Source organism: Oryza sativa, chromosome 9, assembly GCF_034140825.1.
Source record: "Oryza sativa Japonica Group chromosome 9, ASM3414082v1".
Classification (NCBI taxonomy): Eukaryota; Viridiplantae; Streptophyta; class Magnoliopsida; order Poales; family Poaceae; genus Oryza; species Oryza sativa.
In genome coordinates this window covers 11,834,931-11,907,019 of record NC_089043.1, presented here as the reverse complement: position 1 = coordinate 11,907,019, position 72,089 = coordinate 11,834,931, and the positions used below count along the sequence as shown (strand labels likewise).

The 72,089-nt window shown below is 46.2% G+C and overlaps 1 protein-coding gene across 1 annotated transcript; it reads right to left on the bottom strand.

Moving 5' to 3' along the window:
- Nucleotides 1-52,694: 52,694 nt before the first annotated feature.
- LOC107278553 (uncharacterized) lies at nucleotides 52,695-56,831 on the bottom strand. The gene has a single exon (XM_015756013.3). It carries the CDS (start codon nucleotides 55,119-55,121, stop codon nucleotides 53,553-53,555), a length of 1,569 nt encoding a protein of 522 aa, XP_015611499.1. The 5' UTR covers nucleotides 55,122-56,831; the 3' UTR covers nucleotides 52,695-53,552.
- Between the last annotated feature and the right edge of the window lie 15,258 nt (nucleotides 56,832-72,089).

Here is a 72,089-nt window from a genome sequence, read left to right as displayed (position 1 = left end):
GGCTCGTCATCTCGCGGCGCCGCCTCCGTCGTCGGCATTGCAGCGGCGTGGAACACGCCGTCCTCGTCTCCGTGCAGCCGCTGCCGGCTGCCCTCATCGCCTCCTCGCCGGCTCCGGTCGTCGTCGTCGTCGTCCTCTCGTCATTCCCGGTTTCGCTCGTTGTGGCGTTCGTCCCTCCGTCAAGCCGTTCTTGTCCGTCGTCCGCATCCATCAAGTGTGCCGCTGCAGCCCCATCGTCGTCTTCGTCCTCGCCTCCGCGTCGTCAAGCCTCGTGCCAGCCGCGTCTCACCTTCGTCCAAGGATCGCCGCCGAAGTCGTTCCCTCGCCGTCTGTCTCCGCCGCGCCCGTTCGTCGTTGTCGTTCCCACGCCTCGTCGCGTGGTGGTAAGGTCTCCCCTCTTGCTGCCCCGTCCTCGTCCTTTCGTTGTCGCCCGTGCTCGTTGTGCGGTTGTCGACCCCGGTACCCGTGTACCGGTGTCGGTAGTCGTTCGCTTGTGCGTGTGGTGACCGTGTTAGTGTGCCCGCTCGGTAGCCGCGTGGTTTCCACGTGTGCAGCCCGTGTGGTGTCTAGTGGACTCCGTTTGTCGGCCACTCGCCTCGGTTGACACACAGGATCCGCTTCCATCGACCCGTGGACCGTCTCTGTGTACTCGGTCTTCCGCGGTCCTTTTTGTTGACATGTGGGGTCCGCATGTCAACGGCGCAGCCTTCCTGTCTTTTCCAGGCTAGCGCTTACACATGTTTTATAGTTGCAAAGCTTAATTATAATAATCCACAAATCTCCATATGACAGCATTAAACTTCGGATGACCTTGTCTTGGTCATACGAGCTCCGAATCGACCCGTTCAAGTCTCTTAATGTTTGTTATAACCTAAAGAACCCTGTGCTTTCTTTTTATGTATTGTTATTGCTTCTTTATAGGCTTGTAGCTTTGCTTGTGTGCTTCGCGTAGTCTTCGTCGTTCTGGAGGTTCCCGAAGCGTGGTTCGTGGTCGTCGCCGAAGGTTCGGAAGTCCGTTCTCTCTGAGCAAGGCAAGTCACATCATCCTTGAGCATATTGAATCCCAGTTTATAAAATTATTTTGATTTAAATTAATGCATTATCGCTTTATTTAAATTCCTGCGTTATCACTGTTTTATTTAGCCATGTCTATTTACCTTTGTTATGACCTTATTATTATTGCTATTGTTATTATTACCTTGTTCACCCTAGAATAAACAAAACCCCAACTAGTGGACACTCTATTCATGGTTCCACTAGTATGAATTTAGGTAGATGCTTCGCTGTTTAATTAGGCAACATTAGGTGGTTTTATAACTTTAGACTTGGGGAATTCTCATATCACTTGGATACTATGGAATGGTTGCCTTATTGTGGAATTGGACATACCCCTCTCTTCCTCTTTCAAAGCCCCTAAAACCTGTTTTTCGGTGGGGTTTGGGTGCATGCTAGTTGTGGGAAGTAGCACCCCGGCCACTATAAGGATTAAGCTCGGGCCTCTGTTGCAAAGCACTACCGTACTTCCACATGTCTAGTGGGTAAGGCTTAGTTTATGGCTCAGTCTGGTTATAAACAAAAGTACACGGATGGAGATGGACGAAGTCGGGGGTCGATGGACATCTCTAGGGCAAATGAAGGCTACACGAGCTGCGGCCCGGTAGTCGAGATGTCATGGCACAGGGCCGGTGTCCTGCTGCTGGGGGCTCAGTCCTGCCTACCTATCCCAGGGGTTCCGGCCGTAGGTGGGGTTGGGTCGGTACTCTTGTTTATGGCTAGGATGGGTTGGGAACTATGTCACGTCTTCCGTCCGTATACCGTGGTGGTATGTGGCACGTGGTTACACGTGAGGAAGATGTGTCTTGTGGGTAAAGATGTACACCTCTGATCAGAGTATAATCTATTCGAATAGCCGCGCCCTCGGTTATGGGCAAGCCGAGCAATGTACCCAAGTTAGTGTTTTAATTCTTAAAACCTGCTTAACAACTAAAATGTGGAATGGTTGGCCTGGGTTGGCTTGGGACGAGCTAGGACCCAGGGTCGGGTTGCCAGTTCGGTCTGAATCATCGTAGGCCTTGGGTTAAGGCAGGTTCGTGTGGGTTCACGGCCTTGATTAATAATACTGTGTAACTCTAGGATCGTCTTTATAAAATGGCTTTGGGCAACTAAGTGACTTTTAAATGCTGTTTACTGCAAAACTTAACCCCTATATTATTATCCCCTTGTACCCCCTTGCATTAATCATGCATCTGCCGGTGTGGCTTGCTGAGTACTGTGGTCGTACTCATTCTTGCTCAATCTTTCCCCCCTTCAGTAAGAGAAGCTTCGGAGAAGATGTCCTAGGTGGAGTCCTGGCTTATACCCCAGTTGAGCGCCTGTGAAGATGGAGCCGTAGGCCCGCTAGTCCGCTGCTGTTTATTTTTTATTGTCAGGCTTGAAGCGCCTTTGTAATAATGTAAATATTATCGATATAATAAAGATGTGTCTTTTATATCATGTTTGTTTGGTGTACCCCGGCTTTTCCTGGGACGGGGATTAATACACTAGCGTTCGGGAAAAGGCAATTTTCTCGGTCGCGACAAGCTGGTATCAGAGCCATCTCGACTGTAGGATAAGCCAAGTGGATAAAACCTAAGGACATATTTTATAAATAAAACTATTTGCGAAAGTTCCTTTTTTCTCCTTCCCCTAATGCTATTTGCAAAAGGTTTACTCCCTTCTTCCCTCTTCGGATTTCCACTAGTACTAGATGGTTAGTTTTGCGAAGAAGAAGATGTCGCCAATTGTTTGCCGAAGCTCCGGAAGACTGCAGGATCCGCTAGCGAAGTGGAGGAAGCAGTGAAGCCAGCTGTGAAGGAGTGAAGATCTTGGGAACCCGTCGCAGAACCTAAGCCACCCTGTAGGGTAGTGTTGTTAGTCGTGTGTTCCTTGCTTGTGTGTGTAGCGCGTGGTTGGCATCGGTGGGTTGTGATGTAACCATGCTAGGTTGTTTGCTTAATCAACTTGCAGAATAAGTGAAACAAACAACACATCATCAAGAAGAGTAGTTCCTTTAAGGTCCTGTCTCTAGTTCTGGTCTATTCTTTCCTAGCTTGTTTCCTCTCTCACCTCAATCCCTGTAACAGATGTTTAACAGAGAAAAAGGAAAGAATGTCAGCGGGTATGCCCCAAGTAACTCAAGTTTTCAACTCGATCAACCACTGGCCTCAAGAGAGTTAACCAGGGCACACCCTTGGTCCATTCCAAGCATGCTGCTTAGTTCACAGCTACCATTGGTTGGAAGTCAAGACCAAAATCAGTATATGTTTGATCGAGCATTTGCCACCCATGTCAATGAGCTTCCAATGCCAGAAGAGGATGTCCCCTTTTGTCATGATTGTAGAGAACAAGGACACTATGCCCTGAATTGTCCATGGGTATATGCCAAAGAAGCCCCTTCCTTTGGTTTAACAGGGCAGACATCGCTAAACCAGCCTCCTCGCACCAAGTCAAGCTTGCAGCCTATTGTGCAAAGTAGAGAGCCCAATGGAGAGAATCCATTGAATCCCGGGAAATGCTTTCCTCCTAGCCTTTCGTACCACGTGGGGTCACGTACTAAGCAAGCCAAAGGCAAGAAGAGTAAGAATCAGAAGAGAAAAGCGCCGATGCGAACTGAAGGAGAAGTATGTAAGATGGCTATTAGCAGCACCGAATGGCCTCCCGCAGGGATAACTATTCCTAGACGTCAAAGAGGAAATACCTTCCGAGGTGCACGACAGTTGACCCAGCACCTCCTAAGCCATGGCGGCAGAGTATCTGATAGTGAAGGGTCAGATCAAGTCTCCTCGGATTATGAAGATGAGTCTCTCCGACATCTCGGCGAGGAAGAGATGGAATCAAAAGCATGCCCCCGTTGTGGAGAAATTGGACACGTTGCTAGCATGTGTTTCACACTCTGCCCTCATTGTGAGGAAGACCATCCACCAGGTGAATGTCCCACCCGCAAGGTCACATGTTTTCTGTGCGAAGGTACAAACCATGTGCCCAAGGATTGCCAACTCAGTGTGTTGTTGACCAAGACCGCAGAAATCCAACGAACAACCCTACGATTGTCTCGTCAGTTAGTCAGCTCCAACAGCAACATCGACGATATCATCCACAGCACCAATGCTCCTCTTGCTGCACCTGACTCTGCAATAAATCATAGCAATAATACCTTCAGCACCAACCATTCTCTGCACCGACGGCCTCAGCAAAGAATTGTCGTCGATGGAAGAAGTTGTGTCTCTCCCCGACCTACTCCAGGCCGAGCGAAGGGCAATCAACCTCAGGAGGATGATACCAAGCAGAAGACCGTTATTCGCTTCAACCAGCAATCAGAAGGAAGCTTCTCCTGTGAATGATAGCAATATGCAGTCCTATCACATCATCACAGAACCAATCAAGGATGCAGTCACTAGAACAATGCCAGCTATATCTCTCCAGAATCAAAATGAGCAGCCATGTTTGTGGTTTTCAGTTCGCTACTTATCATTGTGTAATCGAAAGTTTGCAGCAATCATGTAATACATAAATATATTCATGTCTATAAACAGTGAGCTTGCTATGCTTATGGATGATTCATGTTGAGGATGCAATGTACCGATGTTAAGCACCTTCCCTTTTTGTTTAAGGCAAGGCCTTGTATTCATGTAATAAGGGAGACATGTGTAATAAAAACAAGTTCTATGAGGATTATTTCGGAAGATGCTGATATGGGATTATGTGTATAATTGTTTACTGTCAAAGGAGACCTAGGGTCTCATTTCAGAGGAACTATGTTCTAACCTCGAGTTAATAACCAACCTGATGATGGAAAAGAAAATCAAGCGATTAACCAAAGAGACATTTGTTTGGACTAAGAGTTTCAGATGTGTCTTTTTTGGATCAAAGGCAACAACCGCTAGTCTAGCTTTTGACGAACCACTTGAAGGTTTCTCTGAAAGGCAGCAGGCTCAAGTACCACATCGTCACCAGAAGCATCCACAACTCTCGGAGTGAAAAGTACTTAGTTGACAAAGGTCGAAAGGTGATCAAGGTCAAAGGTGTAAAGGAATACGTTGAATGCTAACTGAGGACAACATGAAGAGAATAGTGGGAAGTAAACTGAATGTAAAGAAAGTGAATCCGAGTTGCTTGTTCATGGGAGCTATTCCCAGTTATGAACCAAGTGATATGTTCGAAGATAGTTTACAGAGGTCAGATTAAAATCACATGTAACAGCGAAGCTTCAGATTTGGCAGGGTAACGATCAAACCATAACAAGTCCAGCAGTGAAGTCATCTGGAAAGGCGTCAAAGCATGTCAAGTGGGATAAGTTGACTCTGTTGAGAAACATAATTGAAAGGCGAAAATTATCGACCCTCGCATCGAATAACAGAAGTAGCTAGCACCCGGAGACCAGGAAAGCTAATATGAGGCAGTTTGTGGCAACTTAGAAGTAAATGACAAGCATGATATTCTCATGATGACAAGCATGGTATCCTAGTAATGACGAGCTGATCTCGACGCATAACGTGAAATGGGTAACTTCTATGAGGTTGACGCCAAAAATATGAACTATACGAAGTTCTGGAACTGAAGCCCCATCTTCAAGTGCCGCAACCCAGACGAAGTCAGCTAAAGGTTCAACCAGGGACAAGTCAGGTGAAGAGAAGATTCCATCTGCAACAGGAGATCGAGACAAGCAGTACAGAGTGGAGAAGTTTTGCTAGGCAAGTTTGTTATAGAAGACGCGACGGAAGAAGTCAGATAAGAAGAGAAGACCGCCCAACCTATCTTCTTGCTAGCCTCCTCGAATCTCGGGGACGAGATTCTTGTAAGGGGGGTGGATTTGTCACGTCCTGATAAATTCATCCCGAAATAAAAATCATTTTCTAAAAGGAATAATAGAATTAATTAAAATTCGGAAAGAAATCTGCAAACACTAAAATACGCACAAGAAAAATTCGAATGTGGCCCGGAGAATTTTTGTTAAATTCTCCTTGGTCAAAAAGGAGCCCTCAAATTTTACTTGAATTTTCAGAGCACCGGAAATAATTATTAAGCAACAAAAACAATTATCAAAGTTTATTAAAAAGAAAAACCTAAAAAAAAAATCCTCTTCCTCCTTTGGGCCAAGCCCAGCCCAAAGTCTCCCTCTCCTCCCTCTCTTTCTCTCCCTCTCCTTCTCTCCCTCCTCCTCTTGGGCCTCCTCCCCTCCCGGCCCACTCCCTCCTCCCTCTCTCTCCCGGGCTCCCTCGCCCTCCTCTCCTCCTGGGCCGCCTCTCGGCCCAAGCCGTTCCGCCCCCTCCCACCTAGGCCGCCTCCGGGCCCAACCCGAGCGGCGCCCCCCCTGCCTGAGCCAGCCGCGTGGGCACGCGCGCCGCACGCGCGCTGACGCCGCGCGCCCGCGTGGGGCCCACGCGCCAGGCCGGCCGTCATCTTCTTCCTCCTCCCGCTCAGCCTCCTCTCCCTCTCCGGGAAAACCTAGAGCCGTTCCTCCTCCAAATCCGCGCAAATCAAACCATAGATTCCAAAATTAATTGGGGGGTTTTAAATCCCATTGATTCCTCTTCAATTCCCCCCCAATTTCCCCCTTGGATCGTGCCCCCAATCGCCGGGAACGCCCGCGTTTTCTCCGGCCGCTTTCCATGGCCGACGGCCGCCATTCCCGTCGCCGTTCCGCCCTCTCCCGTGCTCGGCTCGCTTCCCTCCGCTATAAAATGCAACCCCCTCGCTCCGTTCTATCGTTTTAGCCCCCTCCCGCGATCTCCCGTGGTCCCTAGCCCTCTCCCCGCCGTCCTCCTCTCTCTCCCGTGCCGCCGGCCGCCTCCAGCCGCCTCTCCCTCCTCACCGGAGCGCCATCCGGTCGCGCCGTCGCCTCCTCCAGCATCGCAGTGGCCTCTCCTTCCCCGGCTTGCCCTCCGTTTCCCGCGGAGACCCCCGGAGCTGCGTTCCCGCCGTCGCCCTTCCCTTTCCTCCGCGCCGGCCGCCTCCAGCCGCCTCTGTCTCCCTGCCTGAGCGCCGGTCGACGTCGCCACCACCTCCCTCGGCTCCGCGACGCCGCTCTCATCCCCGGCATCACCTCCTCCTCGCCCGAATTTCGCCGGAACACCGTCGCCCGCGCCGGCCTCACCTTCCTCCTCGTCGACGTCTCCTCCGGCAACCCCTTTCGCCATGCCCGTGCGTCAGCCGGCGCTGCCGTCCCCTCCCTCGGCACGGTGACGTAGCCCTCCACCTCGTCCACCCCTCGGTTTCGCCCGGAAGCCGCCGCACATCGCCGCGAACCTCTCCATCTGCCTCGCCGGAGTTGTTCGGCCGCCCGTCCCTCCTCACCCGTGCACCGGTCGGCCGCACCTCCACCATCTTCGGCATCGCAGCCGCGACGCCGCCCTCGGCCTCGCCTCCCCTTCGACCGAACCCCGCCGGTGTTCGTCGTCGTCGTCATCGTTCCTCCTCGCCGGCTCGTCATCTCGCGGCGCCGCCTCCGTCGTCGGCATTGCAGCGGCGTGGAACACGCCGTCCTCGTCTCCGTGCAGCCGCTGCCGGCTGCCCTCATCGCCTCCTCGCCGGCTCCGGTCGTCGTCGTCGTCGTCCTCTCGTCGTTCCCGGTTTCGCTCGTTGTGGCGTTCGTCCCTCCGTCAAGCCGTTCTTGTCCGTCGTCCGCGTCCGTCAAGTGTGCCGCTGCAGCCCCATCGTCGTCTTCGTCCTCGCCTCCGCGTCGTCAAGCCTCGTGCCGGCCGCGTCTCACCTTCGTCCGAGGATCGCCGCCGAAGTCGTTCCCTCGCCGTCTGTCTCCGCCGCGCCCGTTCGTCGTTGTCGTTCCCACGCCTCGTCGCGTGGTGGTAAGGTCTCCCCTCTTGCTGCCCCGTCCTCGTCCTTTCGTTGTCGCCCGTGCTCGTTGTGCAGTTGTCGACCCCGGTACCCGTGTACCGGTGTCGGTAGTCGTTCGCTTGTGCGTGTGGTGACCGTGTTAGTGTGCCCGCTCGGTAGCCGCGTGGTTTCCACGTGTGCAGCCCGTGTGGTGTCTAGTGGACTCCGTTTGTCGGCCACTCGCCTCGGTTGACACACGGGATCCGCTTCCATCGACCCGTGGACCGTCTCTGTGTACTCAGTCTACCGCGGTCCTTTTTGTTGACATGTGGGGTCCGCATGTCAACGGCGCAGCCTTCCTGTCTTTTCCAGGCTAGCGCTTACACATGTTTTATAGTTGCAAAGCTTAATTATAATAATCCGCAAATCTCCATATGACAGCATTAAACTTCGGATGACCATGTCTAGGTCATACGAGCTCCGAATCGACTCGTTCAAGTCTCTTAATATTTGTTATAACCTAAAGAACCCTGTGCTTTCTTTTTATGTATTGTTATTGCTTCTTTATAGGCTTGTAGCTTTGCTTGTGTGCTTCGCGTAGTCTTCGTCGTTCTGGAGGTTCCCGAAGCGTGGTTCGTGGTCGTCGCCGAAGGTTCGGAAGTCCGTTCTCTCTGAGCAAGGCAAGTCACATCATCCTTGAGCATATTGAATCCCAGTTTATAAAATTATTTTGATTTAAATTAATGCATTATCGCTTTATTTAAATTCCTGTGTTATCACTGTTTTATTTAGCCATGCCTATTTACCTTTGTTATGACCTTATTATTATTGCTATTGTTATTATTACCTTGTTCACCCTAGAATAAACAAAACCCCAACTAGCGGACACTCTATTCATGGTTCCACTAGTATGAATTTAGGTAGATGCTTCGCTGTTTAATTAGGCAACATTAGGTGGTTTTATAACTTTAGACTTGGGGAATTCTCATATCACTTGGATACTATGGAATGGTTGGCTTATTGTGGAATTGGACATACCCCTCTCTTCCTCTTTCAAAGCCCCTAAAACCTGTTTTTCGGTGGGGTTTGGGTGCATGCTAGTTGTGGGAAGTAGCACCCCGGCCACTATAAGGATTAAGCTCGGGCCTCTGTTGCAAAGCACTACCGTACTTCCACATGTCTAGTGGGTAAGGCTTAGTTTGTGGCTCAGTCTGGTTATAAACAAAAGTACACGGATGGAGATGGACGAAGTCGGGGGTCGATGGACATCTCTAGGGCAAATGAAGGCTACACGAGCTGCGGCCCGGTAGTCGAGATGTCATGGCACAGGGCCGGTGTCCTGCTGCTGGGGGCTCAGTCCTGCCTACCTGTCCCGGGGGTTCCGGCCGTAGGTGGGGTTGGGTCGGTACTCTTGTTTATGGTTAGGATGGGTTGGGAACTATGTCACGTCTTCCGTCCGTATACCATGGTGGTATGTGGCACGTGGTTACACGTGAGGAAGATGTGTCTTGTGGGTAAAGATGTACACCTCTGATCAGAGTAAAATCTATTCGAATAGCCGCGCCCTCGGTTATGGGCAAGCCGAGCAATGTACCCAAGTTAGTGTTTTAATTCTTAAAACCTGCTTAACAACTAAAATGTGGAATGGTTGGCCTGGGTTGGCTTGGGACGAGCTGGGACCCAGGGTCGGGTTGCCAGTTCGGTCTGAATCATCGTAGGCCTTGGGTTAAGGCAGGTTCGTGTGGGTTCACGGCCTTGATTAATAATACTGTGTAACTCCAGGATCGTCTTTATAAAATGGCTTTGGGCAACTAAGTGACTTTTAAATGCTGTTTACTGCAAAACTTAACCCCTATATTATTATCCCCTTGTACCCCCTTGCATTAATCATGCATCTGCCGGTGTGGCTTGCTGAGTACTGTGGTCGTACTCATTCTTGCTCAATCTTTCCCCCCTTCAGTAAGAGAAGCTTCGGAGAAGATTTCCTAGGTGGAGTCCTGGCTTATACCCCAGTTGAGCGCCTGTGAAGATGGAGCCGTAGGCCCGCTAGTCCGCTGCTGTTTATTTTTGATTGTCAGGCTTGAAGCGCCTTTGTAATAATGTAAATATTATCGATATAATAAAGATGTGTCTTTTATATCATGTTTGTTTGGTGTACCCCGGCTTTTCCTGGGACGGGGATTAATACACTAGCGTTGGGGAAAAGGCAATTTTCTCGGTCGCGACAGCCATGTCCGGTCCGGCGTTGCTTTCCTTCCGCCTTGCAACCTTCTCCTTCACGACCTTCTTCGGTGGCATTCGCTTTCAGTGGTTTCGCTCGGAGGTCCCCACGGTCGGCGCCAGCTGTTGTCGAAATGACAACCGCATACGTCGAAAGACGTGGTTACTCAACAGTGGTAGGAAGAAAACAAAGTGTATTAAATTTTGAGTTTCCCTTCTTTCCTTTTTTCCCATTACATGGCCCTAGGGGACTATTTATAGCCCCATTACAGGTTCTTACTTCTAGGGTTTAGGTTATACAGGGGAATTTACATGATTACCCTTATGAAAGGGACATTTACAGGGGTACATGATGATATAGGGGTTCATGGGCCCCTGATGGGCCGTCTGGTGATCGCCGGCCCTATTGCCCCTAGGCTTGATGGGCCGGAAAGGCTTCTTCGGCCCTCGTATGGGCGAACTTGCCAAGGCGAAGTCGTCTTCCTTCGGCAGATAGTCTTTGCCTTGCACCCTTCACCTGAGACTCCTTTGGCCTGGCAAGGCACTCGTACGACTCTTCGCCTCACGCCGTTCTTGCTCCATAGCCTTCGTCATGGGTTTCGGCAGATTTGGTCGAAGGGCCTCATGCCATCCGCCAACATAGATAAAAGCCAAAGAATCTGTGAACAACAACTAGCAGCAGCAACATATTGATTGAGCAACACTAGATTGTTTCCTAGAAGACCATGCAATCAATGATGTACCAAGAAAATGACATGTTCCACTAGTACTTTTCCTATCAATTCCACAACCTGCAAAATCAGCATTTGAATATCCACCTAAGCATATGTCGCGTCCCAAAACGACTCTAAAATACATCCTCAAAATTATGCCTAGAATAATTAAAATCCATGTGAAAGCCTCCAACAATTAAAATGTGCTAAGTTAAAAGTCAAATAAGGCCTAGAGGATTTTTGTATATTTCCTAAAAGCCTAAAATGCGTAAATAAATTTTAGTGGAATTTTCAGAGCACAAATAACAATTAAGAAGAAATAATCAAAGTTAAAATGATTTTATAAAAAGAAAAAGCTAAAAATAATCCCCCTCCTCCCTTTGGGCCAAGTCTGGCCCAAAGACCTCCCTCTCTCTCTCTCGGCCCGCGGCCAAAGTTCTCTCTCCCTCCCTCTCTTTTTCCTTCCCTCTCTCTCTCTGGCCGGCCCGGCCCATCTCCCTCCCCTCTCCCTCCTCTCCCCGCGGCCCACTCGGCCTCTCCCCGTGCGCGCGCCGCTGACGGGCGGGCCCGCCCGCCACCCTCGCTGACGGGTGGGGCCCACCTGTCATCTCTATCCTCCCGCCGCTCCTGCCGCCCAGGCTGCGCCCTAGCGCCGCCGCCGCCGCGAATCCCGCCGCCTCCCGCCGTCCCCGCGCGCAATAGAGTGGGGGGGATTATTCCCCGTGATTCTCTCTCCCTTTCCCCCCAATTTTCCCTCCCTCTCTCCCTCGGATTCGGTTGGAAACCGCTCCCCTAACCTTGCCGGCGCCATTAATGGCGGCCGGGACTCCCGCGCCCATTTCCCCCTCCTCCGGCCGCCCTCTCTCACTCCCAACCCTATATAAACACTCCCCGTGCCTCCCTCCACCGTTTCCGCCGCTCGCCGCCCTCTCTCTCCGCCGGAATCGAGCTCGCGCCGTCGCTCTCTCTCTCCGCCGTCGCCGCCGAGCTCCGGTCCGCCGCCGTCGTCGCCCCGGACCACCTTCCCCCTCGGCGCCGCCTCCTTCGGCTTCGCCGCATCCTCGCCGACCTCGTCCACCTCTCCGTTTCGGTCGCCGACTGCCGGAGCACCGTCGACCCCGTCCACCCGAGCCGCGCCGCCGCCTTCCTCCGCTCCGGTCGCCGTTTCCGTCGTCGCCGTCGACCCGGGGTGAGCCGTGAACCGCCGCTTCATTTCCCCCTTTCCCTCCCCTCTCTCGGCCACCGCTCCGCCGTGCCTATGGCCGCCGCCGGCGACCATAAGGGCGCGGGCGCGCCGCCTCCCGTCGGCTGTGCCGGCGTGGCCGCCTTCGGGCGCGCCCCGCGGCTGCCGTGTGGGGCCCGGCTGTCAGCCGCCCGCGCCCTTAGGTGCGGCTGACACGAGGGACCCACGGCGCCGGCCGGCGTAAGCCGCGTGCTCCCGGTCCACCGTGGATCGAGAGGCTGCCGTGTGGGCCCCACTCCCGTGGACCCGGTCCGCGCGCTCCTCTCTCCCGGCTGACGCAATAAATCCGATTTTAAATTAAAATTTAAATGAAGAAATTCGCAAATATCCATTTAAAGCGCATATAAACCTCAAATGGCCATAACTTGGCCATTTGAACTCGGAATTGGACCGTTCAAGTCTCTAATTTTTCCTTAAGAAGTCAAGAACCCATTTTTGTGCTTTGTTTCTGCTTGTTATATGGAGTTTATTAGAGTAAAAGCCGTTTCTTTTCCGTTGGTCGTGTAGACGCTGCAGCTTCGGAAGATCCGCTCTTCGTGGAAGTTGAAGCCGACGTTTGGGAAAGTGAGCAAGGCAAGTCACATCATCCTTGAGCATATTGAATCCCAGTTTATAAAATTATTTTAATTTAAATTAATGCATTACCGCTTTATTTAAATTCCCGCGTTATCACTGTTTTATTTAGCCATGCCTATTTACCTTTGTTAAGACATTATTATTGCTATTGTTATTATTACCTTGTTCACCCTAGGATAAACAAAACCCCAACTAGTGGGTACTCTATTCATGGTTCCACTAGTATGAATTTAGGTAGATGCTTCGCTGATTAATTAGGCAACATTAGGTGGTTTTATAACTTTAGACTTTGGGAATTCTCATATCACTTGGACACTATGAAATAGTTGGCTTTTGTTGGAATTGGACACACACCTCCCCCTCTATTCAAAACCCCCAAAATGGTTTTAGGCTGGGCTCGAGGTGCGTGGTTAGGTTTGGTTAGTCGTACCTCGGTTACTATAAGGATTAAGCTCGGGCCTCTGTTGCAAAGCACTACTGTACTTCCACATGTCTACTGGGTAAGGCTTAGTTTGTGGCTCAGTCTGGTTATAAACAAAAGTACACGGATGGAGATGGACGAAGTCGGGGGTCGATGGACATCTCTAGGACAAATGAAGGCTACACGAGCTGCGGCCCGGTAGTCGAGATGTCATGGCACAGGGCTGGTGTCCTGCTGCTAGGGGGCTCAATCCTGCCTGCCTGTCCCGGGGGTTCCGGCCGTAGGTGGGGTTGGGTCGGTACTCTTGTTTATGGCTAGGATGGGTTGGGAACTATGTCACGTCTTCCGTCTGTATACCGTGGTGGTATGTGGCACGTGGTTACACGTGAGGAAGATGTGTCTTGTGGGTAAAGATGTACACCTCTGATCAGAGTAAAATCTATTCGAATAGCCGCGCCCTCGGTTATGGGCAAGCCGAGCAATGTACCCAAGTTAGTGTTTTAATTCTTAAAATTTGCTCAACAACTAAAATGTGGAATGGTTGGCCTGGGTTGGCTTGGGACGAGCTGGGACCCAAGGTCGGGTTGCCAGTTCGGTCTGAATCATCGTAGGCCTTGGGTTAAGGCAGGTTCGTGAGGGTTCACGGCCTTGATTAATAACACTGTGTGACTCTAGGATCGTCTTTATAAAATGGCTTGGGGCAACTAAGTGACTTTTAAATGTTGTTTTCTGCAAAACTTAACCCCTATATCATTACCCCTGTACCCCCCTTGCATTAATCGTGCATCCGCCGGTGTGGCTTGCTGAGTACTGTGGTTGTACTCATTCTTGCTCTATCTTTCTCCCCCCTTCAGTAAGAGAAGCTTTAGAGAAGAAGTCTTAGGTGGAGTCTTGGCTTATACCCCAGTTGAGCGCCTGTGAAGATGGAGCCGTAGGCTCGCTAGTCCGCTGCTGTTTATTTTTGATTGTCAGGCTTGAAGCGCCTTTGTAATAATGTAAATATTGTCGATATAATAAAGATGTGTCTTTTATATCATGTTTGTTTGGTGTACCCCGGCTTTTCCTGGGACGGGGATTAATACACTAGCGTTCGGGAAAAGGCAACTTTCTCGGTCGCGACAGCATATCGAAGATGAAGTAGAATACCAAATTCCAAACTCAAGTGTATGATTCAAATACCTCATTATTCATTTGACCGCTTGACGATGTGAAGCACGAGGAGAAGCTTGAAAGCGCGCACTCAAACACACAGCAAATTGTATGTCTGGCCTAGAAGCAGTTAGATACAATAAAGATCCAATCATACTTCTATACTCCTTTTGATCAACAGCTTCACCATCTTCATCAGGATCCAACACAGCTATAGAACCAATTGGTGTTGAAATTGGCTTGCAATTCTCCATCTTGAACCGTCTCAAAAGATCCTTCGTATACTTCGTTTGATGCACAAAAGTACCTTGAGGTGTTTGCTTAATTTGCAATCCCAAAAAGTACGATAACTCACCCATCATGCTCATCTCAAATTCCCTGCGCATAGTCTCAGCAAAATCTACAACCAAGGCGTGAGTCGAACAACCAAAGATGATATCATCCACATAAATCTGAACGAAAAGTTGATTATCACCATGCTTAAGAACAAAAAGCGTTTTGTCAACCTTTCCCATCGTAAAACCTTTCGCAAGCAAAAAGTTCTTAAGCCTATCATACCATGCCCTAGGAGCTTGTTTCAAACCATACAAAGCTTTAGACAATTTAAAAACATGGCTGGGAAAATCAGGATTTTCAAAACCTGGTGGTTGTTTGACATAAACTTCCTCCTATATAAAACCATTTAGAAAAGCACTTTTCACATCCATTTGATACAATTTAAAACCTTTTGAAGCAGCAAAAGCCAACAAAAGTCTAATTAACTCAATTCTAGCAACAGGAGCAAAAGTTTCATCAAAATCCAAACCCTCAATTTGAGTAAAACCTTGAGCAACAAGTCTAGCTTTATTTCTCACAATCAAACCATCCTCATTTTGTTTATTTTTGAAAACCCACTTGGTTCCAATAATATTATGTCCAGAAGGTGGTTCAACTAAAGTCCAAACTTTGTTTCTCTCAAAATTTTCAAGTTCCTCATGCATGGCGTTAATCCACGATTTATCAGTTAATGCATGTGACACATCTTTGGGTTCAAAAGAAGCAACAAATACAGAATTTGCACAAACATCATGAGTCGTTACCTTAGACTTTATAGTCCGCTCACCTATATTACCAATAATTTGTTCCGGCGGATGTCGTCATTGAATGTGCAAAGGAGCAGTGACTTCTGAAGTTGATCCACGTTTTGTATTATTACTGGTCGAAGTAGTAGTTTCCGAAGGACCATCTCGATCAGCATCAACAGTACCGGAACCCTCAGCCGACAACCCTGGCCGGTCTGACCGCACGTCTTGCGCCGGTTTGACCGGAGGTGTGCCGGCGGTCTGACCGGCCTGGCGCCCGGTCTGACCGGCCGAGCCGACCTCATCGTCGTCGTCGTAGTCGCTCTCGTCTTCAAAAATACGGCCATCCTCCCCCTTAACTTGTGACAGTGTACCTGCAATATCGGGTCTAGTACTTGGACTAGCCTCATCAAACGAAACTTCACAAGTCTCAACGATTTTGTTAGTCCCCAAAATAAGTACACGATAGCCACGAGTATGTGCGGGGTAACCAAGAAACAATCCATCGGTAGAGCGTGCCTCAAACTTATCCAAATTTCCAGTTTTCAAGACAAAGCAGTTGCAACCAAAAACACGCAAATGTGAAACTTTGGGTTGATGACCAAATCGAAGTTCATAAGAAGTTTTTCGAAGTTTAGATCGCAAGAAAACTCGATTTGAAATATAACAAGCAGTGTTAATCGTCTCGGCCCAAAATTTTCTAGGAGTTTTATATTCATCCAACATCGTTCTAGCCATCTCAACCAAAACACGTTTTTCTTTTCAACAACAACGTTTCGTTGAGGAACACGAGGAGAAGAAAATTCATGTTCAAGACCTCTTTCGTTGCAAAATTGTTCAAATGAAGCATTTTTAAATTCACCACCATTATCACTTCGAATTCTTTTCAAAGAATCAGGAAATTCAAGATCCAATCGAAGAAACAAACCACGAAAGTGTTGAAAAGCTTCGTCCTTAGTTGCCATAAAGAAAACCCAAGAATATCGAGAAAAATCGTCAACAATATCCAACACATACCACTTTCCTCCAACAGATTGCACTCTAGCTGGACCAACAGTGTCCATATGTAATAGCTGTCCGGTGCAACCGTCATCACAGAAACAATAGGAGCATGTGAAGTAGAAACCATCTTAGCATGACGACATGGCGTACAAACCAAATCAAGATCTTTCTTAAATTTAGACAAACCACGAACAAGATCCAAACCACTTAACCTAGTGAGATGATCAAAACCAAAATGTCCAAGTCTGTGATGCCAAAACATCACATCTTTATCAAACTTAGTAACCAAACATGTTATCACAGGTGAAACAGGATTTTCAAAATCAGCTTTAAACACTCTTCCATAGTGAGAAATATTCAACACAGAATCACCACAAGAATCAAAAACTTTACTTCTAGTTTTCTTAAAGTGAACCTCAAAATTTTCATCAACAATTTGTGAAACTGAAAGCAAATTATACTTTAAGTCCTCAACCAAAGCTACATTCTTCAATTCAAATTGTTCATTTACCTTAACCAAACCTGTAGCGAGAGCGGCACTTGTAGCAGCATCACCAAAGATAATCGATTCAGTCTTGGATGCCTTCTTTAGGGAGGAGAACCAATTTTTATCACCGGTCATGTGCCGCGAACAACCGGAATCCACGATCCACACGTTCTCCTTCCTTGCCACCAAAGCCTACACACAAGCAGAAGTCGAAGCCTCAGTATTGGGTTAGATGATAATTAAAATTTAGGAATCCAGTACTGAGACACACGACCAGAAGATCCAACAGGCATATATCCACGTGCAAAATCAATTTTAGAATTTTCAAAAAAATTCCTCCGAGGCCGGTCTGACCAAGGGTGTGCAGCCGGTCTGACTGGGGGCCAGTCTGACCAAGGCTTCACCACCGGTCTGACCGGTAGTCAGTCTAACCGAGGCTGTTCAGCCGGTCTGACCGCGGGACCCACTGCGGTCTGACCGGTTTCCTCGACGGAAAACCGGATTTTTGCCACTTTGATTTTGCAAAAGCAATTTCTCTCTCCTTTTTCTGTTTATGAGCTAATCTGAAACAAAAACCAACAATATGTCCATCTTTTCCAAAAAAAGAACAATTATATTTTTTACGATGATTAGACACAATGGTAGCACTAGAAGATTTAGCAACACTAGCAACAACAGGAGATTTTGCATGCACAACATTGGATTTTGAAGAAGATGCACTCATAGTAGACATGATACCAGCAGATTTAAACACAATTTTGTTAGCATCAGGTTTAACCAAAATCTCACCACTTCTAGCACCAACACCTAACACAACAGGAGGATGTCTAGAACTATGAGCATAAGGATTAAAACCTAAACCACGGTTATGTGTGCTAACCTTTGATTGATCCAAAATCATGTTGAGGTTCTTTTTACCATCAGAAAATCTTATCAAATAATTTTTCAAATAAGAAACCTCCTTTTCAAAATTAGCACAATTTTCACAATCTACCATAACACCATTGCTTTTACGACATTTAGGGCAAGACAACACTTCATTGTTTTTCACAACATCTTCCATGAACTCAACACGACCAAAAGCATCTTTTAGTTTCATCTTATTCAAATTACATGTTGAGCAATCCAAAACATCATGAGGTTGTTTTAACTTTTTAGCAGAAATCATGTTAAACATCAAACTAGCATGAAAAGCAATTTGATATTTTTGCAACAATTTTTTAGTTAAAAACAACTCATCCAAAGTGCGTGTGTGCAAAGCAAAACTACAAGCAAGAGAAGATCTATTTTTCAAATCATGTGCAGCATTAACATCTCTAATTTTTGAAATCTCATTCATTAAAACCTCACAATTTTCACAATCATCATCATTAGGAATAAGAGATTTTAACCTATCAATTTCAGATTTAAGAGATTCAATGATAAATTCCTGTTTTTTATACATCTTCTCACACTTTTTATTTTTTGCACTCAAAATATTAATAGCTTCCTCAAAAGCACTCACCTCATTATCTTCATACTTTGTGTCAGATTCACCACGCACCATGAAGCAAACATCGGAGACGTTCTTTCCCTTATCATCATGTCCACTTTCACCATCTACATCACTTAGTGGCTCGAAGGCGGCACAAACTTGTTGAAAAGCCTTCCTAAGATTCTCCATCTTCCTCCCTTGGTAAGAACCCTTCGACTTGTTGTTGTTGGGCTTGTTGTTGTTGGTCTTCTCACCATCTTTGTCTTCTCTTTTGGCTCTCCCAAGCTTAGGACAATGCGAACGAAGATGATCAATTGAACCACATTCAAAGCAACGATTTGGACCACCTCTTTTCCTGTTCCTGGCATTATTCATACCTCGAGCAATTCTGTTAGCAACCAAGGCCAAATCCTCCTCCTCGATTTGTTCGAGTTGATCATCGGATGTGGCATTAAAAGCAGCAAGAAAAGACGACTTAGATGAAGAAGCATCAACATCCAAAGAGGAAGAAGAAGAAACCAAAGCACTCGATTTAGAATCAACTTTGCGAGAAAGAACATTCATCTCATGTGTTTTCAATTTAGTATAAAGTGAATCCAAAGTCAAAGTAGACATGTTAACAGACTCCTGAATAGATGTAACTTTCATCTCCCAAATAGACATGTCGAGACCATTCAAAAAGTGACGAGAAATCTCAGATTGTGGATAATTAGCATCGTAAGAAGAATCAACAGATCTAAGATCACTCAAAATTTTATTAAATTGAGAAAGATAGTCATCCAAAGCTTCTCTAGGTTTCATCTCAAATTTAATGTACTCCTTTTTAAAAAGATCTCGACGAAGCTCTTTAATGTTATTTGTTTCTTGATGAAAATTACTCAAAGCAACCCAAATCTCATGAGCAGTTTGAAGATTAGCAACACAATCATAATCCGAACGAGAAATACCACTCAAAAGAATGTTGCGAGCTTTGCAATTTTGTTCAAAAGCAGTTTTTTCAGCAGCAGTATTAATAGCTTCAGGAATCACATAAGCATGAGAAATTTTTCTCCAAATATCATAATCTTAAGCCATAATGTAAGATTGCATCCTACTACACCAATGAGAAAAATCTGTTCCATCGAAAACATGAGGCTTAATTGAAAACCTAGCGGGAGTAGCCATGGCAAAAGCTCTAGATCGATAAAAATCCAAAGAAGAAAACAAGGCTCTGATATCTCTTGTAGGATCGAATCACAAGAACTAAGCCAACCAGAGGGGGGTGAATGGTTGGTATACCCAAAAACCGAAAACTTTTAGCGGAAATAAAAGTTACCCTCTAAATCGACGGAAGTCGGTCTGACCGAGATTGATCTGCCGGTCTGACCGAGTAGATGCTGCCGGTCTGACCGGTGTTGAACCTCCGATCTGACCGCCGAAGTCGCCTGCCGCGCTTGTCGCCGCTGCCGGTCTGACCGCCCCTATGCCGTCGGTCTGACCGCCGCGTGTCGCCGGTCTGACCGCTAGTGCGCCGCCGGTCTGACCACCACTCTTAAAGTGGATGACGACTTTATTACTTCTCTCTATGTTCACAAAGTGCACCAACAACACTCCTTACAAAAATTTCGACAAAACTCGAAACCCTAACTCAAAACTCAATTCAATTGCTCTCTAAAGCGATACCGGGAAGCCTCATGCTTCCCCTCTATTTATACATGAGGTAGGCAGCCTAAAGCCACGAACCAAACTCATACTAGGAGTCCTAAACACCTTAGGAAACCCACTAGTACAAGAACGAAACTTTACATAACCAATCGTACCAAATTTGGACTCCTTCCAAATTCAACTCCGCATCCCATACGCACATAATAACTCCATCGTATGCCATATGGAATCTCCATCAACCATGTGCATCAACTCTAGCCTTAGTATCCCGCATGATCTCTGACCACCACGGACGTCGTCTTATCCCAAGCCGACTCCTGGTCCATCACCGCAAATACTCTCCCGAGACATCGAGTCACCTACACATGGAACAAACAAAGAAATCATATTCCGAGACCAAGCTATCTTCAACTTGACTCATTAGCAGCAAACAATAGTATTACATACGTATAGTATCTATCTAGAAGTCATAATCATGAAATAAACTCGGATATCCAAATAAACAACCCGAAACCGAAACCGACACAGTGTCGGCCGGTCAGACCGTGGGCTGGCCGGTCCGACCGCTCGATCACCGCCGATCTGACCGGCAAATACAGCCCGGTCTGACCGGTCACATAAAATGACAATCCTGCGATTCACCTGTAATTCCAATCATCTCCAAAACCACTTCGTGAATAAATTCCAAATAACAAAACCAATAATCTCCAATGCCCAATTGTTCATCACAGAATAATAATCAAAAGCACCTTTGATTTTACAGACCCTACCTAATTAACATATTAATTGCATGTCACATCTTTCTTGAATCTGGCCCACTCTATATAAGCTTCACTTAATTGATTAATTTCCTTAACCGAATCCATCAAGAATCAAACGGTTGGCGGCTGATAATTTCCATCAACTAACTCCAGGACTCTGAAGCCGATACTAACTCTAGGCCGATGAAGACTTGTGGGTTTATCAAATTTTGACATTAATAGTGGCATATAGTATAAAGTTCTCTAACAGATACACTGGTGGAGAAATCGTTTGTAGTCCCGGTTCGTAACCCCCCTTTAGTCCCGGTTGTCCAACCGGGACTACGAATCCGGGACTAAAGATAGCGATCTTTAGTCCCGGGTGAAATAACCGGGACTAAAGATCGATCTTTAGTCCCGGTTGGTAACACGAACCGGGACTAAAGATCGGTCAGCCACGTGGCCGGCTGATCCATCTTTAGTCCCGGTTGTTGTTACCAACCGGGACTAAAGATCTATGTACCATTTTTTTTTATTTGCATGGCCCTGTTTGCTGCATGGTTGATTTTATATATATATTTATATACATATATATATACATATATATATATATATACATATATATATATATATGCGTATGTATATATGTATAAATACATATATTACACACATATTTATAATTTAAAGCACTTAACATTTTATGTACATATATGTTACCAGAATATATATTAACACTAAAGTAAATGTACGTATATATATAAATATATATATATATATATACATGCATGTATAGTACAATTCATTTGCTCGCTAGCTATAGCTACGACTTCGACGCCTGCGTTACGTCAGAAGAGGAAGGACCGACGTTACGAATTGTCGATCCGTCGTAGTAGAATTCACCATCGGGATTAAGGACTTCTTCATTGATGAACCCCATCAGTTGTTCTTGAACAGCCATGATAAAATCCTTGTGTGGGAGTTTTTCCCTCATGTGAATACGCTATCATTCGAAAAATAATGACATATCAATATATGAAATTAATAAACAACTTAACAAATCGATACGCAATGAAATTTTGAATGGTTTATGTATACGTACATCGAGCTCTCGTGTGGTGTATATTTGGTTTGATAGGCAGTGGGAAAACTCGCATATGTAGTAGCCGCATAAGTTAGTTCCCTTGTCCTGCTTTGCACACTACATGAGAAACGATGAGAGATTTAATATACTCTTTATATTAACTGTAACTAGAGATTCAATTCAATATAATTTTGGATCATGCATGTACTCACTGGAAAATGAAACCTCCGTCCAAGTTTTTATTTCCAAGTCCCGCGGACCAATTGACGGAACCGATCCCAAGCCCTACATGTGCAGTTGCAAGCTATGATTAATTAAATATTACCCGAGATCAACATAATAGCAACAGAGTCCCGCGACTTTGGAATAGATGGCATTATATTACCTGTCTATCAGTTGGAAGACCTTGTCAAAAACCTTCTCCTCTTTATTCATTGAGTCGTATACAGTGACTCTGCATGCGTCCAAGTCGAAAAAGAACAGGACCCAGTAGAATCTGGAATATGCGTGAGATGAGATAAATATTAGAATGTACATGTGATATGTATGGGAATGAAATTTGTTCGAACGACAATAGAAACTCACTCTGTGTTGTACGGCAATAGTATGAACGTCTTGTAATGCTGCTGCGTTAGGAGATGGACGAGATTGTCCTCTGTGTCTTTCTCGTACTTGTCGAGCATTTCGGTGTTGATTTTCCGAGGGTCGATGAACCCAGTATCGTAAACCCTCCGCCGTCGGGCCCTTTGAATCTCCATTCTACAACAATGAAAGGAAATTATTATTGCTTACATATATGCCAGGAGCTAATTATTGAACGAAACAAATCGAACTCAAAGATACTTACAAAATCCATGCGCTCAGAAGAGAGACGTCGAGGGCGTCCCGATGGTACAGATCGAAGACATCCTTGAAATGGATCCATAGAACATCTTCTCCTTGCAAGAAGTCGGGGTTTCTGATCCTCGCGCCGAACATCTCTCTACCATTGGCGCTCATTTCTATGTACCGTTCATAGAATTTGTACATTTGTGTCGGTAGGGACTGCAGCTGCTCAGGGCTGACAAACGGTTTACCGAGTTCAAACTTGTATGCCACTTCCGCCTTCGGGATTGGTGCGCGTCCAACCAACTGAGCCATGGTTAGACCGGTGTCCGAAATGAAATCCGTTATGCCAAAGTCTTCGCCAGTCACCAACGGCTCGACCACTTGGTGTGGTTGTTCTCCAAGCTGAGGAACTGGTTTGGACTTCTTGTAATAGGCTTTCCTAAGTGTTCGGTCATAGTCCGATAGCTTTAAGGCCTCCTTGTTTGCGGTGGACATTCCCTTGAAGAAATTCTTCACGCTCGGGTCAATAGGTATCTTCTTTTCAGGACTCCGAGGCTTGAGTTGCCTCTTCACTTCTCCTGCCACATAAGCGTCAAGCTCCTCTTGACTGCAACCGTACGGCGGCTCCTTGTTTTTGGTGGTGTCAACTTTGGCCTTCTTCGTTGCCCTTGTGCTGGCAGGAGGTGGAGCTTGGCGAGACCTTGTCTTGGGAGGTGCAGGCGGACACGGAGGAGGAGGAGGCGGAGGAGGCGGAGGAGCCGGAGGAGATGGTGCAGGAGGAGACGGCGGAGCCGGAGGAGATGGTGCACGAGACTCCGCTTGTCGCCTAGGGAGGATGATGTACCGCTTGCGCCATAGTATAATGGCGTGGCTTGTGTCTCGTAGATGCGTCTCACCGTCTCCTCCTTGGTAGTCCAACTCGAGGTCCTCGTACACGGCTTCCACCAGCTCAACTTCGACCCTCGAGTATACTGCTGGAATCGGCCTGCAGTGGTAAGTCCCTGAAATGTCCGTTGGGATGGCCATTCCCGACGCCACCTTCACGTGATGAGAGGTTATCTATTAGTAATCAACCTAAGCAGCAACTTGCGGAACGTACGAGTCAAAAATCATATATTACATCGAGCATACCTTGATTGATAAGTTCTTGAAGGGAATATGCAGCTCACATGGTGTCCAATGAGTGATCTCATCAACGGGGCAGGTGGTTTCGTCCTGGGTTTGCATGGCGTCCATGCTATGTGATACTACCTGCCCCGTTGAGGCGCAGCTGCTACGATTGCCTGATGGGCTGACCATTGGAGGAGGTATGTACGGCTGGGGATCGTGTGACCGATCTGCTGCCATGCGTTCATCCACCTTCCGGGCCACCTCCTCTTGCATGCTGAGCTCGTAGCTCGATACCCTGTACTCAAGATCTGCAATCTTCGCCTCGGTATCTCTCTTGCTCCTCATCCGACTCCTATACGTGTGGATGTCCTCCTTGAATCCCATCTTCCAGGGAATCACGCCTTTCCCTCGTGTTCGTCCTGGATGCTCAGGAGTCTGTAGGGCGAGTGATAGCTCGTCCTTCTCTCTGTCGGGTCGGAACGTGTCCTGAGAAGAGGCTTCCACTGCGTCCGTTAGTCGATTCACAGCCTCGCGTATCTGATCGCTGAAGACCAAGGAGCCATCAACTGGGCTGAGCGTTCCACCGTGAGCATAGTACCAGAACTTCGATCGATCAGGCCACTTAGCGGTGGCCGGATCGATACCCCTCTCAAGCAAGCTTGCCTCCATCTCCTCCCACTTCGGCATCGCGACGCTATAGCCGCCTGACCCCAAGTGGTGATGGTACTTCTTCTTGGCGGCATTTTCTTTGTTTCTTTCCATCATCGCCTGCCCTTGTTGACCTGTCTTGTAAGCAACAAACTCGTCCCAGTGATCCCTTAGCTTCGGGAATACGTCGAAGTTCCGTGTCTGCCCCTTCAGGATGTATTTCCGGTACAGATCTCCCTTGCAGGTCTGGAACTGTTCTGCCATTTTCTTAAGAGTCCACTGTTTCACTATGTTCTCTGTACCCGCAGGGAGTGTGAACGTCTCGAGCATTGTGGTCCACAGCATCTCTTTCTCTGATTCCGGGACGAAGCTGTCATCACCCCCGCGTGCCCTTGTTCTGCGCCAGTACACCTTGCTGACAGGCACGTTATCCCTCACAACCCAACCACTGTGGCGTACAAAATTCTTGGCTGCTTGTGCCGGGGCACTAGGTCGGCCGTCTGCGTCCACCTCAGTTATGATGTGCCGACCCTCTATCTTCTTCACGGCACCTCGTTGTCCGCGTGCCCTCTTCTATCCAGCGGAGGGATGACTTCCACTAGCCTCCTCCTCGTTCCCCTCCGCATCCCTCTCCACGTTCCCCTCCTCGTTCCCCTCTGCATCCCTCTCCGCGTTCCCCTCCTCGTTCAAGTACTGATTTGGATCCTCGTTCCCCTCTTCTTCGTTCCAGTACTGGCTGCTTCCCGATGCGATTGTATCGTACAATATCTGTTCCTCATCGCGATCAGCCATCTGTTCATAGAAGAAATATTTGCTAAGCGTAATATTAACACTCTACTAATCATATATGCTAAGTCTAAGTGTCGTGTATTTGTACGGTATATAATCATATATGCTAAGTCTAATTAAGTTTCGAATATTACATCTCTAATAATCTTATATTAAATCTCTAACACTCACATATGCTAAGTCTAATTAAGTTTCGTATATTAAACCTCTAATAATCTTATATTAAATCTCTAACTATCTCTAACACTCAAATATGCTAAGTCTAATAATCTAATAATCTCTAACACTCACATATGCTAACTCTAATAATCTAATAATCTTATATTAGAAATCTAACAATCTTATATTATATCTCTAACAATCACATCTTTACATCACTTGCCTGCGCGAATTCCTTCGAGGGCTAGCTACCACTTCGGTTTGAGGGACGACGACGACGACGTCTTCTCTGCAACATGCAAAAAAATGTATTAGTCTAAATGCAAAGGAACATATAATGTATTTCACGTTTCCAAGTATATATAATCATATATATATATGCTAAGTTCAACAATAGTTTAATTATCTCGTTCGTACACATTTCGCTCGCGTTCGTTCTCACACTTTTAGTTCAAGTGCATTCATGTTCATTAACGTTTCAATCACGTTCGTTTGCGTTTCATTCACGTTCGTTCGCGTTCATTCACTAACACTCACGTTCGTTCACGTTTCAGTCACGTTCGTTCACGTTTCAGTTACGTTCGTTCGCGTTCGTTAAGCGTTCGTTCGCATTCGTTCATGTTCGTTCGCGTTCGTTCGCATTTGGTCACGTTCGTTAAGCGTTCGTTCGCGGCGGTGGGGGCACGGTCCGGCGCCGTGGGCCGGCCCCGCGGCGTGGGGGCGGCGGCTGCGTGGCAGCAGCGGCATCGTCTCGCGGCAGTGGGGGCGCGGTCCGGCGGCGTGGGAGCCTGGCGGCGTGGGGGCGCGGCGGCAGCATGGGGGCCCGGCGGCGTACATCGGCGTCGGCTTCGTCGGCGTTCGTCGGCGAAAGAGAGAGAGGCAGAGAGCTACATCGAGATAGAGAGAGAGAGAGAGGGCGGGGGCTCTCACCCAAGAGACGCGGTGGCGGCGTCTGCGGCGGAGGCGGCGAGGACCGCCAGGCGACGGTGAGAGATGACGGCGGCGTCGGCGCGTGGTTGCCCTAGGCAGTGGCGGCGAAGGAGAAGCCGATGCTCGATCTCGATGGAAAAACGTCTAAGTGTTGGTGGAGAAGACGAGGGCGCACCGGGAATATATATACCCCCGGATCTTTACTCCCGGTTCTTCTCACCAACCGGGAGTAAAGATATTTTCCCGCTATTTCCAAATTCTTTTTTAAACCCGGTTAGGGTTAAGAACCGGGACTAAAGTTAATAGCACTGAATATTGAATTTCGTTGCATATATGTTTCTAAAATAGTAAATAATGCTTTAAAAATTCTAATCAAGATATGTAAATCCCACATGCATGATTTAAAACTTTTAAAAATTATAATAATCATATATAATTAGCATATGCATGATATTAAATTGTTAAAAATTGTAACTAACATATGTAAATCCCACATGCATGATTCAAAACTTTTAAAAATTCTAATAATCGTATATAATTAGTATATGCATGATATTAAATTGTTAAAAATTGTAATTAATCATATATAACTAGCATATTCAATACATCCAAAATAGTTTACAACAATTACGGCAATAGATCGGCGGTGACGGTTGTCCGCACGTACTTTCTCCTCACTATTGTTCCTTCCTTGTGATCGCTACGTAAGTAAGGGGTGTCTTCGTTTGATAGGAGGATGCTAGGGTCAACCGTCACCGTGAAAGGGGGTTGCCCATTGTCACACCCTGAAAATTCAAAATATATAAATTGTTGTTTAAATGGAATTTTTAGAATTTATTTTAAAAGCCTAGAAGAGAAGATCTAACTTTTAATTAATAAATTCCAATATAAAATGGGGCCAGATAAAATTTCATTAAATACTTTGCTTAATTCTATAATTCCTAGATTTTTCTGGGATTTATTTGAGCTAAGGAAGTATTTTTAATAAATGGAATTGCATTTCATGAATAATTTAAATTGAAAAAGGTTTTAAAAAGTCTCTTTTGGCTTTGGGCCGAAAGTCGGCCCAAAACCGCTCTCTCTCTCCTCGGCCCAGTCTGGCCCAGTCCGCCGCCGCGCGCGCGAGCGTCCGCCCGCTGACAGGTGGGGCCCACCTGTCAGGGTCGTCGTCAACCTCCGGCCGCCGCCGCCCGAAACCCTAGTTTCGCGCCGCCGCCGTTCCCTTCCAAATTCGATCGATCCTTTCCGTTTCCGGCCGAATTGATAGAGGGGAAACAATCTCCGGGATCTCCTCTACCTTTTCTCTTTTGGAAACATCGGCTAATTCGTTTTGGAAATCGTTGGAATCGAGTACGAATCGGATTCGTCTCTCCCCTCCGAACCCTAAACCTTCCTTCTCGTCGCCAGCCGCCATGGGCCTTCGCCATCGCCTCCGAGCCCCTTTAAAAGGTTCCCCGGTGTCTCCTCTACCCGTCGCCACCTTCGCCTTCGCCTCTCGTCGCCGGAAGAGCTCTAGCGTCGTGCAACCTAGCGCCGCCGTCGTAGCCGTCGCTCCAGCCGTGCGCCGCCGCCGTCTCGGTCGTCGTCATCGCTCGGGAAGGCCACCGTCGTGATCGCCAAGTCGCCGCCGTTCTCGTCCGCTCCTTCGCCGCCGCCGAAGACCGCCGGAGCACCGTCGCCGCCGTCGACCCGAAGTTTGCCGCCGCTTCCTCCTCGTTGCCGTCGCCGTCCGTTGATCTTCCGCCGCTCTTTTGGTCACCGGTGAGTTCGCCGCGTCGCGCTCTACCCGTTGGTGCCTTCCGTTCGCGCCGCCGTGCCGTCGTTCGCCGGCGAGCGTGCAAACCCGAGCCGCCGAGCCGCCGCCGCCAGTGGTGACGTCATCGCCGACGTCATCGGGGCCGTTCGCTGTGAGCCGGTCGTGGACCGTTCGATCTCGGCCGTCCGTTTTGGATCAAGTCGATCTCGGCCGTCCGTTCGCGTGAGCCGTCGCCCGTGCGCCCGGTCCACCAAAACCCTAGCCCGCTGACGCAATAATCCTCCTTTTCCTTTTCAAAAATAATTCATTATTGCGTCATAATTCAATTAAAATCAATTTAAGTGTTTTAATCCGATTTAATCTTTAAATGAATATTTGCGAATTTCTTTATTTAAATTTTAATTTAAAATGGATTTATTGCGTCAGCCGAGGGGAGGGGCGCGCGGACTGGTTCCACGGGGGTGGGGCCCACGCGGCAGCCCCACGGCCCACGGTGGACCGGGCGCACCCGGGCTCGCACCGGCCGGCGCCGTGGGTCCCACGCGTCAGCCGCACCTAAGGGCGCGGGCGGCTGACAGCCGGGCCCCACACGGCAGCCGCGGGGCGCGCCCAAAGGCGGCCACGCCGGCACAGCCGACGGGAGGCGGCGCGCCCGCGCCCCTATGGTCGCCGGCGGCGGCCATAGGCACGGCGGAGCGGCGGCCGAGAGAGGGGAGGGAAGGGGGAAACGAATCGGCGGTCCACGGCTCACCCCGGGTCGACGGCGACGACGGGAACGGCGACCGGAGCGGAGGAAGGCGGCGGCGCGGCTCGGGTGGACGGGATCGACGGTGCTCCGGCGGTCGGCGAGCAAAACGGAGGGGTGGACGAGGTCGCCGGGGATGCGGTGAAGCCGAAGGTGGCGACGCCGAGGCGGGAGGTGGTCCGGGGCGACAACGGCGGCGGACCGGAGCTCGGCGGTGACGGCGGAGAGAGAGAGCGACGGCGCGAGCTCGATTCCGACGGGGAGAGAGGGCGGCGAGTGGCGGAAACGGTGGAGGGAGGCACAGGGAGGGTTTATATAGGGTTAAGAGAGGGAGGGGGTGGCCGGCGAATTCCAGGTCACGGCGTCGGTTGTCTGCATAACTCTTCTGCCGAGACTGGGCCACCTTTAGATTATCCCGAATGGTTCTGACTTTAGCTTCAGCTTCTCTCAGGATATCAGTCCCGAACACTTGGCTTTCCTCAACTTGGTCCCACAATAGCGGTGTCCGGCATTTGCGTCCATACAACGCTTCATAGGGTGCCATTTGTATGCTGGCTTGATAGCCGTTATTGTAGGAGAACTCGGCATAGGGGAGACTCTTATCCCAGGTCTTCCCGAAATCTAGGACACATGCGTGAAGCATATCTTCTAGGATCTGATTTAGACGCTCGGTCTGTCCATCTGTCTGCGGGTGATACGCGGTGCTGAAATTTAATCGGGTACCCAGCTCTTCTTGGAGCTTCTTTCAAAAGTGAGAGGTGAATTGGCTTCCCCTATCAGATACGATTTTCTTGGGAACGCCATGGAGACTCACGATCCTAGCGAAGTAGAGCTCGGCTAGTTTGTTCCCTCCATAGGTGGTCTTCACAGGAATAAATCGAGCTACCTTGGTTAATCGATCCACAACTACCCATATAGAATCATATCCACCTTGGGATTTTGGAAGTCCGGTGATAAAATCCATCCCAATTTCATCCCATTTCCATTCCGGTACTTGGAGAGGTTGGAGAAGTCCGGCCGGTCGTTGGTGCTCTGCCTTGACACGCTGGCACACATCACAAAGGGCCACGAACTCTGCAATTTCCCGCTTCATACTAACCCACCAGTATTTCTCCTTCAAGTCTAAGTACATCTTCGTACTGCCAGGGTGGATGGAATAAGGACTTTCGTGAGCTTCCTGAAGTATCAGCTGTTTAAGTTCTCTGTTATCTGGAACGCATACCCGATTTCCGTTCCATAGGGTTCCGTGTTCATCCTCTGTGAAACCAGCGGCTTTACCCTGTTTCATATTCTTGAGGAGTCCATGCATGTCCGGGTCGTTCTTCTGAGCCTCACGGATTTGATCGAGCAAGGTGGGCTTGGCTTCCAACGCAGCCAAGAATCCACGACCCACTATGCTTAGATTCAGGGCTTCCATCTGTTGGTTAAGTTTGGGTGGAAAGCCACGGACGTTAAGAGTGTTGCAATGGCTCTTTCGACTTAGAGCGTCGGCGACCACGTTGGCCTTACCAGGATGATAGTGAATTCCCACATCATAATCCTTGATGAGTTCTAACCATCTCCTCTGCCGAAGATTCAGATCCGACTGGGTGAAGATGTATTTCAAACTCTTATGATCAGTATATATTTCACAGCGATTCACAATGAGATAGTGTCGCCAGATTTTTAGAGCATGAACCACCGCGGCTAACTCCAAATCATGGGTAGGGTAGTTGCCTTCATGAGGCCGTAGCTGGCGTGAGGCATAGGCCACCACATGACCGTCCTGCATGAGCACGCACCCCAATCCTTGGCGCGAAGCGTCACAATACACCATGAAGTCCTTGCGAGTATCCGGCAAGATTAACACTGGCGAGGAAACCAGCTTTTCTTTGAGAGTTTGGAACGCCTTCTCGCATTGCGGGCACCACACAAATTTCTCTTCTTTCTTCAACAACTGTGTCATGGGTCGAGCGATTTTGGAGAAGTTCTCGATGAACCTCCGGTAGTATCCTGCCAAACCTAAGAAACTGTGAATTTGAGTGACTGTCTTGGGTTGCTTCCAATCAGTGACGGCGGTGACTGTTTCGGGGTCCACAGCAACTCCTTTAGCAGATATCACGTGCCCTAAGAATTTGACTTCGGACAACCAGAACTCACACTTGCTAAGTTTGGCATACAATTGATGTTCCCGCAACTTTCCCAACACCAGACGGAGATGGTGCTGATGGTCTTCCTCTGATTGTGAGTATACCAGAATGTCATCAATGAAAACCACAACAAACTTATCCAAGTATTCCATGTACACTTTGTTCATTAAGTTCATGAAGAAGGCAGGAGCATTGGTTAAACCGAATGACATCACCGTGAATTCATACAGTCCGTATCGCGTGGTGAATGCGGTCTTCGGAATATCTTCTTCACGGATGCGCAACTGGTGATATCCGGAACGAAGATCAATCTTGGAGAATACCGTGGCACCTTTAAGCTGATCAAACAGATCATCGATCCGAGGAAGAGGGTACTTGTTTTTGATGGTGACTTCATTGAGAGCTCTGTAGTCAACGCACATCCTCTTCGTCTTGTCTTTCTTCTCCACAAAAATCACAGGAGCACCCCAGGGGGAAGTACTCGGACGTATATACCCCTTTTCTTTCAACTCTTCCAACTGTTTCTTAACTTTGGCTAGTTCATTTGCTGCCATACGGTAGGGTCGCTTGTACAGAGGAGTGGTTCCTGGAGCAAGATCTATCCGGAACTCAATCTCTCGCTTGGGTGGCATACCGGGTAGTTCTTCCGGAAACACGTCTCCGAATTCTCTGACGATGGGGATTTCTGACAGTCCTATCTGATGAAGTTCTGAGCTACTGACAGAGGTTGGGGGTGCAAAGAAAACAACCGGTTGTTCCGGCCCTCGGTACAGAGTGACAGTGCGTCTCACGCAATCCACTACTCCTTGGAATTGAGCCAACCAATTCATCCCAAGGATCACATCCAAGTTCTTGGTGTCTAGAAGAATCAGATCCGAGGGAAAAAGGAATCCCCTGAATTTCTATAGGGACGGCAGGACTATAATACTTTGCTGTCATAACCCCTCCAGGGGTGGTGATGAGGAGAGGGTTCCTAAGCCTTTCTACCCCCAACTGATTTCTCCCCACGAATGGCACAGATATAAACGAGTGGGAAGCTCCAGAGTCGAACAAAATGGTAGCAGGGATGGAATGAATGAGGAACGTACCAACGATGACGTCTGGAGTTGTCAGCACGTCCTCGGCCGTCACGTCGTTCACCCGACCCCGAATGACATCCTTACCACTGTTGCTGGAGCGGGGAGGCGCTTGGCCTTGCTGGCGCCGCGGTTTTGGGCATTTGTCCGCAAAGTGCCCCAGCTCGAAGCAGTTGAAGCACAGACGCTGCGGACCTTGAACGTCCTTGCGGCCTTGACCAGACTGCGCGGCTGGCGTAGGAGGACGGGGCGCACGGGTCCCTTGCTGGCTCTGCTGTTGCTGCGGCTGTGGGACGCGCACCACGAATTGAGGTCAGGGCGCGGAGCGTGGTTGCTGCTGCTGTTGTTGCTGCTGCAAGGAGGATCCCCCTGAATAGGGATTGGTGTAGCGGATCCTTTGGTTAGCTCCCTGTTGATTGCGGAAATTCGCCAAGCGGCGCTTGTGCGACTCCAGTTCCTTGTGCTTGGCTTCCAAGCGGATGCTCTTGTCCACCAGACGTTGGAAATCCGGATAGTCACCGGAGACTAGACGGACGGACAGCTCAGGATCCATTCCTGCCAAGAACTTCTCCTGCTTTTCCTCATCTTCCCGTACATCCTCCGGGGCGTACCGGGCCAGGTTGTTGAACTCATGCAAATACTCCATCACGGAGCGGTTCCCTTGCTTCAACTCTCGGAATTCCCTTTTCTCAAGGGCCATGACTCCGGCGGGCACATGGGTCCTTCGGAAAGCGGCGGTGAAGCGGGCCCAAGTAATAGGCTGCCCCTCTGGCTGCGTAGCCTGGAAATGGTCCCACCATAGAGATGCGGGCCCCTGCAGTTGGTGGGCGGCGAAGACGACTTTCTCCTCATCGCTGCACTGCACGGTGTCTAGCTTTTTCCCCACAGCATGCAACCAATCCAACGCATCCACGGGGTTGTTGGAGCTAGAGAAGGTAGGTGGACGGATGCGGAGGAACTCGGCGAGTTTAGAGTGTTGTGGGGGTGGTGGTGGAGCATTCTGTTGTGGCGGATTTTGGATGTGGTGGAGGAAAGCAGCCATCATGTTGGCCTGCTGGGCAAGGATTTGGGTGAGAATGGCGTTGGTGTCTGGTGGTGGTGGTGGAGGCGGAGGAGGAGGTGGAGGTGGGCTGCCATGGTTGTTGTGGTTGCTGCCCTCTGGTTGGTTGCCATCACCGATATTAGCACTTCTCCTGGTCGTCACCATCTGAAAACCCCACACAGAACCAGCAAACAGAGAGAGCTGACTATTAAAACTAACCACCCACGACTACCATAATTCTTGAATTTATTACTGCTATTAAATTGGTTCATTAAAGTTTAAGTTGCTTAAGCAAATAAAATAAAGACAGGCTCCGACACAGTTATACCACACACCGGCATAACCATGCCCCACACGACTCCAACAAGAAGACAAACGAGAAAGAACACACGCGCAAGCCTACTAACTGCTCGTCTACCGCTGCGACGGGCCAGGACGGAAGGTGAGCAACAGCGCATCCTCCGTGCTACCAACGCCGGAGGCTTCCCCCTCCTGAGGAACCACGGGCGCGGGCTTGGCACGAGGGGTCTCAACGAAGCAAGTACACGCCAGGGACTGACGAACAAGCTCGGGCCTGGAGGTGCTCTTGCGGGCGGTGATCTTCTGGCTGCGGCAGACGCGGCGGCGCTTGGGGCGACAGACCTCTCCCTAGGCGATCTTGAGCTGATGCAGTTGCGCCTCCACTGCGTCTAGGTCCTTTTTCAGCTGCAGATTCTCTTGACGCAGCTCCAGGATCTTCATGTTGTTCTCGACCATCCCACGGCGCACCATCTGATGGAAGTCGATACGAGCCGCGTCGTATGGCTCCACCATGCGCGCCAGGTGCATGATGGTAGCGTCATCCTCCGAGCTAGCATCCCGGAAGGTGGCGTAGTCGCGGGCTCCTCCGCGACGAGGGTGGTAGCGGTAGGGCGAGTGCTGCAACTCGTCCGGGTAACGCTGGTGAAGAGTGCCGATAGCGAGGAGAGCGGCGTTCTGGCAAGCGGCGGAAAAAGAATCTCCACCCGCGGTGACTGCCAACGAAGTCCTCTCGGGTGAGCCGGTGAGGATCACTGCAGTAACCTCCCAAGCAGCGTGGGGCTCTGCATCGTCACCCTCCTGCTCTGGGAGCGGCCTGCCCTGGTAGTCCACTCCATGCGGATACCCCAGGACAACGCACATGCCCCGCAGCTCCAAGACGAAACCAGTCAGGTCCAGACCACGACGGCTGATGCTGCCGGCCATCTACAAACAAAAACAAAAAGAGAAGCAACATTTAAATCTGGACCACGACGGCTGATGCTGCCGGCCATCTACAAACAAAAACAAAAAGAGAAGCAACATTTAAAAGTCAGATTTTGGCGATAAATGAAGCAGCAGGACAGAGAGAGACTAGAGGATTTTCACAAATAAGAAAGGATTTTTATTTTTGAAAATATTGCTAAGGCTTGGGATCTAAGGCTCGTACTAGGGTCAAGGGGGCTCTGATACCAACTTGTCACGACCGGAATTAACCCAACGGGCGTTCCTTACGTGCGTGTGTTATTCCTTGTCCCAGGAGGCAAGGTACACCAAGAGTTGATACATTTCAGAGTTTATCAAGCGGAAGCGTAAATAGATAATTTATTACATGGGCAGCGAAGGCCCAGCACACACAAAGACAAACGAGAAACAGCGGAAGACTAGGGCGACGACCACAGGCGCTTGACGGCAGGCACGAGCTAGACACCAAAGCCTTCATCTTCCAGAGACTCCTCTTCTGGGTTTGGGAAGAATTGAGCAAGACTGAGTACAACCACCGTACTCAACAAGACACACCCACAAGTGCATAATAAATGCAAGGGAGTACAAGGGAGTTGTAATATAAAGGGTTAGGGTTGCAGTAAACAGCATTTAAAGATACTTAGTTGCTCAAAGCTATTTTGTAAACACGATTCTAGAACTATACAATATTATTTATCAAGGCCGTGAACCCACACGAACCTGCCTTAACCCAAGGCCTACGATGATTCAGACCGAACCGGCAACCCGACCCTGGGTCCCAGCTCGTCCCAAGCCAACCCGGGCCAACCATTCCACATTTTAGTTGTTAAGCAGGTTTTAAGAATTAAAACACTAACTTGCGTACATTGCTCGGCTTGCCCATAACCGAGGGCGCGGCTATTCGAATAGATTATACTCTGATCAGAGGTGTACATCTTTACCCACAAGACACATCTTCCTCATGTGCAACCACGTGCCACATACCACCACGGTATACAGACGGAAGACGTGACATAGTTTCCAACCCATCCTAGCCATAGACAAGAGTACCGACCCAATCCCACCTACGGCCGGAACCCCCGGGACAGGTAGGCAGGACTGAGCCCCTAGCAGCAGGACACCGGCCCTGTGCCATGACATCTCGACTACCGCGCCGCAGCTCGTGTAGCCTTCATTTGCCCTGGAGATGTCCATCGACACCCGACTTCGTCCATCTCCATCCGTGTACTTTTGTTTATAACCAGACTGAGCCACAAACTAAGCCTTACCCACTAGACATGTGGAAGTACGGTAGTGCTTTGCAACAGAGGCCCGAAGACCGGTCCTTATATGGCCGAGGTGCTACTATCAAAACCATGCACCCCGAGCCCAGCCTAAAACCATTTTGGGGATTTTGAATAGAGGGGGCAGTGTGAATCCAATTCCACAATACTCCAACAATTCCAAAGTGTCCAGGTGATATGAATATCCCAAAGTCTAGAGTTGTAAAACCGCCTAATGTTACCTAATTAAATAGCGAAGAATCTACCTAAAATCATACTAGTGGTACCATGAGTAGAGTGTCCACTAGTTGGGGTTTTGTTTATTCTAGGGTGAACAAGGAAATAATAACAATAACAATAATAAGGTCATAACAAAGGTAAATAGGCATGGCTAGATAAAACAGTGATAACGCGGGAATTTAAATAAAGCGATAATGCAATAATTTAAAGCAACATAATTTTATAAACTGGGATTCAATATGTTCAAAGATGATGTGACTTGCCTTGCTCGCTTTCCCAAACGCCGGCTTCAACCTCCACGAAGAGCGGATCTTCCGAAGCTGCAGCGTCTACACGACCAACAGAAAAGAAAAGGCTTTTACTCTAATAAACTCCATATAACAAGCAGAACAAAGCATAAAAATGGGTTCTTGACTTCTTAAGGAAAAATTAGAGACTTGAACGGTCCAATTCCGAGTTCAAATGGCCAAGTTATGGCCATTTGAAGGTTATATGCTCTTTAAATGAATATTTGCGAATTTCTTCATTTAAATTTTAATTTAAAATGGATTTATTGCGTCAGCCGAGGGGAGGGGCGCGCGGACCGGGTCCACGGGGGTGGGGCCCACGTGGCAGCCCCACGGCCCACGGTGGACCGGGCGCACCCGGGCTCGCACCGGCCGGCGCCGTGGGTCCCACGCGTCAGCCGCACCTAAGGGCGCGGGCGGCTGACAGCCGGGCCCCACACGGCAGCCGCGGGGCGCGCCCGAAGGCGGCCACGCCGGCACAGCCGACGGGAGGCGGCGCGCCCGCGCCCCTATGGTCGCCGGCGGCGGCCATAGGCACGGCGGAGCGGCGGCCGAGAGAGGGGAGGGAAGGGGGAAACGAATCGGCGGTCCACGGCTCACCCCGGTTCGACGGCGACGACGGGAACGGCGACCGGAGCGGAGGAAGGCGGCGGCGCGGCTCGGGTGGACGAGGTCGCCGGGGATGCGGTGAAGCCGAAGGTGGCGACGCCGAGGCGGGAGGTGGTCCGGGGCGACGACGGCGGCGGACCGGAGCTCGGCGGTGACGGCGGAGAGAGAGAGCGACGGCGCGAGCTCGATTCCGACGGGGAGAGAGGGCGGCGAGTGGCGGAAACGGTGGAGGGAGGCACGGGGAGGGTTTATATAGGGTTAAGAAAGGGAGGGGGTGGCCGGAGGAGGGGGAAATGGGCGCGGGAGATCCGGCCGCCATTGATGGCGCCGGCGAGGTTAGGGGAGAGGTTTCCAAACGAATCCGAGGGAGAGAGGGAGGGAAAAATGGGGGGAAAGATGGAGGGAATCACGGGGAATATTTCCCCCCACTTTATTGCGCGCGTGGACGGCGGGAGGCGGCGGGATTTGCGGCGGCGGCGGCGCTAGGGCACGGGCGAGGCGGCGGGAGCGGCGGGAGGAAGGGGATGACGGGTGGGCCCCACCCGTCAGCGAGGGTGGCGGGCGGGCCCGCCCGTCAGCGGCGCGCGCTGGGGAGGCCGGATGGGCCGTGGGGGAGAGGAGAGAGAGGGAGAGAGATGGGCCGAGCCGGCCCAAGAGGGGGAGGGGGGAAAAGGACTTTTTAGGGTTTTTCTTTTTATAAAATCATTTTAACTTTGTTTATTTCTTCTTAATTATTATTTGTGCTCTGAAAATTCCACTAAAATTTATTTACGCATTTTAGGCTTTTAGGAAATATACAAAAATCCTCCAAGCCTTATTTGACTTTTAACTTTGCACATTTTAATTGTTGGAGGCTTTCACATGGATTTTAATTATTCTAGGCATAATTTTGAGGATGTATTTTAGAGTCATTTTGGGACGCGACACGTGGCATATAACACTATTTAATGACATCTAATAATCTAAGCGCCTCTCTTAATTACATTACTAAATACTACTCCAGAGTGCTGCAGCTGACATAGAGCAATCATGGAAATGATTATTAAACCCACACCATTGCATATCTCTGGTAAGCTAGCTACATAATAATATCGAGACAAGTACAAGCTAAAGTCTGCACTCGAATAATTATATAAATGAAGTAAGGGACCGAAACTATATAAATAAGAATATTTAATTAATGTGTAAAGTCTTACAAAAGATGGAAAATCTACTAGCCATACCCGAAATCTCCTAGAGACTTGAAGAACTGAAGAAACTATTCTACTCCTCCACTAGTGCTAGAACAACGTAAATAAACTAGAGAGCTCTTGGAATGATCCTTCTTGGTGTACTTTGGAATGGAGGGAGTGAAGTCCTTAAATATGCTGCCAAAGACGGTTATGGCAGCTGAAAATGTCAGAAATGCCCCGCAACTGTCATTGGGGAATGATCAGGAGTGTCCATGTGGAAGGCCAGGATGAGAGGCCGCAGTCAGGGTTCGGCGGAACCTGGGCTGGCCACTGCCCTCTAGCCTGCTGCTTCCTCCTGGGCCTCCTCTGATGACTCCTTAGCACAGTGATATAGTTGTTGGGCCCTTTTGCAGATGTTTAATATAGTTTATAGGCCCATCCAGCCACAAGTCTGCCACTTGACGGACGCCGATTGATTGTTCGGTTATTTTCCATCTATTCTCCTCCATTTATGTGAAGATCTATGTATTCAAAATTCCTAGTACAAGTGGAGATAGATTATTTCTAATAAAATGTGCATTGCAAGTATCTCCTTTATTCTGGATAAATTGACGGTCGAAATTGGTCTATAACATCTGTCAACACCTATACATGCCCCTTATGGTCTATTTATAGGCTCAGGACTGGATCACGTAACCTTAGGATTTCTATGCTCAAGGGAATTTACATGACTACCCATGTGATAGGGACATATACATGGGTAAGGAATAAGTTCACCGAAGGTCCCTCAACATAACAGTGAAATTTTTTAAGGTCCCTTAACCCCAAAACCAGAAATGGATGCACCTAAACTCACACAAACCGTGCATAAAAGGTCCGAAGGTAGTATATATGGGTGGTTTCGCTGACGTGGCATCCTAGTCAGCAAAAAAAATTAAAAAATTTACATGGGCCCACATGTCAGCTGCACATATTTTTTCTTCTCTTTTCTTCTCCTCTCTTCTCTTTTCTCTCTTCTCTTCTTCAGGGCAATGGCGGGTGGAGAGACGATGGGCATGCGCAGATGCAGGCGGTGGGCGAGCGCTGTGGCGGAGCATGGCGACAGAGCAGCGAAGCGGTGGCAGGCTGCGGCGGAGTAGACGGCGGGCGAGCGCCGCGGCAGAACGCAGCGGCAGAGCAGCGAAGCGGCGCCGGGCTGCGGGCAGAGCCGACAGCGGGCGAGGCGGTGGAGGAGGCGGCGCTGGGCAGGGGTGCCTGGGGTGGCAGAGTCGAGGGCGGAGTCGTCAGAGTCGATGTGGGAGAAGAGGGCGTGGGAGATGGCGATGTCCGATGTGGACGTGGAAGAGGAGGGAGAGCGGGAGGACGAAGGCGGCGGCAATGCGGGCGAAGAGCGGCAAGTGGGCGCACATGATGGACGCTGCATCCCGGTAGATCCCCACCACGCCCAGGAACTAGAGCACTGTCACACCCTGAAAATTCAAAATATATAAATTGTTGTTTAAATGGAATTTTTAGAATTTATTTTAAAAGCCTAGAAGGGAAGATCTAATTTTTAATTAATAAATTCCAATATAAAATGGGGCCAGACAAAATTTCATTAAATACTTTGCTTAATTCTATAATTCCTAGATTTTTCTGGGATTTATTTGAGCTAAGGAAGTATTTTAAATAAATGGAATTGCATTTCATGAATAATTTAAATTGAAAAAGGTTTTAAAAAGTCTCTTTTGGTTTTGGGCCGAAAGTCGGCCCAAAACCGCTCTCTCTCTCCTCGGCCCAGTCCGGCCCAGTCCGCCGCCGCGCGTGCGCGCGTCCGCCCGCTGACAGGTGGGGCCCACCTGTCAGGGTCGTCGTCAACCTCCGGCCGCCGCCGCTCGAAACCCTAGTTTCGCGCCGCCGCCGTTCCCTTCCAAATTCGATCGATCCTTTCCGTTTCCGGCCGAATTGATAGAGGGGAAACAATCTCCGGGATCTCCTCTACCTTTTCTCTTTTGGAAACATCGGCTAATTCGTTTTGGAAATCGTTGGAATCGAGTTCGAATCGGATTCGTCTCTCTCCTCCGAACCCTAAACCTTCCTTCTCGTCGCCAGCCGCCGTGGGCCTTCGCCGTCGCCTCCGAGCCCCTTTAAAAGGTTCCCCGGTGTCTCCTCTACCCGTCGCCACCTTCGCCTTCGCCTCTCGTCGCCGGAAGAGCTCTAGCGCCGTGCAACCTAGCGCCGCCGTCGTAGCCGTCGCTCCAGCCGTGCGCCGCCGCCGTCTCGGTCGTCGTCATCGCTCGGGAAGGCCACCGTCGTGATCGCCAAGTCGCCGCCGTTCTCGTCCGCTCCTTCGCCGCCGTCGACCCGAAGTTTGCCGCCGCTTCTTCCTCGTCGCCGTCGCCGTCCGTTGATCTTCCGCCGCTCTTTTGGTCACCGGTGAGTTCGCCGCGTCGCGCTCTACCCGTTGGTGCCTTCCGTTCGCGCCGCCGTGCCGTCGTTCACCGGCGAGCGTGCAAGCCCGAGCCGCCGAGCCGCCACCGCCGGTGGTGACGTCATCGCCGACGTCATCGGGGCTGTTCGCTGTGAGCCGGTCGTGGACCGTTCGATCTCGGCCGTCCGTTTTGGATCAAGTCGATCTCGGCCGTCCGTTCGCGTGAGCCGTCGCCCGTGCGCCCGGTCCACCGAAACCCTAGCCCGCTGACACAATAATCCTCCTTTTCCTTTTCAAAAATAATTCATTATTGCGTCATAATTCAATTAAAATCAATTTAAGTGTTTTAATCCGATTTAATCTTCAAAAATTCATAACTAATTCATCTTAGCTCCGATTTAGTTGGTTCAAGTCTCTAATTTTTTCTAAAATTGAGATCTACATGTTAAAAATATCCACATGTACTGTTCAAGCTTGTTTATGTGCTGTTTTGGTGATTTTCCTTCTTTTTGTTTAGATTCCGTCGTTTCCGGACAGTCCGTTTTCGCAGGAGAAGAGTTTGAAGAGTTCCAAGGCCAGCAAGGCAAGTCACACAGATCCCAAACAACCCTTTGAGCATGTTGATCCTATTTAAAGCTATTGTTTCTATTCAAATATTGCATTTATTTTCGAATGTCATTGGGTGGAATTAACCTATTGTTTGTTATAGCCCTTTTGTTCTTGATTACCTTATTCCTTGATACCTTGGGTTATTGTAACTTGACTAGTTGAGCTCTACATGTTGGTTCAACTAGATGTATTAGATATAATTGCTTAGCCCTGCTTAGAAACATTAGCACACTATTGGGATAACTTATGAATCACTATAATTTAATGATGGCTTAATGATAGTTCACGATGGTCAATCGTGATTTGTTAATTAATTATTTGTCAACTAAAACCTGATAATGGTGGGTTGTGAGCACATGGTTTTGATGGTCGTGCTCATGACAATTAAGGACCGGTTCACGAGTTTCGGTTGTGAAACATTAACCGTGCCAACCACAAGCCAGCGTGGGCAACGGCTTTATCTTTTGTATAGCATGGTTCATTGCGGGGCACCAGACTGAGAAGTGGCGGAGATAAGCCCACGGGGGTCGCTGGGGAGTCCATGCCTTGATTTTAAGGGGGTGATTATGATCCAGGAAGGTGCGCTGCAGTGGATTGTGTTATGCAAGGGGTATTGTCACAACTCCTTTCCGAGGTACCGTGGTGGTATTGAGGCACGTGGTGACATGATGTGGGGTTGTGTCTTGTGGGTACAGTGGTACACCTCTGATCAGAGTAAAACTATTCGAATAGCCATGCCCGCGGTTATGGGCGGGTCTAACAATGTCTTTCGTGATTAGTCTCACCCTTCTCATCATAATAAAAGGTGCTTTAATTGGTAATAATTTGATTAGCTCCTAGTTTGGAATGGTATATTCCTGGTTTGGAGATAGAACTATGCAGCCGGGATGGTTGTTCAGAATGGTTGGGCCTATACAACAGGGTATGTTGTATAGCGTTGGATTAATATTGTTTAATTACTTAACTGTTTTATTAAATTCTCAAATGTTTGCTAAATGCTGCTTTTGCAAATGAAACCCTACTTTCATTTGTCTTTAGATGCCGCGCTTCAAGCCTGAGTACTTGTTTGGTGTTGAGGGATTTGTCCAAGAGTTGCGTACAATGTCCTTTGTCATTGGATTTGGGACTGCCCCTTTTTATGCCCAGATTTCTCATGATCGTCATGAAGAGAAGTGCCGAGTCAAAGTCACCTTGAACAGTAATAGTGAAGATATCCCCTCAGTGATGTTCGAAGCTGGAGGAAGAAACTACATCCATGCATGTCAGGAGGTGGCAAGGATCGCCATAGGAGAGCTCCGCGATCGCTATAGTGATCAGTTGGCCGACACGGAGTATCGCTATCATCCTCGTCAACCCCAGGGAAGTGACCGTGGCAGCTACCTTGAGACTGAAGGAATTGAGAATGATGCTACCACAAGGCATTTGGTTGAGATGCTGTGGGCTATGGATGAAACCCGTGCGGAGACTGTGTTAGCGGCTCAAGATCGTGAAGACCGGAATCGTGGTAAGATTTACAAGCTAGAAGACAAGGTGGATCGTTTGGAGAAGGAGCTAGCTACGTTGAAGGGAGAAGCACCGCCGCAGAAGGCCAGGATTCGTCTCACCGCAAGGAAGAGAGCTCTATTTGTCCCTTGCTATCAATTGGCGCCAAAGGTTCGTGTGGTGGAGAAAGAAGTTGCCCCAACCCTAGCAGATCCTTCGGTCATCATCATAAGTGACGATGAAAAAGAAGAATCCAAGCGCAACCATTCCAAGATTGAGTGGGTAGCAACTCAAGATGATGAAGACGAGCCGAACGAGCCTTCAATTGACCTCCGATGCTCGGAAGAACTAGAGTGCCATGTCTAACCGTTGTCTTAGATCGTTGTGTTAGTTTGCTTGTTTTAAGTTTGCTTGTGGGTGTCTCGCATGTGATTTACATCAGTGGTGGGATGTAAGTGCATGTGTTTGTTTGTTTTTGAGTGTTAGGAAGTTGGTGAGTTTGGTGGTGTGAGAGTCTTCAGTTTGTAATAATGAAACTCAGTTAAGATCAATAAAAGTTAAAGTAATTCCCTGTCCAAAGTAGTTTCCCCCGGTTTCTCTTCTTGTGCCCTGTCTATGCCAGATGGTGAACACTCGCAGCAACGGGAATGGCCCCAGTTACAATAACAATGGAGAGAATCCCACTCTTGCTCAAGTTCTTGCTCAACAGACTCAGCTTATGAACATGATGATGTAACAACTTCAGAACCAGCAAAACCAAGGAAATAACCATGCACCTCCCCAAAACAAGTTAGCAGAATTTCTTCGTGTGAGGCCGCCTATTTTCTCTAGTACCACTAATCCTGTTGAAGCTGGTGATTGGCTGCATACCATAGAGAAGAAGTTGGATTTGCTTCAGTGCACTGATCAGGAGAAGGTCTCATTTGCATCACACCAGTTACATGGCCCTGCCTCTGAATGGTGGGATCACTTCCGCCTGAATAGGACTACTGCTGAACCTATCACTTGGCTTGAATTCACCGCTGCTTTCCGGAAGACGCATATACCAACGGGAGTGGTGTCTCTCAAGAAGAAGGAGTTCAGGTCGCTCACCCAGGGATCTCGCTCTGTTACGGAGTATTTGCACGAGTTCAATCGTTTGGCTCGTTATGCTCCGGAAGATGTGCGCAATGATGAAGAGCGTCAGGAGAAGTTCTTGGAAGGACTTAATGATGAGCTTTCTTACCCACTCATGACTGGAGATTATCATGATTTCCAGAAGTTAGTGGATAAGGCTATTCGTCAGGAAGACAAGTACAATCGCATGGAGCAGAAGAAACGCCGGATTGCTCAATTCAAGACACAACAGGGGAATAATTAGAAGCCGCGTCTTACTTTAGGACCCCAGTCCATGCCACAGGGAGGTTCTTCGTCTGTTGTTCGTCCGCAGCGTCAGTTCTTCAACAACAATACTGGCAACAACATTCGTAATCAAGCTCCACGTCCTGTTGCAGCTCCAACACAGCAACAACCTGCCAAGAGGGAGCAAGGCAGCAAGCCCGTGGTGTGTTTCAACTGTGGAGACCCAGGACATTATGCTGACAAGTGCCCGAGGCCTCGACGTGTGAAGGTTGTCCCTACCCAGAGCAACTCTACCGTACCAGCATCAAAGGCTCGTGTCAATCATGTCGCTGCTGCAGAAGCTCAAGATGCTCCAGATGTGATTTCTGGCCAATCTTATCCTGCTAGAATCCAAAGACCTTGATGTCATCCTAGGGATGGACTGGTTAGCCAGACATAAAGGTGTGATAGACTGTGCTAACAGAAAAGTAACTCTCACCAGCAATGATGGTCGAGTTGTGACTGTTCATGCATTGTCTTCTGAGTCTTTAAGGTCAAGACTGAACCAAATAACTTTGGAAGAGATTCCTATAGTCCGGGAGTATCCCGATATGTTCCCCGATGATTTACCTGGTATGCCGCCTAAAAGGGATATAGAGTTCAGAATAGATTTGGTACCAGGAACAACTCCGATCCATAAGAGACCTTATAGAATGGCAGCCAATGAGTTGGCAGAAGTCAAGAGGCAAGTAGATGATTTGCTTCAGAAAGGATACATCAGACCAAGTTCATCTCCATGGGGAGCTCCGGTTATTTTTGTGGAAAAGAAAGACTATACCCAGAGGATGTGTGTGGACTATCGTGCCCTAAATGATGTGACTATCAAGAATAAGTATCCGCTACCCAGAATTGATGATTTGTTTGATCAGCTTAAAGGTGCCACCGTTTTCTCCAAGATAGATCTTCGATCAGGATATCACCAGTTGAGAATCAAAGAGGAAGATATACCTAAGACAGCTTTTACCACTAGGTATGGGTTGTTCGAATGTACTGTTATGTCTTTTGGACTTACCAATGCCCCTGCTTTCTTCATGAACTTGATGAATAAAGTGTTTATGGAATACCTAGACAAGTTCGTGGTGGTCTTTATTGATAACATTCTTATCTACTCCCGAACCAGAGAAGAGCATGAAGAACATCTTTGCCTTGCACTAGAGAAGCTACGAGAACATCAACTGTATGCTAAGTTTAGCAAGTATGAATTTTGGTTGTCTGAAGTGAAGTTCCTTGGTCACGTCATCTCAGCCGGAGGAGTTGCCGTTGATCCTAGTAATGTGGAATCCGTAACCAACTGGAAACAACCAAAGACAGTTTCAGAGATTCGCAGTTTCTTAGGCCTCGCAGGATATTACCGGAGGTTTATAGAGAATTTTTCCAAGATTGCTAAGCCCATGACACGACTGCTTCAGAAAGATGTGAAGTACAAGTGGCCGGAAGAATGTGAGCAGAGTTTTCAAGAGTTGAAGAATCGCTTGATATCAGCTCCTATTTTGATTTTACCTGATCCAAAGAAGGGTTTCCAAGTGTATTGCGATGCATCCAAACTTGGGTTAGGTTGTGTTCTGATGCAAGATGGGAAGGTGGTTGCCTATGCATCTCGTCAGTTACGTCCGCATGAGAAGAACTACCCTACTCATGATCTTGAATTAGCTGCAGTAGTTCATGCGTTGAAAATTTGGCGTCATTATCTTTTCGGTACTCGTACAGAGGTGTATACCGATCACAAGAGTTTAAAGTATATCTTTACTCAGCCGGATCTGAACATGAGACAAAGGAGATGGTTGGAATTAATTAAGGATTATGACATGGGAATTCATTATCACCCAGGAAAGGGTAATGTTGTAGCAGACGCTCTTAGCAGGAAAGGCTATTGCAATGCTACGAAAGGACGACAATTGCCTTTGGAGTTATGCAAGGAATTTGAAAGATTAAATTTGGGAATTGTCAGTAGAGGTTTCGTTGCAGCCTTAGAAGCGAAGCCCACTCTAATTGATCAAGTTAGAGAAGCCCAAATTAATGATCCTGATATTCAAGAAATCAAGAAGAATATGAGAAGAGGAAAAGCTATCAGTTTCTTGGAAGATGAGCAAGGAACTGTATGGTTGGGTGAGAGAATCTGCGTCCCCGACAACAAAGATTTAAAAGATGCAATTCTGAAAGAAGCTCATGATACTTTATACTCCATTCACCCTGGTAGTACCAAAATGTACCAGGATCTCAAGGAAAGATTTTGGTGGGCAAGTATGAAGCGTGAAATCGCAGAATACGTAGCAGTATGTGATGTTTGTCAGCGAGTCAAGGCAGAACATCAGAAACCTGCCGGTTTGCTGCAGCCTTTGAAGATTCCTGAATGGAAGTGGGAAGAAATCGGTATGGATTTTATCACTGGTTTACCCAGAACGTCATCAGGCCATGACTCTATTTGGGTAATAGTCGACAGACTTACCAAAGTGGCACATTTCATTCCGGTAAAGACAACTTATTCCGGAAGTCGCTTAGCGGAATTGTATATGGCAAGGATTGTGTGTTTGCATGGCGTCCCTAAGAAAATAGTGTCTGATCGAGGCAGTCAATTTACTTCAAATTTTTGGAAGAAGCTTCAGGAAGAGATGGGTTCTAAGCTGAACTTTAGTACTGCTTATCATCCGCAGACAGACGGACAAACCGAAAGGGTGAATCAAATTTTGGAAGACATGTTGAGAGCTTGTGCTTTAGACTTCGGTGGAAGTTGGGATAAGAATCTACCTTATGCAGAATTTTCGTACAATAACAATTATCAAGCTAGTCTTCAGATGGCTCCTTACGAAGCACTGTATGGTCGGAAGTGTCGCACTCTGCTTTTGTGGGATCAAACGGGAGATCGTCAGGTTTTCGGGACGGATATCCTAAGGGAATCAGAAGAAAAGGTAAAGGTCATTCAAGAAAGATTGCGAGTGGCTCAGTCTCGTCATAAGAGTTATGCCGACAATCGCCGCAGAGATCTAAGTTTTGAAGAAGGAGATTATGTGTATCTTCGTGTCACGCCTCTTCGAGGAGTTCATCGTTTCCACACCAAAGGAAAATTGGCACCGCGTTTTGTGGGACCTTATAAGATTGTCAGTAGAAGAGGAGAGGTTGCTTATCAGTTGGAGTTACCTCAATCTTTGGCAGGAGTCCATAATGTGTTCCATGTGTCGCAACTGAAAAAGTGTTTAAGGGTACCTACCGAAGAAGCTAATCTTGAACAGATAGAAGTCCAAGAGGATCTGACCTATGTTGAGAAACCAATCCGTATCTTGGAAATAGATGAGAGAAGAACCAGAAATCGAGTTATCCGCTTTTGCAAAGTCCAATGGAGTAATCACTCGGAAGAAGAATCAACTTGGGAACGAGAAGATGAATTGAAGTCAGCTCATCCGTATCTGTTCGCCAGTTCTTCCGAATCTCGAGGACGAGATTCTGTTTAAGGGGGGTAGGTTTGTCACACCCTGAAAATTCAAAATATATAAATTGTTGTTTAAATGGAATTTTTAGAATTTATTTTAAATGCCTAGAAGGGAAGATCTAATTTTTAATTAATAAATTCCAATATAAAATGGGGCCAGATAAAATTTCATTAAATACTTTGCTTAATTCTATAATTCCTAGATTTTTCTGGGATTTATTTGAGCTAAGGAAGTATTTTTAATAAATGGAATTGCATTTCATGAATAATTTAAATTGAAAAAGGTTTTAAAAAGTCTCTTTTGGCTTTGGGCCGAAAGTTGGCCCAAAACCGCTCTCTCTCTCCTCGGCCCAGTCCGGCCCAGTCCGCCGCCGCGCGCGCGCGCGTCCGCCCGCTGACAGGTGGGGCCCACCTGTCAGGGTCGTCGTCAACCTCCGGCCGCCGCCGCTCGAAACCCTAGTTTCGCGCCGCCGCCGTTCCCTTCCAAGTTCGATCGATCCTTTCCGTTTTCGGCCGAATTGATAGAGGGGAAACAATCTCCGGGATCTCCTCTACCTTTTCTCTTTTGGAAACATCGGCTAATTCGTTTTGGAAATCGTTGGAATCGAGTTCGAATCGGATTCGTCTCTCTCCTCCGAACCCTAAACCTTCCTTCTCGTCGCCAGCCGCCGTGGGCCTTCGCCGTCGACTCCGAGCCCCTTTAAAAGGTTCCCCGGTGTCTCCTCTACCCGTCGCCACCTTCGCCTTCGCCTCTCGTCGCCGGAAGAGCTCTAGCGCCGTGCAACCTAGCGCCGCCGTCGTAGCCGTCGCTCCAGCCGTGCACCGCCGCCGTCTCGGTCGTCGTCATCGCTCGGGAAGGCTACCGTCGTGATCGCCAAGTCGCCGCCGTTCTCGTCCGCTCCTTCGCCGCCGCCGAAGACCGCCGGAGCACCGTCGCCGCCGTCGACCCGAAGTTTGCCACCGCTTCCTCCTTGTCGCCGTCGCCGTCCGTTGATCTTCCGCCGCTCTTTTGGTCACCGGTGAGTTCGCCGCGTCGCGCTCTACCCGTTGGTGCCTTCCGTTCGCGCCGCCGTGCCGTCGTTCGCCGGCGAGCATGCAAGCCCGAGCCGCCGAGCCGCCGCCGCCGGTGGTGACGTCATCGCCGACGTCATCAGGGCCGGTCGTGGACCGTTCGATCTCGGCCGTCCGTTTTGGATCAAGTCGATCTCGGCCGTCCGTTCGCGTGAGCCGTCGCCCGTGCGCCCGGTCCACCGAAACCCTAGCCCGCTGACGCAATAATCTTCCTTTTCCTTTTCAAAAATAATTCATTATTGCGTCATAATTCAATTAAAATCAATTTAAGTGTTTTAATCCGATTTAATCTTCAAAAATTCATAACTAATTCATCTTAGCTCCGATTTAGTTGGTTCAAGTCTCTAATTTTTTCTAAAATTGAGATCTACATGTTAAAAATATCCACATGTACTGTTCAAGCTTATTTATGTGCTGTTTTGGTGATTTTGCTTCTTTATGTTTACATTCTGTCGTTTCCGGAGAGTCCGTTTTCGCCGGAGAAGAGTTTGAAGAGTTCCAAAGGCCAGCAAGGCAAGTCACACAGATCCTAAACAACCCTTTGAGCATGTTGATCCTATTTAAATCTATTGTTTCTATTCAAATATTGCATTTATTTTCGAATGTCATTGGGTGGAATTAACCTATTGTTTGTTATAGCCCTTTTATTCTTGATTACCTTATTCCTTGATACCTTGGGTTATTATAACTTGACTAGTTGAGCTCTACATGTTGGTTCAACTAGATGTATTAGATATAATTGCTTAGCCCTGCTTAGAAACATTAGTACACTATTGGGATAACTTATGAATCACTATAATTTAATGATGGCTTAATGATAGTTCACGATGGTCAATCGTGATTTGTTAATTAATTATTTTCCAACTAAAACCTGATAATGGTGGGTTGTGAGCACATGGTTTTGATGGTCGTGCTCATGACAATTAAGGACCGGTTCACGAGTTTCGGTTGTGAAACATTAACCGTGCCAACCACAAGCCAGCGTGGGCAACGGCTTTATCTTTTGTATAGCATGGTTCATTGCGGGGCACCAGACTGAGAAGTGGCGGAGATAAGCCCACGGGGGTCGCTGGGGAGTCCATGCCTTGTTTTTAAGGGGGTGATTATGATCCAGGAAGGTGCGCTGCAGTGGATTGTGTTATGCAAGGGGTATAGTCACAACTCCTTTCCGAGGTACCGTGGTGGTATTGAGGCACGTGGTGACATGATGTGGGGTTGTGTCTTGTGGGTACAGTGGTACACCTCTGATCAGAGTAAAACTATTCGAATAGCCGTGCCCGCGGTTATGGGCGGGTCTAACAATGTTTTTTGTGATTAGTCTCACCCTTCTCATCATAATAAAAGGTGCTTTAATTGGTAATAATTTGATTAGCTCCTGGTTTGGAATGGTATATTCCTGGTTTGGAGATAGAACTGTGCAGCCGGGATGGTTGTTCAGAATGGTTGGGCCTATACAACAGGGTATGTTGTATAGCGTTGGATTAATATTATTTAATTACTTAACTGTTTTATTAAATTCTCAAATATTTGCTAAATGCTGCTTTTGCAAATGAAACCCTACTATGCCATCCTTTGTTATCCTGTGCACTTGCATATTTGCTGCGTGGCTTGCTGAGTATGTCATATACTCACCTTGCAATCATTCATCAGAGGAGAGTTCTACAGTGAAGCTGATGGTGTGGAGGATTAGGTGTAGCCTTGGTCAAGCTGCCTGTGGAGTGGAGCCGTCTGCGCCGTTTATCTTATTTTCCGCTGCGTAGATCTTTATTGATTGAGAGGAACTATCTACCTCTGTAATGACATTTTATACGCTTATTAATTAGAGTAATAATTGTTCTCTATTATCAATTTGTTATTTTGTGCCTCGGCTGATTCCTGGACGAGGGTTCACACACATGTAAGCGTTTGGAATTTTGGATAGAAATTCCGGGCGTGACAAGCACCACCGGCTCGCACTCCATTGGATTCTTCGATTGAGGATTGGATTTGATTTGGATTCCTCGTCCGCTACGCTGTCTGTAGCTTATTAATTTGGTAGGTAGCTAACGAAACGAGATGAGATGAGCTTGACATCGGATTCGGGATTGGGGAATTTTGGAGTAGTCGTATGTAAGCAATTGGTTGGGGATGCGAGGTCTCGAACACGACGGCGTCGGTCGAGTGCGTGGTCTGCCTCAGCGCCGTCGACGAGGGGGACATGTGGCTCTTGTCCCACGCCTCGTGCCAGGTCTGCCACGGGAAGGCCGCGCGCATATCGGTGACGCGCGACGTAGTTGTGCCAGCCTCCTCGCCGCCGTCCGCTCCGCCTGTAGCCCGACGCCGCTTCGCTGCTCTGCCGCCATGCTCCGCCGCGGCGCTCGCCCGCCGTCGGCTCCGCCCGCAGCCCGCCACCGCTTCGTTGCTCTGTCGCCACGCTCCGCCGCGGCGCTCGCCCGCCGCCGGCATCCGCGCGTGCCCATCGTCTCTCCTCCTGCCGCTGGCCTGAAGAAGAGAAGAGAGAAGAGAGAAAAGAGAAGAAAAAAATGTGCAGCTGACATGTGGGCCCATGTAATTTTTTAAATGTTTTGCTGACTAGGATGCCATGTCAGCGAAACCACTCATATATACTGCCTTGGGACCTTTTATGCACGGTTTGTGTGTGTTTAGGGGTATACATTTCTGGTTTTGGGGTTAAAGGATCTTAAAAAATCTCGCTGTTAAGTTGAGGGACCTTCGGTGAACTTATTCCCATGGGGAATTACAGGCAATTAGGCCACTCATTCTTGGGCCGCCTAATGGGCTTCACCGAAGGGTCTGTCCACCCTGGGTGCCAATTAGTTCACATATTTCGCGAAGATCCCTTGCTTCACCCTTGATCTTGCGCTTCGCCTTCGGCTTCGCACTTCGCCCTTGGCTTCGCTCGGGATATTGACGATGTGTTTCAGCGGGCTCAGTCAAAGGCCCTCGTGTCATTCCTCTAACAATTTATGTTGTATAAAAGAGTAAAATAAATGTGAACTATAACTAACCTACTAACAAGGAGTAAATATATTGCTTCTGAATTTTGAATCATGACAAGCATATATGAAAACAAATGCATATATCAAAGCATTTAGCAGGCGCACACAACATCATCAAACAACATCAATTAGCAGCTAGGAACATCATTTAGTAGCAGCTAGCAGCAGCACCAAGCTTCAGTATTAGGGAATCTAAATACATGTGAATCCTTATTCTGTCAAAGTGGTTCTCCAAAGAAAAATTCGACTCCAATGGTGCTGACATTGTGAAAGATTCAAAAGGAGAGGTCATCTGCTCAAACCAAGATTCCAAATGCATCACATTTCAACCGATCGAGGCCTATGTGGGATAGAGAAGACAACTGGGGGCTCATCCGGGACGGTTGTGGGAACGGCGCTGCATCCAATGATCAAGTGGCCACCATGTTCATGCCACATGGGGACCATTAGGAAAAGAAAACATGGCATTCATATATATCAATGACAATGATCTGCTTTGCAGTGTCATGCCTAAAAAGTGTGCATTCAAAATTTCCAATAGGGAACAATTTCTGCTTTTGAGACTGGTACAGATTTATTCCCACCCTTTTGATATTTAAAATTTGTTGTCAGTTTTCGTATGTCGAATGTGAGTACTCCAGTAGAGAGTGCATTGCACATTCGTACTCGACTGTCAGGGCATGCACAGTCGACATACCAACCCACCAGAACGATTGGAACGGAGAAATTTAGTACACATGCAATTAGACCATAGGACCCTTTGTCATTATTATAAACATTCAAAAAATGTTTTCAAGTAGTGCTGACACTGGTGCGCGAATATAAATTTTGACCAGATCACGCTGTCCATTATATAATAAAATATGAGCTTATTTCCCAGTGCACTGGGAAGGTGTAATAGCCTCGGAACTGGGCATTTTAATCATATCAAAGAAGAATTATTTATAAGCCCACATGTTAGAAAAACTAACTGCCTTAGTTGTGTTATTAGTAACTTTGTACAGGCATACAGTATGGCACATTTCATTAGGCGAAAATCTGTCAGGGCATTCTAAATACTCAATTTATTTGTCGTTCGAGCAAATACACACTAAATTACTAGGTATATGGCTAATTACATCGCTATATCCTCATTAATTTACATCCTAGCTAGAAGCTGATGTAATATCTCAATACGGATTATAAAAATGAAGTTATTACGTAGTAGCAAAATGAATTTGATGCTATATGTAATTATAAAGCTAATTACATATATAGTACCTTTATTTTTTCCGTAGGACCTTTGAGCAACTATAACAGCTAGCTAAAACTCGACAAGTATGTGAAAGAGAGAGACAAAATAAAAAAAGAGTAAATTTCACTTTGGTCTAGTTCTTTTGATCCAAGTTTCACAAAGAATCAGGGCTAACACAAAGTTTTCACTTAACACCATATGTTTTTACATTTGATTGCACTTTGGAAGCAATTTGAACTGGCCCATCTACACAAGCAGGCAGAACTGCAGCTGCTAGCCATCTTCTTGCCTTTGTTCTGCGCTGTCGTCGCCTCGGCCAAAGCCAAGCCACAGCCATCGCCAAGGCTATGGTACCACAACCCAGCCACCACATCACGTCCTTGTTGGAACAATGACCTAGCTACCACCATCAACATCTCTTTGTCTGGATCCAATGTCTCCACGTCCGCGACCCATTCAAGCCCGTCGCCGATCTCTTTGTTCTGTGACCGGTGACCTCAACAATCTCCAAGCACATTCTTGTCGTTCGAGATCATTGCTTCTCCCACTTGCCGCACCTTCTCGGCTGCTCTTCTCCCCGCATATGCTCAGCTGTTATGCACGTGCAGAGCTCACCCACATCCTTGTTGCTTGGCGGTGGCCAGATCAGCATTGCCGGTGCCGAAGAAGAGAGGGTGTTGCCTGCTAACGTGGATGGGCCACAGCCAACATCCTATCCCAAATCACCAACCCCTAGTCCAAAGTGCAACCTAGTGCAAAATTATATGGTGTTAAGTGAAAACCTAATGTTAGGCCTGGTCTATTGTGAAACTCTGGTAAAAAGAACTGGTCCAAAGCGAAATTCTCATAAAAAAAAACCTGGTCTTCACATGCTCCAAGAAAATTGTATTACATATATAGATGAGCAAAATAGAGAGGTAATTAACCTTATAAATAAACTATTGTACATCTTATATTAGGTCAAACATAAGCTTATAGCTAATAGTTGGTTCTAGTATTAAAACTTATGCTATTTATTTAAGCAATGTTGATGTTAAAAGTTTTTTGGAAAAAAATGGTACTACTTTTGATGACATGACACAAACAAGCTGGCCTGTGTAAGCTACAACGAACGCGACATGCCCGGCACACGGATCTAAATAAAATGGAATTGGCGCCTTATTACAATTTACAGAACCCGGATAAAAATTAAGTACTCCCAATGTTAACTACTCTTAATGGAGTGAAAGGAGAGAAAAATAAACCTAACAAAAGGCGGGTAGTTCGATATTTAAGGTTTGCCAGCTCCACATGTAGATGTTATGGTCGGCGCTTGAAGGACTTGACTGCATAGATTGCCTGTATAAGTTCACAGACAAATCCAACCATGGCAGCCACCAGCACCGTCAGCACGAACGGATTGCTCAAGTAGCGGTGGTAGAGCTGCGCTATCCACCTAATCACGCGGGTCTTGTACATACGTTCGAGGCCCTTCCTCGTGTCGAGCAGGTAGTTGTGGCTGCGCTCGTCGGCCGGGTTGATGGTGATGCCGACGCAGAGCTCGCCGAGCATCCTGGCGACGTCGCCGTCGCTGGCCAGGAGGCTCACGATGATCCCCTTCTTGGCGAGGAGCGCGACGTCGCTCGCCGTGCCGGCTAGCTGCGACAGGAAGTAGCAGTAGGCCGTGACCTGGCTCCCCAGGCTCGGGTTGTGCTGCTCCAGCATCATCAGGTTCCGGAGGACCGTGGACGTGTTCATGTCCACCATGAGCGGCGGGATGCTCAGCCGCAGCGTCAGCGGATGGAACTTCACGTCCAGAACGGAGCGGGCGCCGCCGCCGTCGACGAACCAGCGCCACGCGCCGCTGCTGGCGCCGTGGCGGAGGTGGCGTTTCATGAAGATCACGCCGGTGGCATGGTAGAACGTCGCTGCGCGCCACCGGTACAAGGTGGGGGCGGCTGCCGTAGCTGATCTCCGGCCGGTGTCGACGACGTCGACCGGCAGCCGAACAGCATCGCCGGTAGGAATAGGATCGTCCTGTGGGACGAAGTGCTTGTGCAGCATGTGATGCAGGTGCCAGATCTCGCGGGGCACTTGGTTCCTAATGGAGTATCCGAAATGTTTGAGAAGTGCCTGGACTTGGACGGCCAACGTCTCATCGAGCTCCCTCGCCATCACCCCCGGCGTGGTTCTACATTCACGGAGCACCCCGTAGATGGCGCGGAGGACACAGAAGGGTATCTGGTTATCCAGGCGGTAGAACACGTCGCGCACCAATTCCATGTTCTGCATCGCGCTTCCAGTACCATGTTGCTGCTGCTGGCTCGTCCCCGCACCGTTGGCCCTGACGGGTAAGAGGTCATGGAGCACGAACTTGCCAAGGATGTAGCATCCGTCGAGGAGCAGCATCTGCACGAAACCCGCAGTACGTCTCATGGCATCGCAAGGCACCTGCTCCATGTAATAATGCTCCTTCGCAACGCTTTCGAGGGCAGTGACCGCATCCACTAATCTCCTCAGCACGGCAGCCTTGTGCTGCTCGTCCACCAGGATCAGAATGCCGTAGAGCATCACCTTCTTCTCCTGCTCCATCAGGTGGTAGAAGGGATTGTGGTGGTTGGGGCCGATGCACACCGCAGCCGGCCTCTGCGGAGGGCATAATAACGGAATCTTACACTCGGGTCGGTTGCTCCCTGTCCTGCTTCTCTCCCAGCAGGCCGTCAAGTTGGTGAGCAGAGTTTCAATGCAAATTTCTGCTTGGCCTTCTGCTGAATAATGTTTACAGTCAGTGTTGCAAGCATTCAAAAAACTAAGGGATATCTGCCGTACTAGCAGACTTAGGTTTGCATGATGACGATGTAGCATAGCTAAAAAAAAAACACTGTTCATACGCGGCAGGAAGAAATTAATTAGAGAGTAATTAAATTGTGTCGCCGGTATACAAACTTATGAAGTGACTGTATTTTAGTACATAAACTTTTAAATTGCTTATTATGATGTGCAAACTTGTCTAGTATGTAGTGCGAAATAGTTCAAATCGATATATTTGTGACTAATCATGTTGAGTTAGTCTGATATATAATTTCGTGCACAAACGATCAAGGGCATGACAAATGTCGTGTTTGTAAATGGGTAACAATTATTTCTTCTATTATTTTGTATATATTCACCTTTAATATGTATAATTAACATGACTTTTATATATTTGATTGAACATATGTGTATTTAGGTAACCTCATCTTGACATGAAAGCCTATATAACAATCCTAATCAGTATTCAACTTAGTGAAATTAGTTATGATGTATTATTTTGGGTTTGGATTGTACACACTAGACAGGTTTATGCATCAAAATAAGTGATTTACTTGTTTACGTACTAAATCGCACCCACCTCGCAAGTTCATATGCCAGCGGTGTAATTATTGAATTAATTAAAAGACCACAAAGCAAGCTGAGGAAATAAAAGTACAGATATATTGTTCACACTAAATTCAGCATCGCCAAACAATATAACAAAATTGTCACTTGCAAATTGCAATCTACTGCAAATCTGTGACAGCTATATTAGGTTGTTCTTTCTATACGACTGAGGGGGGCCTTGATACATATTTAAATGTATATAACTATATAATTAAACACGTTAATACTGTTTTTAATTGAACAACTATAACTTGACATTATCCGAAAAAATGTACTCCATCCGTCCCAAAATATAACAAATTGTACACTTTACAATTTATCTTAAAACGAAACAATTTTTCCATCAGCATTCTCTTCCTAACTAATCACACCTTCCAACATTCAATATCCCTACCTATCTCCAGGTTTCAACAAATGTCAACCTTCCTCTATTAAATATTCCTACTTTCTTAATAACTGTATCTAACTTTAAAAATTCTTATATTCTGGGATTGAGATAGTAGATTTCACGTTCACTATTTGGTTCATATTGGATCATCAAGTGCAATATGGAAACAATTAAAAAAATCGCCTGATTGATTACTAGAAATTAATTGTCTTTTAGCGTTTATGAATGATAATTGTAGCCCATATCATATTAACAGAATGGTTTTCCTACCGTACCGAGTAAGAAACAAGTCTATCCTATATATATCCTAATCCGTTGGCTTAGTCTGATTTTTTAACTTTTAGCTTTACCCTGAATCAAATTTTAAAATTTAAAGTAAGTAATTAATGGCTCAGAAATGTTGCATGGACATAATAAAACTTTAAGCATTATGAAGAATAGAAGGAAGAAAGACCCATGAAATACAGAAAAAAAATAGAGGACATTTGAGAATAGATTACAACAGTGCTCTTCTAAATTGAAATTATATGCGTCTTGTAGCATGCTATATATTGGCTATATATTGGACGGCCGGAGCGTAGATCTAGGTTTTGGGGCCGGATACGTCAGAGTTTCAGGCGACTGATAATTTATACAGAACACAACAGAATCATGTTTATGTTCAAAACTATTCTGAAACTGTTGCACAGTAAAATCAATATGACCCCAGTGACCATTAATTAATTACATAGATACAAATGCACTGAAGAAACAAGCCGTAATAACTATTCTGAAACTGTTACAGTAAAATTAAATTAATTAATATATGCTTCCCAGTCGACATTTCTCTTAGCAAATTACGTTTTCCGGATCCCAGTGACCATTAATTACATAGATATATATGCACTGCAGAAACAAGCCGTAAATGTGACGGACGTATACATAGATTACATCGTACGTACGTGCTTAATTACTTACCTGCAAGCTCCATATCGGTTGTCTCCTGGTGGCTATCCATAAGCTCGTTTCTCTGTATGCTATGCGTGTCTAGCTTGCTTCTGTCTTGCTCGGTAGAATTCTGCACCACTCACACACACACACATATATATATATATATATATATATATATATATATATATATATATATATATATATATATAGTCTAAGTGACAGCCACCACGATTCAAAAATATCACATCACATGCGAATATGCGATATATCGAGCACGCTACATATATACAATGTAAAGTGTAATCGAAACCAGTGAAAGTGAAGTAATTAAAGTTCGTGCAGCAACCACGCAATAAAGGTGTCCAAGGCACGTACTGGCCGGCCGTATTGGGGATTTTCTTGACCTGCAGGCGGGCCCAATCAAGGCAGTCGTTGGATGGGGTAAGTAGTCGGTTACAGTTTAGAACTTGGAGTTGTAATAGGTATTAGGACTAGAGTATGAGTCGGACTCTATCCCAGGATCGTCTCTCATAAATAGAGGGGCGTGCCTATTGTAACTGCATGGCGACTTAGCATAGCGAGAGGGAGCGGCTGCCAGCGGCGACCGGCCGTGAGTTGTTGTAACTCTGATACGCTGTATATGCCGGACCGGGGAGGAGCGCCCGTAATCAGTGCCCCAGAGATGTAGGCTACGGCTGAACTCCATTACCAAATATCGTGTCTCGGTGTAGTCATCGTTTTGGATCTCCTATGGTGTTTTCTTCCGCGTTTAGCTACCGATGTCGATTTCGGGGCTGGTTTTATAACAAGTGGTATCAGAGCCTGCGGGAGGTCCATGGTAGAGGCGCGATGGAGGTGCCCCACACTGCGTAGCTTGCTTGTAATGTCCAGGAAGGGGCATTGGCGCAAGGTGGAGCACGGCGGCGATCAACGAAGTCTTGATCGGTGGATCGAACACTTCTGGAGGCGACCGGAACCGTTGATGGCCGCTTTCAATAGGGAGATGACCAGACGTGGTGCTCGGGTTGATGGCCGCGGAAGCGATTGGCGAATCAATCGGTGGATCGGACACTTCAGGCGGGTGGCTCGAACTTTCCAGTGAGCTACTCTCGACAGGGAGACGTGCGGCCGCATGCTCGGGTTGATTGAAGCTAGAGGCGATCAGCGTTCTCGATCGGTGGATTCGAATACTCTGGGCGGGGTGGTCTGGGCCTTTCGATGAGCTGCGTTCGACAGGGAGATGGCTAGACGTAGCGCTCGGGTCGTTCGATGGCTGGAATACGGCATACGACTTGTCGGCTTCGACTCGTGACTTGATTGATGGTGTTCAATCGGAAGTAGGAGCGGGTGGTTTCTACGTGCTGTTTTTTGATGTGCTGACGATGTGGTGCGTGATGGATTGCTATTGTGGCGGCGCACATACGATAAGCGGCGGAATCAGGAAGACGGGCAGCCAATACAGACCGTCATTGCTCTATTTAATCGTGTTAGCACAGCAATATGCATTGGATGCAACTGACCGGCGGTGTTCATCGCCGGCGAGGTTCAGCGGGATGCCGGGAGGCTGCGCTAGAGGTCGTACGGGTGCGTGAAGGCTGAGGAGGTCACGGGAGGTGGCGATGTGCATGTGTTGGTGTCAAAGTCGTTACCATGTAACGTGACCAAAGCCCAGCTAGTAGGGAGGTTCGGTTTTTTTACCGAGATTGCGCAGGTCTTGATCTGGGTGTGTCATGGATGGAGTCGGCCTAGGACTCGTCTCTGTTTTGGCACAGAAGAGCAGATCGAGGGGAAACCATGTCGGGCACGGAACGGGAATCGGAGGAGGACAACGATTCGTTCTGCAATCGGACTCTATTTTTCCCAAAATAAAAGCAGCAGAGGACCACGGGATTGCATCACAAAGCAATCGGAACAAATCACCTAGCAGAGGGCGAGATTCGTACCCAATTTTCGCAGAGGTGGAGGTGCTTTGGGCAGCGAGGTCCCAGGTGCGGCAGGAGGCCCATTACAAGGTTTTCGGGCTAATGCCACAAAATTTTGGGCAACGACGTGATTTTCGTTGCAATACATAGGGGTTATTGCTACCGAAGTCTAATTTAGTTGCGATGGGGGGGCATATTACCACTAATTATGTAGTGTTGCGATTCTAATTTTTTTGTTGCAATAACTAGGAAGTATCGCAACGAATAAATCTGCGTTGTAATTAGGGTGATGATATTGCCACGCTTTATGTTATTGTTGCAATAGTTATCCATGTCGCAACGAATTTAGAGCGTTGTTATAAGGTTCATGTATATAGCAACGCAAAACTACTTTGTTGCAAATGAGTCTATAGGTATTGCAACGCAAACCTAAATTGTTGCGAATTAGTCTATAGGTATTGCAATGCAAACATGAATCGTTGCAATCATTCTTTGATATTGCAACAAACACCGAAAATCGTTGCAACTAACAAGGTTCTCTCGCAACAATATTTCGTCATTGCTATAGTTTAACGAATCGTTGCAATAGGTGAGATTGGTGGTGCCACTTGCAGATTGTTCATGGGCCCTTGTATTGTTAAACTTTAAGTTGTCTTGCATCATTATTGTGGCCCGGGCCAGGGGTCATGAATTACGTAATTAAGTCGGCCGGCCAACTAGCTGGGCTGAATCGTTGAAAAAAACAGGTATGATTAACCCTACCCTTAGCAATCGATAGATAGATAACCCTGATCAGACTAGCTAGCGCCGGTGACCCTAGTATATCTTGCACAATCGCCGGCGACACCGAAGCACTCGACGCTGGCGAGACCACACCCTGTCCCTGTCTCCCAACTCGATATCTCGACGCCGTCCGAATCGATCAATATATTTATATATATTCAGGTACCTCTTCGATCACGAGTGCAATGAAAACTGTTGATTCTTTTTTTCTATATATCTATGTAATTAAAATTTGGTTTATTTCATTGCATACTATCCCTTAGGCAAATTTGGTAACGGATTTTCTCACTTGGAATATGGCATGTGATGATGATCATAGTTGGATGCTATTGTCTCAGTCAGATGATGCGTGGCAAGTTGGATTCGAGAAATTCATTGAACATACATTTGAAGGTACCTATCCAGGAGAGACTGCGGCCTGTCCATGTACTAGGTGTTGTTGCATGGCGTACGGAACGAAAATTGAGGTTCAACAACACTTGCTTGGTAGAGGGTTTGATAAGGATTTCATAAAACAGAAACGTTCTGTTAGTAAACCTATGGTTGTGGATGATCGGGAGATTAGTGAAGCCGAAGTTGATGATGTCGGCTCTGTCGATAATTTGCTTTCTTCGCTAATTAGTGGTGCTATACACGGGGATATCAGAGATAATAATATTAAGGTGCCAAATGAGTCAGCAATTTTTTCAGTTTATGGAAGAAGCTCGGAAAGAATTATACCCAGGGTGCAAGGAGGCTACAAAGGTATCTTTCATTGTTAGGCTATTTCAGATTAAGTGCATGTACGGTATCAGCAACAATGCCATGGAGCAAATACTTCACTTATTCTGTCTTTTGCTCCATGAGGGATATTGTGTCCCAAATACTTTGGATAAAGTTCGTAAGGTAGTCCGAGATCTTGGGTTGGACTACCAAAAGATTCATGCTTGTGTCAATGATTGTGTGTTATTTCGTGGAGAGTATGATAAGATGAACACATGTCCAACATGTGGGGAGAGTAGGTGGAAAAATATAGATTCTGGAGAACTCGGGGAAGGAAGTGGTATTGGAGGAGCAAAGAAAAAGGTCCTTCGTCCTCGTAAAATACTTCGGTATTTTCCACTTATTCCTCGACTTCAGAGATTATATATGAATGAGACCACATCGACATATATGCGTTGGCACAAGGAAGAATTGGTTGATGATGGGAAAGTGCGGCACCCAGCAAACTCATTAGCATGGAAGCACGTAAATGAAAAGTTCAGGGATCGGTTTGCATCTGATCCACGCAATGTTAGGCTTGGACTTGCATCAGACGGATTCAATCCATTTGGGATGTTGAATGTGACTTACACTACATGGCCGGTGATCCTAATTCCTTATAATCTGCCTCCTTGGTTGTGCTTGAAACAATCTTATTGGATGATATCGATTCTGATACCTGGGCCTAGATCTCCAGGGATGAACATTGACGTATATTTGCAGCCGCTGATCGATGAGCTTAAACAGCTATGCACTGAAGGAGTTGAAACATGGGATGCCAAGGTGAAAAAGAATTTTACGCTACGTGCAATTCTGCTCTGGACAATAAATAATTTTCCTGCGTATGCCATGTTATCAGGTTGGAGCACAAAAGGCAAGTTTGTGTGTCCTTATTGTCACAAGGATACTGAATACTTGTGGTTAAAATACGGCAAGAAGCACTGCTATATGGGCCATCGCCGCTTTTTGGCTTCAAACCACAGGTGGCGAAAGAACAAGGTTAGCTTCAATAACAAGGGTGAATTGAAAATACTAGATGGCACAACTGGAGGAAGAAGAGTATTTTTTTTATCTTCCTTAGTGGGAATCATTGCTTATACGCCACAATCTAGATGTGATGCATATTAAGAAGAACATATGTGAGAGCTTGCTAGGTACTTTGCTTGATGTAACAGGTAAATCTAAGGACAGTGAGAAGGCTCGACTTGATTTGCAAGAATTGGGTATTAGGAAGGATCAACATCTATTGGTCCATAAAGGAAAATACACTTTGCCAGTAGCCTTGTACACGTTAAGTCCAAGTCAGACGGAAATTCTGTGTAGATTTCTACAACATGTCAAGATGCCAGATGGTTATGCCTCAAATATCAGGAGATGTGTTGATGAAAATGGTTGGAAGGTTAGTAGACTTAAAAGCCATGACTACCATGTTTTATTACAAAAACTTTTACCGTTGGTGGTACGCCATATTTTGCCTGAAGATGTTGTGATCCCATTGATCGAGCTCAGCAGGTTTTTTAATGAAGTATGTTCAAAGGAGCTTGAGGTGACTGAAATTGAAAAACTATGCAATTCAATTGGAGAGACCCTTTGTCGGCTTGAGATGATATTCCCTCCATCATTTTTTGATATTATGATGCACTTACCAGTTCATATTGCTTCGGAGGCTAGAATTGGAGGCCCTATTTGTTATAGATAGATGTATCCTGTTGAGAGGTACCTACGTACCCTTAAAGGCTATGTGAGGAACAAAGCGTGCCCAGAAGGATCAATAGCAGAGGGATATATATCGGAGGAGTGCCTTACTTTCTGTGCTCGGTTCTTTGAAGATGTTAGTACAAAGGTGAATAGGCCAGAACGTCAAGAAAATAGCCAAGTCAGTGCACCACCTGCTGGTCTAAGTATTTTTGGGAGCATGCTGTACAGTAAGAACAAATTTCATATCGAGACTGCATCTTATTCAGACTTGCATAGAATGAGGCACTACATAATATCCAACTGTGATGAGGCCATGCCATGGGTAAAGTAAGATATATTTATGCCTGTTATGAATGCAGAGTGACAAAATAACTCATCATTCTGCTAATCTTTTCATTTTTATTGCAGTGAGCATATAGAGGAATTGAAAAAAACCAACAGGGGAAATGTTGATAAAAGGCACAAGGAACAATTTGTATCATGGTTTGAGCGTAAAGTGAGTGTTTTTTTTGTATCAATTTCATCAAACTAATTGAAAATGTGACTGATCATACGTTCGAAGTTTTTCTGAGTGCAGATGAACATTCTTCATGCAGATGGAAAAATAGATCAAGATATATATTGTCTATCTCGTGGTCCAGATCATCGAGTTCGTGTAGCTAACAGGTGCTCCATCAATGGATTTCTGTTCCGCACAACCAATGTGGAGAAAAACCTAACCACACAAAACAGTGGTGTTGTTGTTCAGGGCGAAGGCATGGACTGGTATGGAGTGATTAAAAAGATCATCACCCTCAATTTTCCCAATGACAAAGAAGTCTTGTTGTTTGAGTGCGACTGGTTTGATGTTCCGGGAGCAACCACGAACTAATCCAGAGGGTACAATAAAGATCAATATGGAATTATTGATATTGACACCACTCGATTTCGCTTTAAAGACGAGCCTTATATACTGGCGTCACAAGCTTAGCAGGTGTGTTATGTGAAATGCACAAAGAAAAATAATTGAAGCTGTGTTCTCAGAATGAAACCTCGGAACCTATTTGCCATGCCTGAAGGGGAAGACGGTGATAATAATGTTGACCATGCTGATGTTGACTCACTTGTCGTAGGAGTGGATCAGATGAATGTACAATACCGACCTGACGATTTCACAAACTGGAGAAGATCTGACATTAAAGGCATTAGTGGTGATGCTACTGTAATTGAGGAGGCGCGTGCTGCATCCATGCCTGAACCTGATGACGATGACATACCTGACGAAGAAGACGAATCCGATGACACCTACATTGCTGATGGAGTTGTTGCTCCAGTCGAATCCCATGGAGGAGACGACGACGATGATTTTTTTGTGTAATGTTGGGTTGGATTCTTGCATTGCAGGATATAATAAAAATAATTCAATGGATATATGTTTTAATTACAACATTTACATTTCGAAATCTAACTATAGCACTGTTCCAGCAAATTTTTTTTAATAAAATGTTTGTGAGCATTGATCAATTCATAAAACTTAACTCGTCTGCAACGATCATCAACTGCAATCATCCAAACAAAGCCCCAGTCAACATTTATCATCATCATGCAAGAACAATCAGTTGTGCTAAATGATCAGCAACAATGCAACATCACTCGTAACTTCAATTCATCACAATACTAGACAATACATCCATTAGCAGACAAAAAATATATACCACAAAAGGAAATGTTTAACACTAAGTGCATTCAGTTCATACCAGACAAGACATCCATTAGCAGACAAGAAATACATACCACAAAAGGAAATGTTTAACACCAGGCATTTAGTTCATAAAGATTATCCAAATGTCAACAAATTACATCCAAAGATATAATTACATCAAACTTTAATTCTTCATACTAAGTAATATAACGAAGCAGTCCCCAAAGTCACTTCTTGAATTCCTACTTCGTCTTCCGCTTGAGAGCAACCCCAAGCTCCTTGACGTTAACACGCAGCTGACATTTGATAAAAAGGGGATCAATTATCATTTGGAATTCATGGAATATATATATAATACCTAAGAGAATGATCATCACCTCCTTGTAAGATAGAACCTCCCCCTCGAGATCCTTGTCGTCGTCGTCAGTCTTCCAAACATATTTTCATATGTGGATATATGAACTCATAAAGGTATTCATTATCCTTCATTTAACAGCAAAGCAGGGTCTCAATAAAAAAGATATAAATGCATCCCATAACACATCCTATCTTACAATAAAGTTATCCCCCACTAACTCCTTAAGCTTAACATGCAAAGATGCCACATCATCATCCACTAACAATCATCACATTTAAACATCATGCAAACATGCTATATCTTTATAGTTTTTATAATTTAAGAGCTTTTCAAATACAAACATGTTAAATTATCATCCAACATAATTCACATAATGTTTCAATGTATATCTTTATTATGTTTTATGATACCCTATATACTTATATAGTTCATCCTCACTTAGTTAGTGCTTAAATGATTAATCTATGGTCCAAATTATCTTTCTCCTTTTTTCCTCTAATTAAATTGTATCACATCAATTGTTTTTAGGCTTTAGATGATTAATCTACAATCCAAACTATCTCCCTACTTTTCTTCTTCCATAAAGTCATACCACCTTACTTTTTACATTTGAATCACCATTCTACAATTTAAGTTTAAATTATCATAAATCACATTAATTTACTTAATCTGATGTTATCTAGCTATCTTACACGCTATTTTTTTTATCATACTAAATTCCCGCAGCAATGCGCGGGGTTTCACCTAGTTAAATTCATAACAATTAACTTGTATGCATTGATCATCAATCATCCATGAAAATAAACTTTTCAACACTGATCATGGATATTCACTCATCCATGAAATAGAATGTACTTGTGCAGATTGATGAGCGACATCACACATTGAAACAATAATTACTTGTTGACATACTCTAAACCATAATAAGAAATAGATGACTGAACATTATCTAGGGCGATGAGTGCTTGATATGACTAACCTTGTTGATGCGGGCCACATCTGCAATGTCGTCCTTGTCGTCGTCATCGACATCGACATCGGCCGGCGTCACCTTCGCCTTGGTGGATGACGACCCAGGCGTGGACGAGATGCGGCGAGTGAAACCCAGTGGTGGTGAGTTGGGCGAATACCAGCGTGTGGACGCCGACCCCGGCGTGGTCGAGGGGAAGCGAGGTATGGTTGCCGCCATCGTCGCCCTGGTCGACGGGCGGCGGGTGGACGCGGTCGCCGACCCCTTGGTGTTCAAGGGGAAGCGAGGAAGGGTCGACCCCTTTGGGAACCGGTCTCACTTACCTATGGGGCCACCGAGGTGTGGGACCTACTGCTCCTAATATCTTTAGGTTTCTTTCCTACTTACAGTTGATTTCTTGAATATATTCTTATGTTGTATTTTGAGTCATACCATAAACATTTAATTCCTTTTTTGAGTCCCAATCAGGTGGTTCTTTTTTTGGTTCTCTTAAATTCGGTGAACTTAATTCTTATTAATAGGACATATGGTAAATGCGTGTCTCACTTTAGGCGGGCAGCAAGTTTACAAGTTACACTGAATTTCTGCAATTTTACAATCCCACATAATATAATTACAAATTTTCAATCAATGAATTTGCATGTTACAATGTATTTCATTGCCAGTTCAATTACACCAAAATCTCTCAAAACTTACCCCAATATGAACATATCAGTAGTGTAACCCCTCCTGGTAAGTTCATATTATCCACAACGCTAATAAAAATGAAATCAACCATGAATATGCATTTCTGATCAACATCACACATGAAATAACCCACACTTAAGGACCATAAATATATTTGGTTGCATCAAATTAGCATAATATAAATGCAGTACTGAACATATAGTTTCGATAATAGGCCTTATAGCACCAATTGCATAGTGCTGAATAGTACTAAGCATTAAGTTTGTATCGAAAATAAACTTTAAAGCCCTATAGAGAGTCAGGGCAAAAAGGGCTACGTAGAGCCTGAATACTTCAGAGGATATATCTATTCATCATCAGAATCTAAGACTATTACCTTGCTGACATCCTCAGGAAGCACATCACTTACATCGACATCCACATTTTGGATATCTTCAGCAGAGTTTGGGGAAGCAGGCTGAATGGAATTCTTCATATCATCAGAATGGGCAGTGAGAGGCTCAGGTTGAACTCCAGACCTCTTCTTGGGTGATTCTTGGTTCAAGTCAGACTTCTCTCCCTGGGCAGAGGAGCTTGGGAACATTCTCAAGTTACCACTGCCATGAAGAAGTTTGGCCCTGGGCCTTTTGACCACCTCTGTCTGCTTAGCATCAACCCGTCGACACTTTGCAGGCCTTACAAAAACCACCTGATCTTTACTTGAATCAAAAGCCAAATGCCACACTTCTAGGTATCTGTACAGGTAGACAAGGCTTGAAACCAAGCCACCAGTGATGTTCTATAGGTTGTTTTAGCAGTGGTGGATTACAGCTTATGATGAGAGGCAAGAATACATTTTCAGACATAAATATGCACACTTCTGATGGAAGACACTTGAAAGGGAAGCAAGGCACTGGGGTCTAGTAAGTGATTATCTGCAGATTATTTTGGACCAACTGAATTTCAGGACCCATGTAGTTCACTGAAGCTGTGTCCTACATAGAGAAATCACCAATAGTTGCAGAGTCATGTTGCATCTCTTCATGAACATCTGCTTGCTGATGATGCTGGATTGGTTCAATCTGAACTTCCAAAGCATTGTTCTCATCCTGCTGTAGTTCAATCTGGACTTGTAGAGCATTGTTTTGAATCTGAATTTGTTCAATCTGCATTTGCAGATCTTGAGTCTCCTACCACGTAGGTGGCAAGTTTTCATCCATAGGGAACACATCAGTAAATTCCCCATTCAAAACAAAGGTCTGCAGAGTCCAAGATTCCCCATAACCCCCCTTGTTAGCTGGGTTTTCCATTACAATTTTCCTTGGGATAGCACTAGGATCAGAGTACAAGCACCTAGCTAGAACCCTTCCCAGGACCCGATCACGATGATCCCAGCAAACAAGTTTGCCAAAAGTGTTTACTACCCTTTCAATGTCGGATTCATTTCTAAAATCAAGGGGGATACCAAGAATCATGATCCAACCATCCCTACTGAATGGACAGTTACGCCTATTATCCAGATTATCAGGACACACAAACCGAGCATTAAAATCACCATTGTTCAAGACCATGGGGTCTCCAGCAAGCAAAGCATCTGTACGCACTTCTGAAGTAAGGTGGACTAGGCAGAGCGCAAGAGGGAACCTGATAGTTCTTACCACTTGAAAGTGGTACTGATGATTGATGATGTGAACAACCTGATGGATTAGGTCCTGGATGCTCTCTTCTGGAGGCTGTGGTTCCACCAGCACCGCCACGAAATCTTCGTGACGCTTCGTGGGATGGTTTTGAATAGTAACATCCGCTCTTGAGGCACGGGACAAATGTTCCTCAATCTGTAGGCCAGGTGGGAGAAAGTATTGTGGGTAGTGAAGTTCCTCAGGAAGGTCCACCATGATCAATTCGCCAGCAATGGAGGTGTCTAGGGTTGTGGTTGGTGAGGATGAAGGGCTGGAGGAAGAAGATGGAGTAGTTCTGGCGTTGAGGGCTATGAGGGCATGAGCTTCGCTGAGAGAGAAGGAAACATAAATCGGAGATTAGGAAGGAGTAGATTTGGCCACCCAGCGCCTCTTCGCCTGGCGGTTTGAACAGTGCTGGGCCGAACGTGTCAACCTTAGTACTACATATTTTCTTCTATCAGAATATATTTTTCCTTGCAATTTCCATTCCTTCCATCATGTTCCTTTTAATTAAGTTTATATATGGAATATGTGTAACACCCCAGGTAACCACGTACCTAGAGTGCCACACAAAAAAACACTCAAACCACTAAATTCCAGAATTATTAGAAATTTCGGCAGAGTCTCCCATGTAAATACGGACATCCACGACAGGCAATTATAAGTTAAACTAATAAAAATATCATTCCCACAATACGATCTATCCTTATAATCCATGGGGAAGAAACTATTAGAAATCTAAAAGATTATTACAAGACCAAACCAGAATATAATTTAAGTGTCATTATGGACCTAAGAAATATAGTTTGATAGTGTGCAAGTAATGTGTATATAAGGGTACTACTTCCCGCCCGTGCATGTCGGTCTCAATACGTACCTAAAACCAAATAAAACACAAGAGTGAGTATAAAAATACTCAGCAAGTACAATATGGAACTAGAAAACACATATACACAACATTGGCAATAAAGCATGAACAGAAGGCATTCTTTCTTTGATCGGAAACATATTTTCAAACACCAAGTCAAAGAAGATAGTACTTCCCATCCCGGGCAGGCATGAATTGAAATAGTAGTTTCCATCCCGCACAATAGTGAATACATCCTACCATTTGCCGGCAAAACCGAGTAAGCGTGATCAGCGCTTACCCACAGGAACTTGAATAAAGAACCAAATTGCACTCCCATGACTACGCATGGTACTTGAATAATTGAAACCAGTATCAAAGAACCAAATTGAAACACATCCATCATGGCAAGCAGGGAACTTGAATTATTTAAGCAGAACCAGAATCTAGAATATTAAAACAAGAATAACATCGTACACATAAAATCAACTTGAAATCTAAATGGCGTGAACAATAATATGAACATAAGCAGTTACTTATCACGTTGAAATATATCAGAAATAAATAGATAGAGTAAACAATCCATGAATCACACAATTAATTCGTCATGCACTTGCCTCCAATAAAGGGTTGGTATCATGCACGATTTGAAGGACCACCACCTAATCACAAACAAAACCTCAGCAAACACATTCAAACATGCATATAAAACATTGAAAAAGGTGAACCTACTGCCCCATCCCATCACAACGCAATAACAAGGAACGCCGCTTGGACTATAAACAAGACTGCTGCTTCAAACCTTTATATCTTGAAATATGAAAAGGCTATGACCGCAAATAAATACATTTTGGAAATCTACGGAACAATTTCTACAACTCTTATGTGGAAATCATATTTTTATTCTACCATTTAAATGGTCTAATTTGCGCTTGAAAGCAGGCTTCAGAATCTGTCTGGAATTTCAAACTGTCCACACTAAAACAACAATAACTAGAGTTCTACTCGCCCAATCAGGGTGTACTTTACTAATATGGAAATCTAAGAAAAACCTCTACAACTTTGCCTATAGGCGGCCTGGCTGATTCCACTGTTTAACCCGTCCAAAAACAGTTCAATCTACTACTATCCAGATTATGACATAAAAACAACAGTTATACTCAAAAATTCATATCGCCTAAACCACTTGAGATAAATTAATTCGCTTTGGTCAGAAGATAGATACAAATATTATCTACAACTTCTTAGTCATACACTTTCGTAGAAAATATCATTTAGACCTCCGAATCTTCGAAAAACTGAAACACTGTAAATCTAACAACGTGCAGAACAGCCAATTCGAACCACAACAAACAAAAGTCCATCTCTAACCTTCATTATCCACGAATTAAACCACTAAAGCCATGCTAGAACACCTGATACAACAAGGGGATAAGCCTCACCTAGGGTTTCTTTAGAGAACTCGTGAGGAGACAATAGGGGAGACTCTGATCTAACCCCTCCTTTTACTCCCCTCCTCCTCCTTGTTCCGTTTTTTTACTTCGCTTCTTGATCAAAGCTATGAAGGTGGAGATCTAGGGAGAGCAATTTGCTATAGAGGGGAGAGATGCGAACACAAGAGAAGGGGAGGAAGGAGGCGTCGGCCAGGGAGAGGGGTGGCAGCACCATAAGGGGAGGTGGGATTTGGTTCCCCTCTCTCTAGGTTTTAAGGGAGAACTAATGGGCTGGGTTTATGGGCCTTCTCATGTTGGCCCACTTCAAAAGGTATTTTCTTTTATTTATTTCTGTTAACATCTTTATTTTAAACAAGTCAACCCAAACTAAGAAACCTAAGTATCTTTTAATATATGGGGTATTACATTTTGAGTGTTTTTTTGTGTGGCACTCTAGGTACGTGGTTACCTGGGGTGTTACAGTTGGTATCAAAGTGGGCGGAAGGTCCATGGGAAGTAAATATGACAACTTAAAATATTGATCATGTTTTCCTTAGGATGGGAAAAATAAAAGTAAAATTTGAGTTAGATTTAAACTAATAAAATTTGACACACAGGTGCACAATAGGATGGGATTGGGTCATTCTTTGCATCGCACTTCTGATTTATTTTATTGATTACTGATCTCTAATTGTATTTGTGATTTCTGGAGTTATGCTGTTACTAGATATATATGCTCTTCTATCAATAAGACATGATTGTATATTAAGTAAAGCTAGGGGATATAAAAAAAAATATTCAGTTTTGATTCGTTGGTGCGGTGTATAGTGTGGAGATTAACGTTTGCGCATAACTATATTCGAAAAGCTATTAGGTAGAACAACATGGGGCTGCAATAATGAGTTATACTTGAGTTGTGTGAGTGTACATGATAAAGTTTTAGTTTCCCTAGACCTTAGTTAAACTAGTTTGATTATGGCTCTAACTTGTGTTAGTCTCTTTAATAGAAGTAATTAACGTTGTATCCTATAAGACTTAATGATCCTTTCAAAATAGGTAACTTTTCTTCCGTATAGGAAATGCAAAGTGGTTAGAGGAGGAGACTTTTACTCTTTATCTTTTTTCCCAATGCCAAGTGAGGTTATCCGAGTGTGAGTGTTAGGTTGTGATACATCTATCACTGTACCGAGTTAATAGTTTGGGTATGGGATGGATTGGCCCCCAAGCCATCTACTCATTCTATTCTTTTCTTACAGTGGTGTGATGTGTCTATGTGTTATGCGTGATGCACCAAGGTAGTAATGTCTTCACCCGAAAAGCAAAGAAAAAAAAAGTAAGAAAAAAAAAGGATGTTCCATTTTTCAGACTTGAGATTCAAGGGCGATATGGCTTATTAGTTTCTTTTTGTGAGTTCTATTATGTGACTATGGTTGAGGTAATGAAAAAAAAACTTTCTCATTCGTGGTACACGTTCTGAAATAATTCCAAAAGAAAAACATTTGACTTTGCATTCATCACTTGGTGACAAATATTCTCCTGATTTCTAATTTTGTTTTTTACTTTCAGAAAGGAATTAACACTAAAAATGTATTTTAGTTTCACTTTTGGGGCTTTCATTCGCTTGGTTGTTCAAACATAAGTGTTGTGTGATTGCTTTGTACTGATAAATTATAAATTATTGATATGCACAATACTATTTGAAAATACTAATTTAAATCTTGTTATGGAGAACTTGTATTAAATCTGAATTTCTTTACCAAGTGATTTATTTTCATTACATAGCTCAGAACTGTGTGCAGTATTGATACTCTTGGATTGAAGTTCACACTTATTTGATTATTAATCTTTATTTGCATTTTTTATAGAATAGCTTCCGGATTCGCAGTTTGAGGTGACAAACAAACTCCAAGACTTCGATTTTTGGTTCATGAGTTTATGGTAAAAAAATATTTCCTTTTTGTTTTTTTTTAAAAAAAATCAAGTCGAAGAGGATGCTTCCTTCTACGCATTTTCTTCAAAAAAAGTGGTTTCATACTCGGTCCATGTTCTAAATATTTCCATTGTCTTTACGTGTGATTTTTGAATTTATTACAGATAGTCATTATCCTGATCTCAGATTTCTTAAGAAAACCGTGTTTGAGACTAAATATTCATTTTTTAATGTTGTTTGTTTTTGTTGCTTGACCTTCCATATTCGATTATTTCTTTTCAATTACACGCACCGAACGATTTTTTTTATTGAGTGGATTTAATTCATTTACTTTGGAATCTTTGAGTTTCTTAGAAAATTCAAGATCTATTGATGTTTAGAGCAGTTTTTGAGGATAATGCTTTCGTTCTA

What these genes read in the sequence shown, in the direction of transcription:
- LOC107278553 (XM_015756013.3), bottom strand. Translation starts at nt 55,121, where the DNA reads ATGAACAGTGTTTTTTTTTTAGCTATGCTACATCGTCATCATGCAAAC.